The 72,089-nt window shown below is 44.9% G+C and overlaps 1 long non-coding RNA gene across 1 annotated transcript; it reads left to right on the top strand.

Annotated features, from left to right (window-relative positions):
• Positions 1 to 36,291: 36,291 nt before the first annotated feature.
• LOC146008977 (uncharacterized) lies at positions 36,292 to 48,084 on the top strand. Its single transcript, XR_014444599.1, has 3 exons — positions 36,292 to 37,199; positions 44,068 to 44,709; positions 47,178 to 48,084. It is a non-coding gene; the product is annotated as an uncharacterized LOC146008977 (long non-coding RNA).
• Positions 48,085 to 72,089: the final 24,005 nt, after the last annotated feature.

Below are 72,089 nucleotides of genomic sequence, written 5' to 3'. Positions count from 1 at the left end.
GAATGCCGCTATTGGCCGCCTTGCGGCCGAGCGACCAATCAGGAGCTGCTAGGCCGCAAGGCGACCAATAGCGGCATTCGGGAGGCGGACCCGCACGATGTACACAAACACCGTGCGGCTCATCTGTCCGGTCTGGTTTCGCGTGTCGGTTTGTTTTTTTGCAAAGACCCTTACCTGGACTACGTCGCCCTGGGACAGGTGAGTATGGTTTCCTTCCATAGGTTCCCACATGGATTTCGTCGGACTCCGGACGCCGACGCCATCGCTGACATGGACAGCGACATCGACATGGACCAGAAGACGACACAGGACATCAGGACCAGGGCTACCTATGGGAAGAAGATAGGTAAGTATCAGTATGTAAGGGCTTTGTATGTATTAAAGTTTTATTTTAAGTGTGTGTCAGTGTGTTTTATTTTACTATTTTTAATACTGTGGAACTACAAGACCCAGTGGGCCATTTAATGCCCCGCAGGCTGGGACTTGTGGTTCTCCAAGTCCCAGCTTGCGGGGGAGGCTTGCTGGGAATCATAGTGCCCCAGTATTAGACAATAGATTATTCTATTTTTTACACCACTATCAGCTCGATGCCCACCGCCCAGGGGCATCGAGGACAGCACCAGGCTTCAGCCTGGTCAGGTAAGTCCTGGAGGGGGGGGACCCCTTTATTGGGGGGGTCCCCACTCCCCCAGGGCCCCTGGCCAGGCTGACTGGTCGGTAGGGTTAATGTTTTGGCCGCGGGACCTTATATCATAAGTGTCCCCCGGCTGTGACATTACCCTGCTGGCTGGTTTGGCCTGGGGCTGGTTCTTAAAATACGGGGGACCCTTAGTCATTTTGTCCCCCGTATTTTGGGAACCAGCCCCGGACCTGGAGCCTGGGGCTGGTTGTTAAAAATCGGGGGAACCCCTATTTGTCGGGTTCCCTGATTTTTAATTACCAGCCCCGGCTCCGTCAGCCTGGTGCTGGTTACAGCTGTGGGGGGGACCCAACGCTGTTTTTTTTTTTTTATCTATTTTTTTACACTAAAGCCTGCACGGATCTGACTGATCCGTGCAGGCTAAAGGCAAATACGACAGGGAAAGCAAGGTGTATTTTCCTGTCATATTTGCGTGGGTGTTTTACACCACTTACAGCCGTATTATCAGTACGGCTGCTTAGTACATCAGGAACCACCATTCTTTTGAATGGTGATTTCTGTCGTATTATATCGATGGTGTAGACATTCGTATTTTTAAATACAAATACGAATGTCCCATCATTAGGAATACGAATTGTTGTATTTTCGGGATTGTAAATCCCGAAAATACAAATGTGTAAAAAATAGGTGTATTTCTGCCTACGAATACACCTATTTTTTACGAATCCATTTTGGTAAATGTCCCCACTATTACATTTCACTCTTGGAATTGTTTTGCAGTTCTGTGTATTTTGGAGTTTGGAAATTACCTTGTATTCCCCCTAACTTCCCTGTGATGGGAATGTGCTTGGGCCTGTCATGCGGGAAATAAGTAAATCCTACACCCCTGAGTGTTTAGCATTAGGGTAATGTACTGTATATTACCTGAAGAACTGAAAGTAAGAGGATATTTCTCAGATTCATTAGAAAAAACTGCTGCCCCTAGTGTCCACCCTGGAACATCATATAATTCCTGTACAGCGTATCTACCTATTTGAATCACAGTGAGATACAGCATTACCAGCATAGAGAGCACAAGTATATTCTCCATCATCCTCAGGCTGCACACTGCTAATGGACAGGATGGCCGATCCCCCAGATATGGATCCTGTGAATCTTTCTGATGTTGTTGAGGGTTTATAATTTTGGTTGCTGGTACCATAACTTCCAACTATAAGTTTGGGAGCACTCCCGGGGGTCTGGTAGTACCAGGCTGGGTAATTATCCCCGGTTACTGAGCCACCGCTCCGAGTACATGGCAGACGGATGTTTGTACCAGGAGACACTGACATTTTGCCATCCTGAATCACAGTAAACTGAGCCACAGTACCTGAAACAAGAAGATGAGAACGTTACAGATACAGAAGCACAGAGTCTCCGGGGGTTATCTGGCTGTACAGATATTTATATCTTACAGGAACAATAACACAATATAGCAAGGAAGGTAACCCAGGACATGGTGCAGAAGGAGAGTTATTCTGTGTATGATGACACAATGTTGGCAGGAGTCCTTATATTCTTGTAAGAGTCCAACACAATAAGGGTGTGTTCTTATATGCAAATATTCTGTAATATAAGTGGTTGCTAGTTACAGTTACATGTCTAGGTTAAAGATAAAAAGTAACACAATTCTTGAAGTTGATATCAAACAGAGGCTAGATAACCACAAGTACAGTTAAAGCAGCTGTAAAGTGTGTGTAAAGCTCCCTGTGTTAATTGTGTAGATAAAAAGAAGTACACAGCGCTAGGTTTGACTGAATAAAAAGTTACACCATTTAACCAATAAAATGCATTTATTATACAATTTAAAAAAGACAATTAAACATCTATAGAGAATTTTCCTAGTAGGTCAATGAAAAAAGAAAAAGGGCCGATATATTACAAACAGTGTGGATGGGTATTTGCTCCAGTGAAGGGGATTAAAGCAACAGTTCAATGCACCAATGAGGTTGAATTGTTACCAGATATAGGGTTGAATAATCTGTCTCCTGTATTTGCAAGGAGAATTTAGAAAGGTCCCGGAGAATTGTCCAGCATTATGGATCCGGATTAACTCAGTAGAAATGCAGGATGTTAGGGGTGGGATGGTATCAATACACCCAGGTAGGCCTTTGTATCAAGAACTGAGACTGTGGAATCCTTTGGGTTTTTCAAGCTGGTCCGGGTGGTCTGGTAGCAGGTGCAATTGGCAACTGGAACAGATGGTGGCTCAACACGTTTCGACGTGTTAACACGTCTTCTTCAGGAGCTGAAGTTGCCAGGTTTTCATTTATTCATAATGCATACTGGTGAAATACAGGTTGAGTATCCCTTATCCAAAATGCTCGGGACCAGGAGAATTTTGGATAATGGATTATTCCGTATTTCGGAATATTTTAATATTTCAATTATGTATTTTGAAGTACTGTATCTTGCATTTATGCTGTATAAACTCATCAACCACATGAAATACACACAAACATATTTTATTTGTTCAAAAAACAAAGTTTCAAAACATGAAACAAAGTTTGTGTATTTACTCAGACACTGAATGTGAATGGCAAGCAATCATTGTCTTGCACACATATAGTGCCAGTTACATATCATGTCCCCAGTAGTGCTGTTACAGATGTCCCCAGTAAGTTTTTAGAAAAAAAATTATGTTTTTTTCACTTTCAGGAATGTATTGGTTTTCGGAATAATTTGGATAAGAGATACTCAACCTGTATTTCCATTATAGCATATCACTCAATCAATCAATCAATCAATCATTTGCTTTCATTGTCCATTTGCAATAGATCAATAAACGTTAACTGCTAATTAATCTGGGGGCAAAATAAATAGCACAATACACAATGGTATGGTGATATAGCACATAAGCAGGTAAATGATTGGCAAATTATAGGTTAATTTTATTTTTAAGATGGGAGTTCTGTTTCAGATGGGATGTTGCTATGGGCAACCAATCAGCATCTACTTCTGATTTATTTAGTACCTTCTAGAAGATAATAGATAGCAGCTGATTGGTTGACCATGGCAACATCCCATTTGAAATATAACTCCCATCTCAGTAAATTTACCTCATGGAGAGAACTGTTCCATGGTTACCCACCTGGATGTTGTGGTTACAGACACACGTTGTGTTATAGCTATGCCATGGCACAAATACCTGTACCACCTTGGTACTGTAGAATGGCTTACTGTATTTCCATCCTATGCACCCCTGGTTATAGATTAGCCCAGTGAATGCAAAACTTTTTTGAATCACGGCGCCCCCGAGTATCAGAATTTTTTTCATGGCACCCCCTAGGCAAAAAGTTTCTCATTGATAATATCAGGGGAAAAAAATTAAATGAAGTAAATTGTGTTTAAATTTAATCCTTAGGGTCAGCTATCTAGTAATGTGGAGGATTCACTTCGGGTTGTCCACAATTTGCATATTACATAGCCATAAATTATTTTAATTGGTCATATACTACCAAGCCAGGCCCCCTGCCAATCCTCCAGGGTTCCACGGCACACAGTTTGTAAACCACTGGACTGGGGTCTATTTTGGAACATTTTGATGATCTCTCTAATTAATGATCTTTCAAATGCAACGGTACTTATGTACTAACTGGGCTGCCGATTTTGAAATCGGGTCCATCGCACGACCATATCGCATGCGATGCGATGCGATGTGATGGACCCGATTTTTCCATAGGATTCAATGTTAAAATGGACTGAGTCCATTTTAACATGGAATTCAATGGGAAAAGGGGTCCTTTTCATACCCCTACTATCCAAGTGGGCATGGAGTTGGATATAAACCTGTGGCGAGCGTGGCGAGCGTAGCGAGCCCCGCGAGGGGACACAGAATACCGTCTGTTGTTACCCAGTTTGTTTTATCACTGTCTACAATTGTAAAATGCAACGGAATCTGCTGCGCTATATAAGAAACTGAAAATAAATAAATAAAAATACAGCTCACCAGCCAGTGTGTTTGCTGTGTGTAGGCAGTGCAGAATGCTGGGACACTTTCATCTAGATCAGGCATGTCCAACTTTGGCCCTCCGGATGTTGTGAAACTACACATCCCAGCATGCTTTGCAATAGTTTTAGCATTCTCTAATAGCAAAACTGTGGCAAAGCATGCTGGGATGTGTAGTTTCACAACATCTGGAGGGCCAACGTTGGACATGCCTGATCTAGATAATCCCTGGAGCTAAGTGAGAGACTTGTGTCTCCATAATGCCTATTCTCCTGCAGTACCACAGTAGAAATGGGGGGAAATTGACACTGGCCTCTGTTTCTACAACTGGAGGCACAGGGCTGGTGGTTGCAAATATCACTCCCAGACAGGGGCGGGCTGGGCCGGGGGGCAGGGTGCCATGTGCCCCCCGGGCCGCTTACCCAGCCACTTGCTGCGGGCCGCGCACCTCCTCCAGCTGTCCTGCGCTGGCCGCGGCTTCCAGAACACGGCCGCGGCCACAGGAAAATGGCCGCCGGACCCCTGCACTGAGGACATGTCCTCAGTGCAGGAGGCCGGCGGCCATTTTCCTGTAGCCGCGTCCGTGTTCTAGAAGCCGCGGCCAGCGCAGGAGAGCTGGAGGAGGTGCGCGGCCTGCACTGGACTGGGGCTGCAGGGTGCACCGGACTGTGGTGTGGGCAGGAGGGGCATGTACTGCTCTCTCCCCCGCCCCCCCCTCCCCCAGCAGCAGCAGATAGAAATGAGACAGCAACAATGGTGAGTAAGTTGCTGCTGGCAAATTCTGGCACTGGGGCATATGTGTTTCTGGCACTGTGGGGGTATGTGTGTATTTGGCACTGTGGGGGGAATATCTGGCATTGTGGGGGCATATGTGTATCTGGCACTGTGGGGGCATATGTGTCTCTGGCACTGTGGGGGCATATCTGGCACTGTAGGGGCATGTGTGTATTTGGCACAGTGGGGGAATATCTGGCAATGTGGGGGCATATGTGTATTTGGCACAGTGGGGGAATATCTGGCACTGTGGGGGAATATGTGTTTCTGGCACTGTGGGGGCATATCTGGCACTGTGGGGGCATATGTGTCTCTGGCACTGTGGGGGCATGTGTGTATTTGGCACAGTGGGGGAATATCTGGCACTGTGGGGGCATATGTGTCTCTGGCACTGTGGGGGCATATCTGGCACTGTGGGGGCATGTGTGTATTTGGCACAATGGGGGAATATCTGGCACTGTGGGGGCATATGTGTCTCTGGCACTGTGGGGGCATATCTGGCACTGTGGGGGCATGTGTGTATTTGGCACAGTGGGGGAATATCTGGCACTGTGGGGGCATATCTGTCACTGTGGGGGCATATGTGTCTCTGGCACTGTGGGGGCATTTCTGGCACTGTGGGGGCATATGTGTATCTGGCACTGTGGGGGCATATGTGTCTCTGGCACTGTGGGGGAATATCTGGCACTGTGGGGGCATATGTGTCTCTGGCACTGTGGGGGAATATCTGGCACTGTGGGGGCATATGTGTCTCTGGCACTGTGGGGGCATATCTGGCACTGTGGAGGCATATGTGTCTCTGGCACTGTGGGGGAATATCTGGCACTGTGGGGGCATATGTGTCTCTGGCACTCTGGGGGCATATGTGTATTTGGCACTGTGGCGGAATATCTGGCACTGTGGGGGCAAATCTGGCACTGTGGACATCACATTGTGCGGTGCAATGGGCATCATGGTATGGGGCGTAATGGGCATTATGGTGTGGGGATCATTGGGTAACTGATATATATATAGTATAGAGTGTAATAGGCATCAAGGTGTGCGGCATAATGTGTAATTAACATCACATTGTGCAATCTGCAGGTACACAATACAATCATGGAATAGGCCACGCCCCCTTATGATAGGCCACACGCCTAATTTTTGTGCGCGCCTCCGGCGCGCACAAGCGTTCCGTCTTCCAGAAAGTTGGGGGGGGGTATGGGCCAGTGCTCTGGACTTGCCCCCTAGGCTAAAAGTTGCCAGCCAGCCCCTGCTCCCAGATTACCTCCCAACTTTCATGCAGCAGGAGGAGAGATGGTCACATGCGTGCTGAAGGCGCGCCAGACATTTTGCTGCATGACTTAGTCAAAGGGGCATGGCCTATACTCGCAGCTCCCCCGGAAGGCCACGCCCCATTTTCACCATTGTATGGCATGATTAGATGCTGTGCTCATGCGCACAGCATCTATTCACTGGCGACAGTGGGGACTCCACTCTATTGATATCGATCCTTTGTAAGGATATCAATATGCCTATCCCAAGCCTGTTAAATTGTTCTACTGTATTTGCTTCTGCCACCTCTGATGGGAGACTATTCCACTTATCTACTACCCTTTCTGTGAAGTAATTTTTCCTTTAAATTTTCCCTTAATCTTCCTCCCTAGTTTCAGTGCATGTCCTCGTGTTCTGTTGCTCCTCTTCCTGTGAATGTGTGGTACCCCCACACAGTTATTCAGAGATTGAAGGGGTTAATGTTCACATCAGGGGTTAACTCTCTGGCAGCCTCTTACAGGTGGACAGCACAATATTGCAATGTGCTGTGAAGGAGGGCTTTAGGACCCAACATTGCCTACAGGGGAAAGGGCACTGGAAAGAGAGTGTGCTGGGACAGGAAGTCTGTGTGAGGAGGAAGTAGGGATGGCCATCAACGCATCTTCCATCGATGGCAGTATATGCAGGAACCATCGATGGCTATAAACCATTCTATAGGCAGCAATCGATGGTTCCCACCAACATGTACTTGCGCATGCGCAGAGGAAGAACGGGGCGGCCGCCAACGCCGGGAGGTGCGCGCAAGCGTGATAGAACTATACCTGACGTGCTGGATAATAATGTTTCTTCTGCGCATGCGCGTGGCACGCATGCACAAAATAAACCTTATTATCCAGCGCATTAGGTTAGCTAGTTCTATCGCGCATGCGCGCACCTCCCGGTGGCGGTGGCCGACGCCCGGCCCGGGCCCGTTCTTTCTCTGTGCATGCGCAAGTAGTAGACGATGGACATCCATCGAGACCGGCCGGCTCCTCCTGGCTCTGTCCTGCTCCGGAGTCTGTCCAGAGCACGGAGCAGCTGCCTTCAGCAGTGAGTGAGACGGAACTACAAGTCTACTTGTCTTGTTTCCGGGGGAGTGGTGCAACTCACTTCCCCGGGCTGCACTGAGAGACCAGAGGCAGGCTACAACTTCAAGAGACAGTCCCGACTCGCAGTGCCGCTGCAGCTGCGCCGCATGACAATTCATCAATTCAGAAAGTGAGTCACAGTCTAGGACTCGGAGTAGCCGGGCAGCTGGCCATCAACCAGCAGGGTAAAAAAAATAAAAATCGACATCGGATGCCATCCATCGATGGCATCAAACTATTCAACCCTTGCCTATCGATGCCCAAAACATCGAGCACTAGGTCCCGACCATCGATGTTTTGGGAACATCGATAGTCGATGGCCATCCCTAGGAGGAAGCATGCTGCTGCTCTGAGGAGCTGGGAAGAGAGAGTACCAGGCAGTGCTGAGAGCTGTATTTGGAGAAAGTCTTGGACCCTGAGCTGTGGAAAGTTGCAACAGAGGATGCAAGAGGTGTGAGATAAGTCCCAGAGACTGAAGTGCAGCATCAGGTACAGAAACTGGGAGCAGCAGAAGCAGAGGCTTGTGTGGGGCACCAAAGGGGACCAATGAGACTTCTCTTACAACTGCAGCCCTGTATAAGACAGTCTATAGCTTCAGCAGAGAGAGTGTCTATCCAGGCAAGCACATACCCATCTTTATCTACAGCAGCTGCATACAGAACCCCACCAGTGAGAGGTCACCCTGCTACCACAGCTTCTAACACAGACTACAGCAGGGCCGTTTCTAGAGGCGGACAAGCCGTGCAGCAGCCTGGGGCGCCGCACGGCTTGTCCGCCTCTAATAAACAGCCGGGGCGCCCGGCAGCAGCTCCCCCCAGCGCTGCCTCCCTTCCTCCCCCTCTCCGGCTCGCCTCTCAGCTCTCACCGTCCACCGCCGGCGCCGCTGATTGATTTCCCAGGGGAGGGGAGGGAGCGCATCGTGAGTCTCTCCTTCCCCTCTCTCACTGTGTCACTGGGCTGTCAGCCAATCAGGAGACAGCCCGCGATGTATGAATGGCTGACAGCTCAGTGAAGGGGAAGGAGAGACATGCGATGCGCTCCCCTCCCCTCCCCAAGGAAGATGAAGAAGAGGCAGCAGCAGAGGCGATGGCAACAGGGGGAGGCACAGTGAGTTACTGTATGCTGCTTCCGGCACTGTGGGGCACATTGGCACTGTGGGGCATATTTGGCACTGTGGGGGAATATATCTGTGGCACTGTGGGGGCATATATCTGTGGCACTGTGGGGGACATATTTGGCACTGTGGGGGCATATATCTGTGGCACTGTGGGGGCATATTTGGCCCTGTGGGGGCATATATCTGTGGCAAAGTGGGGGCATATATCTGTGGCACTGTGGGTGCATATTTGGCACTGTGGGGGCATAAATCTGTGGCACTGTGGGGCATATTTGGCACTGTTGGGGCATAACTGTCACTGGGGGCATATATGTGTGGCGCTGTGGGGGCATATGTGTGGCACTGTGTGGGAATAGCTGTCACTGTGGGGGCATATATCTGTGGCACTGTGGGGGCATATATCTGTGGCACTGTGGGGCATATTTGGCACTGTTGGGGCATATATGTCTCTGTGGGGGCATATATGTGTGGCGCTGTGGGGGCATATGTGTGGCCTTTGAGGGAATAGCTGTCACTGTGGGGGCATATATGTGTGGCGCTGTGGGGGGCATATCCAGCACTGTGGGGGCATATGTGTGGCACTGTGGGGGCATATCTGTGGGGACATATCTGTGGGGGCATATTTGGCACTGTGGGGGCATATGTGTGTCACTGTGGGGGCATATATGTGTGGCACTGTGGGGGCATATCTGGCACTGTGGGGGCATATTAGTAAATGGCATCAGTTGTGTGGCAGCAGCTCGTGGGGCATAATGTGTAATAGGTGTGGGGAGTATTGCGTAATTGCCATCCCAGTGTGGGGTGTAATGGGCATCACGGTGTGCAACAAAAATGTGTCATTTTTATCACGGTGTGCGGCATAATATGTAATTGGCATCACAGTGTGCGGCATAATGTGTAATTGTCATCACAGTGTGCGACGTAATGTGTAATTGTCATCACGGTGTGCGGCGTCATGTGTAATTGGCATCATGGATAAATAGTGTATAATGATTTAAGTAGCCTGTCATTGTTTGGCCTTGATCTGTGAGGCGTACTAGGTCACTGTGTGGGCCTTTATGTTTTTTATGTCACTGTGTGGCCTTCAGTCCGCCAACTTAAGTGCAGGAGGACAATGACAACTCCTGCGGTAACCAATGTCTGGTCATGCAGGTCGCAAAAGTGTGATGTAAGGTAATTGTTTTCCGGCTAGGCCACGCCCTTATATTAAGCCACACCCCTTTAAATTAAGCCACACCCCTATTTTGCCGCACGCCTCTGGCGCGCTCAATTTCTTCTATGCCATGTTATGTATTTGGGGGGGGGGGGGGGGGCGCATTTTTTTTTTTCACCCTGGGAGCTAAATTGTCTAGAAACGGCCCTGGACTACAGTATTACTTGGTAAAAAGAGGTTTGATATCCAAGAGAGGATATCGAAAAAAGACTCCCGGGTGGGGCACAGCCTTCTAGTGAAAATAGATTACTGTTAATACAAACTTTATTAGTTAAAACATGGCCCTAATAATGGGTCAAGAAAAAACAAAAGGTTCCTTCCTCCTTTGAATCCCCAGACAGATATATTTTGAAATTATATTTCACTATTTTCTCTCGTACATTGTCCATTAGTGTTATCTGTTTGTCTTTTGTCTTTTGTTTTTTCTTGACCCATTATTAGGGCCATGTTTTAACTAATAAAGTTTGTATTAACAGTAATCTATTTTCACTAGAAGGCTGTGCCCCACCCGGGAGTCTTTTTTCGATATCCTCTCTTGGATATCAAACCTCTTTTTACCACGATTACCCTACTCCCTGGGAGCACCTCCACAACTCTATTACATACAATTATACTTTATTACATTGATTGGAGTACGCCTTCTTACCCTCTGTCATTATAGCCCAGTGCCCTCGGCCTCTCCCCTCTTCCCTTCCCTCTTTTTTGCAACTACAGTATTACTTAACAGAAGCCAGCAGGCCTCAGAGTGGTGAGTCATGGACTGTATGACATTGCGCTATACTATACATCTTAAATAGACACTTTTTTGCCACATGACTTTGGCTTCATCTATTTGCTGGAACCCATGACTGTCCTGTCCAGTTTATCAGCACCTGAAAGAAACTATAATACTGTCCCTGTTACACCCCTGTGGCTGGATCCCGTGTTGCAGGAGCCATTTATTGTTATAGACAGCAGTTCTCCAAGCCGTTTGCAAAGGATTCTTTTATGTTTAAAATGCACCTACGTAATCAATTGGGCCCCAACGTAATCGTACGATGAAGATTTAGGGACTTTGTTCCTGGATGCAGGAATACGGGGGTTAATGCCAATTCATACTATGCACAGTTAACTGTTATTCTACATTGGATCATACTGTATATTGTGTTGTAGAGTATTGATCATATGATAATAGTTTTCACTTAAAATGCAAAGTAATTTTTTAATATTTACCGTATTGCCAAAGAATTGAATTGGTTCCTATTTTAGTGAACAGCTTGCTTGTAGCATCCAACAATCGGTTTTCACCCGATTGCAATTGTCTATAATAAATCTGTTGTCTGCGGAGGAAACTATTTAACATACCCCTTGTCTCAACTGATCTTCCTTACCTCTCTGAAGAGTGGAGATAATCTGAACCAGGCCCGGAAACCCAGGTAATGAGGTAAAGCCACACAGTTGCCATTTCATACTACTTGTGGGTGTCACAAATGTCTACCACCTGTACCTTGTTAAAACAGTTGATATATTTGAAAGTTTCTATCATGTTCCCCCTTTGCCTTCTCTGCTCTAAACTATACATATTAAGATCTTTTAGTCTTTCCTGGTAAGTTTTGTGATGTAGACTATGCACTATTTTAGTTGCCCTTCTTTGTACAGTCTCTATCCTTCTGGAGATAGGGCCTCCAGAACTGAACACAGTACTCTACATGAGGTCCAGTGGGGTAACTATAAATTTTGCTCCCCCCTGACGAAATTGTTTCTGGCAGTTTCTTACAGTGCCTACATGCCTTTAAGTCCCCCGAAATAGTGACACCTAGATCCCTCTCTAGCTCAGTAGTTCCCATTATAGTGCCATTTATACTACTGTATATTTAGTATTTGGATTTTTAAGACCCAAGTGCATGATTTAGCATTTTCTGGCATTTAACTGTAGTTGCCATGCTCTTGACCATTCCTCTAATCTACCTAGATCATCAATCATTTGTTTTACCCCTCCTGATGTGTCTACCCTGTTGCATACCTTTGTGTCATCTGCAAAAAGGCACATTTTACCCTCAATTACATTTGCAATATCACCAATAAAGATATTAAAAAGCACTGGTCCAAGTACAGATCCCTGGGGTACTCCACTTGTAACCTTTCCCTCCTGTGACTGCACTCCATTTACTACAATTCTGTTTTCTGTCCTGCAATCAAGATCTTATCCATTCATCTATCTTAGAGTCCAATCTTTCAAGTTTATTTAACAGTGTGCAATGTGGGACAGTGTCAAAAGCTTTACCAAAGTCTAGAAAAGCTGCATCTACAGCCCCACCTTAATCTATTACTTTAGTCACCCTGTCAAAACAGTCAATAAGATTTGTTTGACATGATCTTCCCCCAGTAAACCCATGCTGTTTAGGATCCTGTAAGTTGCTGGTTTTGAGATATTCTACAACTCTTTGTTTTAAAAGTTTTTCCATCAATTTCCCTACTAGTGATGTAAGGCTCACTGATCGCTAGTTGCTTACCTCTTCCTTGCTTCCACTTTTGTGCAGTGGGACTACATTTGCTATTTTCCTGTCCTCAATGGCCAGGGGCTTGCGAGTACCCTGTGTGATGGAACAGATTGTCTGTGCCTAGAAATGGCCCTGCAGAGGCATGTCCACACTGTTTAGTGAGAGGAAAGTGTTAAGTGTTCTGTTTGGTTACACAGAGATTTACTGGCCTCTGAAATGGGCAGTTTGAATGTCCCCATGTGTGCCCGATGGTAAGTAAGTGATCTGATGCCTGCGGGCTAGGATGAAACTTGGATGACCACTGCAGCAGGAGGTGTTCACTTGTAAAAGATGCAGGTGCTGACATTGACAACAAATAACCATGAAAAACCCATGTCGATTTTTTTATGTATCAACCTTTTTCATGTTGACTTTTTGCTTGTGTCTACCTTTTGACAATGTCAACCCTGTGCATGTTGACCTATTGACTGTCTATTTAGACACTGTAGGCCCATAAATGCAGAACCCAAATCATGGTGGTTCTGTCTAATTGCTTTGCTCAGACCTAGTTTATTCCCTAAAATGCCCAATTTCATAGAAAGACAGATGCGGCCACGTTCCATCCAACTCAGACCAGTACGGGCACATCTAAAGATGCATACGTCGCATCTGCGTATAAGCTGTATGTGGAAAGTCACTGTTTACATCCATGAAGACAGTCCAATGCAACTCAGAGTCAGCCCAAAATATTTTGTTTACTCAGAGGCGAAAATGTCAAAATCAATAACTTCATGTGATGAAATGTAATATGTACTGTAATTGCCATTCTGTAGGCTTTATAGCTACTATCAGTGGTGGATTCAGGGGTGGTACCCGGGCACGTGCCCCCTGTCATTTTGTAGCTGAGGACCAGGGCTTTCCAACGAGCCCAGCCCCGTGTCTCTAGCCCCCCCGGAACCGGAGATATCGCCTGGCAAAGCTGTAACATTTTTTCCCCATAAGATAATATGGGACCCGTCAATTCCGACCCCCACCCGGTTCCGACGGCTGCCAGTTCCCCCCTGGCATCACAGAAGCTTGGGGTTGATCTCATTCAATTCCAAATCGCTGGGCCTTCAATATGATACCAGGCTGGTCCATATCGGTCAATCGGTTCCAGAGATATTACGTGTAAACCAATTTTTTTATTTTTGAAATTTTATTTCATGCCTGTTTATGTTTTTGAGGGCAGATTACTCTGGAACCAAACGTTCCAGTTTCACTGGACCAAAATCATTCAAAGCCCACTCAAAAGTTCTTCAATATGATACTTGTCTCATGTAAATGGGTCAGTTGGTTCCAAAGATATAGCCGGTTAAATGAGATAACTGGTTAAAGGGGGGGGAGGGGTGGTTTTCTCTCCCCCTCACACCAGAAAATGCAGGGACTAGGCTGGTGTAAAAGGGGCCAACCTGGGAATGCATTTTCTGGTGTGAAAGGGGTATTATTTCAAATAGCCGGGACCTGCAGTGCTCTGAATACAGCCAGGCTCTGCCACTCTCAGTGGCTATCACTTCTGCCTGGCGGCGGCTGTCCCCCATTTACCGCGATTGTATTCCCCCTTGGCAATGAGCATGTAATCCCACATGGAAACGAGCATGGAACCTCTGGCAATGAGCATGTAGATAAGCAGCACTTATGTAGCATCATTTTTAATAGGCATTATGGTGTTTGGCATAATACACAATGGACATAATGGTGTGTAACTTAACGTGTAATGGACATTATGGTGCAAATGTTTAATGCGCGCCTTTGGTGGACAATGTCCCTGTTTATGAAGCATATTGTGAATTTTGACTTAATCTGTGTGGCATTATGTGAATTCCGGCTCAATCCGTGTGGCATTATGTGAATTTTGGCTCAATCCATGTGGCATTATGTGAATTTTGGCTCAATCCATTTGGCATTATGTGAATTTTGGCTCAATCCGTGTGGCATTATGTGAATTTTGACACAATCCATGTGGCATTATTTGAATTTTGGCTCAATCCATTTGGCATTATGTGAATTTTGGCTCATTCTATTTGGAATCATGTGTGAGGGGCAAGTATAATGGGGTCTAGTATTTTGTTGCATATTGTGTAGAAGTTGTATATGGTGTTGTACACTACACTCCAGGACATGCCCCCTGTTGAGTGGCCACACGCCTTTTTCCGGAGCGCGTCTTAGGTGCGCGCACAACTGCATCCTTCACTTTTGTCGCCATGGTGGGCCTGCGTACTTTAAATGCCAGGGCCTATTTTTAATCCCATTCCCACCCTCTCTCTGCTGCTCTCTTAGCATGTACACTGGCACCACTAACACCACCCCTCCCCCACCTAAACCCTCTTTTATCATGGTGCCCCCCCTGTCATTTTATCCTGGATCCGCCCCTGGCTACTATCTAAGGTAAGTAATGTTAATAGTTAAATGATAGTATTTTATTATTGGCACTTGTGTCTTTTGTAAATTATTTCTATGCAGCATCAGTAAAATGTAGCTGGTAGAAGGCAAACACAGTTTGTTTTGCAGTTCTGTATATTTTGGAGTTTGGAAATTACCTTGTTTCCCGCCGAACCTCCCTGTGATGGGAATGTGCTTGTGCTTGTCATGCTGGAAATAAGTAAATCCTACACCCCCTGAGTGTTTAGCATTAGGGCAATGTATTGTATATTACCTGATGAACGGAAAGTAAGCGGATATTTCTGAGAGCTGGTGGGGACCAGTGTGATTGTTTTTTATATGGGGGCCAATAGGTTTGGTTTTTTTCCCGTGTGGGCAAATGTGTTTTACCCAGTGAGGATCTCATGGTGTGCCTTGGCAATTTTAAAATCTTATTTAGAGTGCTGCAAGGTAAAAAGGTTGAAAATCACCAGCTTTTTCATTAGAAAGAAACTGCTGCCCCTAGTGTCCACCCTGAAACACACACATCATATAATTCCTGAACAACGTATCTACCTATATGAATCACAGTGAGATATACCATTTCCAGCATAGAGAGCACAAGTATATTCTCCGTCATCCTCAGGCTGCACACTGCTAATGGACAGGATGGCCGATCCCCCTGATATGGATCCTGTGAATCTTTCTGATGTTGTTATTGTAGAAGGTTTATAGTTTTGGTTGCTGGTACCAGAACTTCCAACTATAAGTTTGGGAACACTCCCGGGGGTCTGGTAGTACCAGGATGGGTAATTATCCCCGGTTACTGAGCCACCGCTCCGAGTACACGGCAGACGGATGTTTGTACCAGGAGACACTGACATTTTGCCATCCTGAATCACAGTAAACTGAGCCACAGTACCTGAAACAAGAAGATGAGAACGTTACAGATACAGAAGCACAGAATCTCCGGGGGTTATCTGGCTGTACAGATATTTATATCTTACAGGAACAATAACACAATATAGCAAGGAAGGTAACCCAGGACATGGTGCAGAAGGAGAGTTATTCTGTGTATGATGACACAATGTTGGCAGGAGTCCTTATATTCTTGTAAGAGTCCAACACAAAAAGGGTGTGTTCTTATATGCAAATATTCTGTAATATAAGTGGTTGCTAGTTACAGTTGCATGTCTAGGTTAAAGATAAGATATAACACAATTGTTGGCGTTGTCAGGTTTTCATTTATTCATAATGCATACTGGTGAAATATTTCCATTATAACATATCAATCACTCACTCAAGCAATCAATCACTCAAACAATCCACCAACCAATCAGTTTGCTTTCATTTTCCATTTTACAATAGACCAATAAATGCTAACGGCTAAATAATCTCTTGAAAAAATAAATAGCACAATACACAATGGTATGGTAATACAGCACATACATAAGCAGGTAACTGATTGTCAACTCATATGTTTTATTTTTAACTAACAGATGGAATGTTGCTATGGACAACCAATCAGAATCTACTTCTAATTTATCTAGCACCTTCTAGAAGATAATAGATAGCAGCCGATTGGTTGACCATGGCAACATCCCATTTGAAATAGAACTCCCATCTTAGTAAATTTACCCCATAGAGACAACTGTTCCATAGGTATCCATCTGAATGTTGTGGTTCGCACCAAAACGCATGTTAAAAAATCGCACAATTTATGAAAAATTAGCAAATGTAATAGAATGCGGCTTAAGGTTAGAAACATAATTTACATGCGATTTGGTGTGATTTTCGGTCATGAAAATGTGTGTACTAGTAGACGTGCTATTTTTTCCCACCATAATGTGCGGTTTTAGGTAAATATAAAAAAATGAAAGTATGGGGTCCCAACAGAAATTTAGGGGACAAAGTTATAGAGGTTCCCCGTAAATTCTAAAACCAGCAACAGGCATCAGGGCTGGTCCTGGTTCCAAAAATACAGGGGACAAAATGAGTAGGGGTATTTTGGCAACCAGCACCGGGCCCAAACAGCCAGCAAGGAAATGCCACAGTTGGGGGAACTATTGATACTAGTTCTCCCAGCCGAAACATTCATCCATGTAGCTGGTAAGCCCAGGCCGGGACCCTGAGGGAGTGGGGATTCCCCCAATAAGGGGGTCCCCCCTCCAGAATTAACTAAAGCACAAGTTGTCCCCTGTGCCCCAGGGCGATGAGCACCAGGCTGATGGTTAAATGGTTAATCATAGTTAAAACTATTGTGGAATGTTGTGGAACTACAAGTCCCAGCAAGCCTGCGTCGTATGCAGGGACTTGGAGAACCACATGTACCAGCATATCGGACATTAAAGGGCCCGCTGATACTTGTAGTTCTACAACATTACAAATAGTTAAAAAATAAACTTTTTTTCATTCTACATTCACTCACCTATGGATTCCACCAAGGGCCAGTCCTCTTGTCCATGTAGAATCCAATTAGGGGTACCTGTTGAAGGAACTTATACTCACCCGTGGCCTCCAGTGTATATCGGTCCCCTTCTTAGGCTGTACATATCACCGGGACAGGAGCCAAGATGTTTGTTGACAGCCGGGGCCAGCTGGGAGCTCAGAGGAGAGGCTGCGGGAGGAGCAGGAGCGCCTGGTCTTCAGGTTAGTGTTTGTGGTTTTCCTAAGCAGCTCCATAGGCTAGCACTATGTTTAGGCATATGTGTGCTGTGCTGTATTTGTGTGTGTGTGTGTGTGTGTGTGTGTGTGAGAGTAGCTTGGCACTGACCCCAATGTGTGGCTATAGATGTAGCAGTACACACCCACGCTTCTAGGTGTAAAATTTTACTACCAACTATAATCTCCCTGAAACTAATTTTCAAAAGTAGGTAAGTATGGCGCGTGTGTGTGTATATATCTATATATAGATATATATAGTAAAATTGCATACAATCAGCGTCACTCAATGGGTTTTCGGGGACTAGCCCCTTTGTCAAGGTGCAGGAAATTTTTTTTTTTCCTGCACCTTGACAAAGGGGCTAGTCCCCAAAATGTTGGATATTGAAATACACCTTTTTTTAAAACCCATTGAGTGCCACTGTTTGTATGCAATTTCACTGTCTATTGGACCCGGAGGGCACCTGAGAATCTGCACATTAGAGCTGGAGTGCCGAACCGCCACAAAAACTTTGTGTGTGTATTGATGACCCCTATTTTTTCGTTAGTGTAAGCTGGCCTCGACTCCTCATCTGCATGCCATGCAAACTCTCACACCATCCGAAAATTAAAACGTGTGGCTGCACTGGGCCATGCCCACTCTCCCAGAGACCACACCCACCTTTGTAGCGCCACCCCCTTCTCGGGTCAGTGCGGCAAGTCCCGATTCTAACCGTGCATAAGTTGGGAGGTATGGAATCTCCTTGAAACCAGTTTCCTAAAGTAGGCAAGTATACCCCCAGGGCATCCCAAAGTGCCACAGCACACAGTTAAGTGCATCTTTATCCTTTGGGGAAAGCTGTGATTGGTTGTTAGGGAAAAGATGCAACCACTAGGCTGTCGATAGTCAGCTGATCTGAGCAGTAATGGCTATGCCCATGTTCCGTTCTTGGTAGGAGCATACCTCACGAGCACCAAAGTAAAAAACCTCAGGAGATCTCTGCCGGCATCCTGCTGCTCGTAAAGGGTCTTTAGAACAGGCAACCGCCAGGTGCGTACATGCGCCAGCAGACTGCTGTCAGTACCCCCTTCTTTTGGAGTGGACTTTCCAAATTGTTAAGGATTTTCTTGGCTTTTAAAAGTTCTTATTATCAATACTGTGCCTTGACTACACAACATTGGAACCTGGGACCAAATTCCAAACTATCCTGCCATTATTATCCATTACAGCTGCTAGAGAAATGACTTTTGTAAACACAAAACACGCTGTCAGACCCCTTTCATTTAGACTTAGAGATTTGCTCTAGTACACAGGGTTTTCTCCGGTGTGAAAGGGTCAATCTGGATCTTAAACTCATCTTAAAATCCGAATCAACCCTTTCACACAGTAAAAGAACCCATGTTTTTAATGAAATTCCCGGTTGGAACTGCTTCTTTCGGGAATTTAATTTTCTGTGCGAAACGGGCATAACTGTCATATTTCAAACATAGCCTGTAGTATGTCAGTTAGGAGCTAATTGGCTGGTGGTTTATCACTCTGCATTTTATTACTTTTTAAGCTTAGTACATCGGGCTCTATGTCTCTTCCTCCTTTACCACCATCCTGTTGTTTGTCTATTCTCCGCCCAACACATTATTAGTTTAATGGCTATATCTATGGATAAATGTGTAGAGTTTCTCCTATATTGTGTTCTGTATCAAAGGACTTTACCATCTTGGATAGTGTCCTCTGAGACAAACACCGAACTGGTCTCTGCTACAATTGCTTACCTCATTTTCCTGGATGGAAATACCTTCTTTTAGATTACTTATGATTCTGAAAATGGACTCTAGTGGACTAGAAATGCCCAATATTGAAGGCGAATTTTATTCTAAATAGAATGCCATTCTCACTTTATATGTCCTTTGCTGCTATTATATTCCATGTTTGTTGTCATGCATATCTTTTTCTTTTCAAACATGTTATCTGTTAAAAATCCGATGAAGGATAAATTAACAGTTTCATATAACAAAAATCATGAGAAGCAGGAAGATCAGTAACAAAATATATGTAGAAACAAATCCAAAGTCATTGAGGTGTAGACAAAGGTTGGAGTTCGCCTGCTGAGACTTTATGCTGAGAACATTTTGTACAAGAAGCGACAAAATCCTTGATATCAGTTGTTTAAAGATGGCCACCAATAAGTTCATGGTATGAATTCTATTGATTTAAAAAAAAAAAAACAGAATGACCTGAAAAACATAAATCATGTGCCCAATGAAATAATCGAATCAAATATGAGGTGACACAAAAGTCTTTCCTGCTGTAATAGAATAAATATTGGTACTGGCAACACTACTGGTTTAAGCCAAAATGATTATCATCTTCTTGCTCCAGCAAAAGAGAGCTTGAAAGAAACATCAAACCAAGTAAAAAAAACATAGCCCCCTGGATAGCCTTGGATTTAAATATTGAGCATTTTGTGAATATACTGTAGTAAATTATTATGTCTGTGAAAACAGTAATTGGAAATTTAGCTCAGTTTAGAAGATCGCCAAACAGCACCCACTCCGACTCAAGAGGCGTCAACTTTGAAAATAAAAGGATGATTGATATCAGGCTGCTTAAGTACAGGTGTGGAAATAAATACCAGTGGGAGAGCAGAAAGGGCCTCCAATGACCATTTTGAATGGTCTGCACCCTTACGAGTAAGAGATATGATAGGTGCAACAAACGTAGACAACCTCTTGACATATTTCCAGTAATCTTCTAGAAGGTGCTAATTAAATAAGAAGCAGAATCTGATTAGTTGCTATGGGCAACATTCCATTTTCAATAGATCTCCCATCTTGGTAAATTTACCCCAATTTACTTCATAATTTAATCAAGCAGCATTTAGTAATAGATCTCTAATAACATAATTATTGAGTACATATCCATAAGGCCAGAGCCGGCCCTATCCAATTTGATGCCCTAGGCAAGATTTTTGTTGGCGCCCCACGCCGATTTCCCAGCACACATGCGAATGGATGTTTAGCATAAACATCCATTCACAGCCTTGCGTGAGGAGGCAAAATCATCCAATGGTGCCAACCATTTCTAGTGTCTTAGATCTGCGGCTTCCCTAATCGTGAAGCAGGAGGGCAGCTGACATCCGCTGACGTCAGCTGCTGGCCCCCGGCACCCGCATCAGGGGTGAATTTCCATGGGAACGCTCAGCGTTTTCATGGGAATGCCCATCAAATGCTGGGAGTTCCCATGGGCACGACCCCTCGCCGCTGCCCTCGCCCACACTGCTAGGTGCGAACGGGCCAGCGAATAACAGGCCCATTTTTGCCATACCCGCTCCCAACAAGCAGCTGCACATGCACATAAAAGATTATGCACATGCACAGTCGATAAACATTGCTCCCCAGTGCTATACGCCCCTTACCCATTACGCCACATGGAATGAGCCAAACTTCACATTACAGTATGCCACACAGAATGAGGCAAAATTCATATTAAAAAAGGGGAAAAGAGAAAGTACTCTCTTTGTTTGGGGGCAAAGAGAGTACTTTCTCTTTTCCCCTTTTTTGATCTCATTTTTACTCTCAGGGGAGCACCTCCACACAGGAATTTTGTGCCAAGGCACACGAATCATACATTGTGGATACCAAATAAACACTAAAATTTGATTTTCTTAATCATTCTCTTGGTGGGTATTAGTGCATAGGTATACTGTCCCATTCCCCGATACCCTATGTTTACATTACAAAATTCATATTAAGCCACACGGAATGTGCCAAATTCACATTATGCCAAACCGAAATTCACATTATGCCACAAGGAATGAGCTAAAATCCACAGATTTTTTGTGTGCCTCCTCCTCCATGGTGGTTAAACATATAAAAAAAAAAAGCTAGTCCATCTTACTTTTAGTTTCATGCCACTTCCCTGCTTCAGTCTGCCAGCTGCTGCAGCTTAGCCTTCCCACCACCGCAGCCAATCAGCCTTCTTGCCAGACGCCACTCAGTCCTTGCGGTATGCAGGTGTGCGTTGACGTCATACGCACACCCATTCACCCATGTAATGCATCCCTGGGACCACTGAAGCCAGCAGAGGTTTTCCCTTTACAGCCATTAGGGGTAATACAGAGGGCGTTAGCTTGCAACTCAGCACAGGCAGCACCCGGCAGAAGCAGACTCAGAGTAGTAGTGGGCGGGAGTCATGGGAATAAAGAGTAGTGACAGCTAAAGGGGTGATGGTGGGCTTTGTGTGAGCATGCCTGTGGAACAATGCATCCCGCAATTAATACAGCCTCCACTTCAGAGCCCGATTAAGGGGGGAGTCCTGGACCCCGATCTCTTATGGGCCCCTGTCAAGCACCGTAAACAATGTTTTTTAGAGAGGTGTGTGTGTGTGTATGTATGTGTGTGTGTGTGGGGGGGGCACGGCAAGAGCTTAGAGCGCTTGCATCCATACTGACTCTCCTCCTGGTGATTTCAGCCTGCACCCTGTGTCCCAGCTCCTGCCAGCACTGACTGTGTGGTCCAGTCTCCCTCTTCTCCTTAAAGGCGAGGAGCTCGATGCTGCCATCCCCTGGCCCAGTGCCATCACCCCCTGGCCCACAGCAGGGTTCCATGCAAACTCACCAACTGGGCATCTGAGGACACCCAGGCTGCCCAGTCTCCTTATGGCCACATTGTACAATGTTAAGTGTGTGTGTGTATATATATTCTATATGTCTGTGTTTATATGTATACTGTGTGGTTAATGTATGTTTGTATGTATGTATGTATGTATGTATGTATGTATGTATGCTGTTTTTTTATTGTATAAATGTATGTAAGTATGCTGTGTTTATATATGTATGTATGCTTTGTGTTTATTTTATTCTATGTACAATGTGTGTTTATTGTATGTATGTATGTATGTATGTATGTATGCTGTGTGTGTGTGTAATTATATATGCACTGTGTATATGCATATATGTATTATGTATGTATGCTGTGTATGTATGTATTTGTGTATGTATGTAGTGTGTTATGTATGGGTACATGAATATATATGCTGTGTGTATATTGTGTAAGTGTTTTGTGTGTGTGTACAGTATGTATGTATATGTATTTGTACATATGATGTGTATGTATTTATATATGTAGTGTGTTTGTGTGCGTATGTATGCTATGTGTTTATTTTATGTATAATGTGTGTTTATTGTATGTATGCTGTGAGTGTATATATGCTCTGTGAATATACATATATGTATAATGTATGTATATGTATGTATGTATGTATGTATGTATGTATGTATGCTGTGTATGTATGTAGTGTGAGTGTTATGTATGTGTGTGTGTGTATATATATATGATGCTTGAGCTGTGAAGACGCCTATAGATGTCCTGTCTTGAGAAAGGCCACCTTGTGGCAGAAACGTAGACTGACTACATTATGGAATGGTTATGTACCTCAATTAAAATTCTTTCATTATGCAAGTGTGGTGAATGCCCTCATTGGATCCATATCCTAAACTGTTATATATATATATATATATATATATATATATATATATATATATATATATGGCTCTGCACACACTAAATTAACTGATAATAAATAGTGGAGATTAGGTTCATGAATTGATCAATGCATTTAAGCCTGCAGCCCCCTTCAAGGGACCCCACTGTTCTGCAGGTCCTAACACTATCGCTGAAAATGGCTACAATCAGTGGCGCCGGAACGGGGGGGGCGAGGGGGCAGCTTGCCCCCCCCCCCCCCAAATTACTGAGGCGCTATCGGATTCTTGCTCGGCGGGCGTGAGGCGCTATCGGATTCTTGCTCGGCGGGCGGGCGGCTGATTAATCAGTAATATAGGCGGGCGGGCGGTGGGCTGATTAAGCTTGATTCAGCCTCCCACCCGTCCGCCTATATTACTGATTAATCGCAGCCTCCCGCCCGCCGAGCAAGAAGAATGATACCTAATCAGCCGCCCGCCCTCCCGCCCGCCCACATGGATGGCTGCTGCTGCGGGGAGATGTTGACAACACGCGCCCGCCAATCACAGTGGCTGTGGATGTGATGTGTCCACAGTGATTGGCGGGCGGTAGGGAGGGAGACTGGTGGATCAGTGCATGGGCGGGAGCATCCTAAAACAGCCGCAGCAGCAGCCATCACGCTGTGCTGCCACAACTAAAACTGTGTAAAGGTAAATGCTGCTCCTCTCGCCCTCCCTTCCCCAGTGACTGACAGATCCAGGGGTTGTAATTTACCCCTGGATTCACACCCAAACAGGTTTATGTGATTATCTCTGATTATCATAATCAGAGATAATCACATTAACCTGTTTGGGGGTGACAGTGCCACTTTAAGCAATTTAGGGGGCGCCAAAATGAGATTATATCTTGCCCCCCCCAACCTAAAAACGTTCCAGTGCCCCTGGCTACAATACACATAGCTATCACATCAATGTTTGATTCCAGGCATGCTATCTGGTCTGAAGCTCACAACACACTTTGCTTTTATAGGTGCATGAGAGAATGTGACCACAATAAGACTAATCTCCACTATTTATTATTAGTTAATTTAGTGTGTGCAGAGCCCCTAAAATGTCTGTTTAAACAATGTGGTCACAAGCCATAGGGCACCCCAAAACTAGGAAAGGTGAGTGCCGATGTTAAGTGTATATATTGTTTATTAGATTAATTTTTTTAATTAGTCTTATTGTGGTCACATTCTCTCATGCACCCTGTTTTAACCCATAATGCATAGCTTATGTTAACCATTTCCCTAGATGATTAGTGACAGGTGTGGTGGTAGCTGCTCACCTATAAAAGCAAAGTGTGCTGTGAGCTTCAGACCAGAGAGCATGCCTGGAATCAAACATTGATGTGATAGCTATGTGTATTGTAGCCATTTTCAGCGATAGTGTTAGGACCTGCAGAACAGTGGGGTCCCTTGAAGGGGGCTGCAGGCTTAAATGCATTGATCAATTCATGAACCAAATCTCCACTATTTATTATCAGTTAATTTAGTGTGTGCAGAGCCCCTACAATGTATGTTTAAACAATGTGGTCACAAGTCATAGGGCACCCCAAAACTAGGAAAGGTGAGTGCCGATGTTAAGTGTATATATTATATATATATATCAGGGTTGCCGACCCTGATGGAATTTGCGGGAGTCTCCCGAAAATCGGGTCCTTCCTCCCGGCCCCCGGAAGGGTGGGCAACCCTCCCGGAATCAGGGGGACCCCCACTGAGCCCCCCCGATCGCGGCATTTATATGCCGCAATCCGCAGGTCTCGGGGGAGGGGGCGGAGCTAAAAGGCACAATCGTGTCATTTTAGCCCCGCCCCCTCCATGGAGATCAGTTATTTCGGCTATTTGTCATAATGGGTGTGGGGCTTAATGACGTCACTGTTAAGCCCCGCCCCCAAAACTCGTAATGCAAGATTCCTCTCCGGGCTTCTCCCGGAGAGGATTTTTTGAAAGTCGGCAACCCTGAGATATATATATATATATATATATATATATATATATATATATACATATTGGAGTTGTTTAGCAGGATGGCACTCAATAAGGTAGCTCTTCGGTGCCAGGAACTTAATACAATAATAGAGAGCACTTACCCCCTTCCTTTGCAGGCGAGGATGGAACCGGCACACGAGTTTTAGTGAAGAAAAAAAGTGAAGTTTATTGTACAAGCATAATTTTGCACAAACAGTCAGCTGTAACCTAACAGCCGTTTCAACCACTTCCTAGTGGTTTTCGTCAGAGGTGAAGAAGCATTACACTGAGCCGTTTAAATAGCATACAATTGCGCCAAATTCAGCACCAGAAAGAGGCCAGTCAGACCTCCTGTGATGTCAGCAAGCGTCACATACAGTGAGTGACAGCGGGGCTTGGTTGCTGGGGGCGCGGCTCATGGTGAGTCATCAGGGAACTCCCGATGCGTCAGCTAAGTGCTGGCATCGGGGTTATCCTGTGTAATACATGGGACTTCATAGCAGATGACCGCGGGGGTACAGCGCCGACGCTGCTGCAGTCTGGTGGGAGTGAGGACAAAAGTGAAGACAAAAGTGAAAGGGGATGCGGGAACGGAGGTCTGATTGTCAACTCAGACCGTCAATAAGCATACACATGCGGGGGAATATAAGTGAACACATACAGGGAAATACATGTAAATAGCGCTGGAAGCATATGTATCTGTCGCCTGTTACATAAATGGCATGCAATGAACGGAATCTTTACAGTCACAATCACATAGTTGTATAACACGTTAGGTCACCTATATCCTGTGGTTAAGGAATCTGTGCGGAGCCATGGCATATACAAGACATATTCACAAATAGTCGACACCAGCATGTGTCGACCTGGGTAGTGACATGTACTGGATAAAATGCAAAACAGTATGCTGGGTATAGCACTCCTTTACAAACTCAAACCAATACATTATCAGGACACTAATAAGCAACCAGTGCCTGTCCAGTCGACACAGAGCCGTGTCGATCCCGGACCATATATACAAAAAAAATTTAGTATTGGACTGTTCCTACACACGGCGGTGTAGGTCAACAGGTGGCAATAAACTTTAGTGTAACAGGATAACATATGAAGAGAAGATTAACTGAAATAAACAGGAATAAACGCACGGCGGCGTGAATATGAACCCTGGACACACAGCGGTGTTCAGGGGACCAGCAGGAGACTTAAACACCCCAAACACTCGGCGGTGTTTAGGGGACAGGCAGGTTAATGCGATAGCAGTATTTAGAGAAAAACACCCAATTTGAAGTCCTCATTTAAACCCACTGGGGCCAGACTTTTAAGCCTGAAAATCCTAAGACATCGCCTTATACGTCCGCTATATAGACGATCTCTTTCTTATCTGGACAGGAGGGGAGGAGAGACTACTGAAATTCTTCAATGACCTCAATACCTTACCTGGCACCATTAGATTCACGATCAGCTTCAGTGAAAGACTCATCAATTACTTGGATGTTACTGTAATGATCGAAAATGGGCATCTAACAACTAAAATCTTTTCCAAAGAGTCGGATAAAAATACTTTACTTGCAGCCACCAGCTTCCATCCCGAGCCACTTAAACGTGGGCTACCCTACTCCCAATTACTTAGGGTGATCAGGATAACATCAGACCCTGAAGTCACTAAAACAGCTATCTCTACAATGAAGGAGAAATTTCTTGAAAGGGGCTATGATCCACATGAAGTTGAAAAGGCAATCCAGAGAGTGATGGAGCTTAACAGAGAAGATCTCCTCCAAAGTAAAAAGCCAGAGAACACAGTGAGGGAAAACAGACTCAACTTTGTAAGCACATACACAGTGGCCTCTAAGCATATTAGAGACAAAGTGAATGAACACTGGCACCTACTCACGAGCGACCCTGTGCTCCCAAAAGAAATCTCGGCACCCCCAAGATTTGCGTACCGCAGAGGGCCAAACCTGAGGGATCTATTGGTTAAAACCACTCCCAACCCTGCTATTGGATCAAGACAAACATGGCTTACATGCAAAAAAGGTACCTTCAAATGTGGGGGGTGTGTGAACTGCCAGTACCTTCTAACTGGCCCCAGATTTGTCAACCCCCTCAATGGCGAGAGCTTCAATATCAAGTACCACCTCGACTGCAACAGCAGATATATTATATATGCTTTACAATGCCCTTGCCACAAAGTCTACGTGGGCAAGACGACATGCACCTTCAAGGAGAGATTCAACCAGCACAGATCCTCAATCAAAAAGAGCATCAACCCCATGACGACCCAGAGCGACCTTAAGAACCTGCCTGTCGCAAGACATTTTCTGGAACTTAGACACAAGATGATAGATCTAAAATGTACTATTTTAGACCACATTCCACCCCTCAAGTACGGAGGCGACAGGGAAAGACTCCTTTTACAAAGGGAACTTTCTTGGATTTTCAGGCTTAAAAGTCTGGCCCCAGTGGGTTTAAATGAGGACTTCAAATTGGGTGTTTTTCTCTAAATACTGCTATCGCATTAACCTGCCTGTCCCCTAAACACCGCCGAGTGTTTGGGGTGTTTAAGTCTCCTGCTGGTCCCCTGAACACCGCTGTGTGTCCAGGGTTCATATTCACGCCGCCGTGCGTTTATTCCTGTTTATTTCAGTTAATCTTCTCTTCATATGTTATCCTGTTACACTAAAGTTTATTGCCACCTGTTGACCTACACCGCCGTGTGTAGGAACAGTCCAATACTAAATTTTTTTTGTATATATGGTCCGGGATCGGCACGGCTCTGTGTCGACTGGACAGGCACTGGTTGCTTATTAGTGTCCTGATAATGTATTGGTTTGAGTTTGTAAAGGAGTGCTATACCCAGCATACTGTTTTGCATTTTATCCAGTACATGTCACTACCCAGGTCGACACATGCTGGTGTCGACTATTTGTGAATATGTCTTGTATATGCCATGGCTCCGCACAGATTCCTTAACCACAGGATATAGGTGACCTAACGTGTTATACAACTATGTGATTGTGACTGTAAAGATTCCGTTCATTGCATGCCATTTATGTAACAGGCGACAGATACATATGCTTCCAGCGCTATTTACATGTATTTCCCTGTATGTGTTCACTTATATTCCCCCGCATGTGTATGCTTATTGACGGTCTGAGTTGACAATCAGACCTCCGTTCCCGCATCCCCTTTCACTTTTGTCTTCACTTTTGTCCTCACTCCCACCAGACTGCAGCAGCGTCGGCGCTGTACCCCCGCGGTCATCTGCTATGAAGTCCCATGTATTACACAGGATAACCCCGATGCCAGCACTTAGCTGACGCATCGGGAGTTCCCTGATGACTCACCATGAGCCGCGCCCCCAGCAACCAAGCCCCGCTGTCACTCACTGTATGTGACGCTTGCTGACATCACAGGAGGTCTGACTGGCCTCTTTCTGGTGCTGAATTTGGCGCAATTGTATGCTATTTAAACGGCTCAGTGTAATGCTTCTTCACCTCTGACGAAAACCACTAGGAAGTGGTTGAAACGGCTGTTAGGTTACAGCTGACTGTTTGTGCAAAATTATGCTTGTACAATAAACTTCACTTTTTTTCTTCACTAAAACTCGTGTGCCGGTTCCATCCTCGCCTGCAAAGGAAGGGGGTAAGTGCTCTCTATTATTGTATTAAGTTCCTGGCACCGAAGAGCTACCTTATTGAGTGCCATCCTGCTAAACAACTCCAATATTTTCCCTCTATACCGGGATTGAGCACCATGAACTATAATTTTATGTAACAAATCTACCTTCTATTTTTGACTACTCATTTTTCCACTATTATTGCACATTTGGTACAGTGACCTTGCGTATACTGCTACTAGTTAGGTTGCTTTGGATACAAATGTCGCTTGCTGCTGGAAATGAAACGTCATCTGCGCTCCAGTTTAGCGCCACAGATGCGGCAAGAATATTATTTGCAGATACTGAGGATCTAGCATTCAATAAAGATACCCCTGAAGAGCTATATAATGATCTACTGAAGCTGAGGAAGCGTGAGATCGAATTGACCCTACATGGACAGACATTGTCACAGTATTATAAAGAGGCGCTTATCCCCCGAGGATTCAGGCTATATAACCAGCCTACATTAGGAAGGCACAATAACGAGTTTTGTAGCAGATGGTGTAACATACTGAACAAGTGCTCGCAAGATCTGATGTTATTGGTGATCGAACAGACTGGAGCAGATCTGGAGACAATTAAAACGGAGATTACTGAACTTCAAAGCTCGACCCCTTACAAGGAACTTGAAACACCTGAGTGTAATCTGTTGAATAAATTGGACAAGGAAATAGAGTCATTTAAAACCGGCCTCCTTAAGTTCAAAAAACAGAAATATAAGCAAGTGAAACAAGATTACAAAGAAAGCCGTGTATATCCTTGGTTCTCCAGGATAGAGCCTAGAAGATTCAGACAACAGCAAAGGAGGGGGGGTGGCCGTAGACCCCCAGCCCAATATACAGATATTGAGACCCAGTCGCAGACATCGGCGAGCGACTCAGAAAACGCCACGTCTGACAACCAACAAACTAACTATCTTGCACGGGGAGACAGGAATCGACGCCCGCCAAAAAACCTCTACTACCCACCCGGGAGAAAGAGGAAGAAGAAAACCACAGAAATAAGAAATGGGACTGTTGTGTTCAATCTCTCAAAGCATACTCTTACTGCTGCCGAATCCACACTATTGAATCGTGGATTATCCTTTGTGCCTACCCTATCTCAAAATCTTTTCAACTGGCAAATTGACATGTTTCGCCTGGGGAGGCAACTCCGCCTGCGTGATCACTTTATTAGACATCCTGCCACCGAAAGAGTTGACACTAAAATACCCTACACACCTGCACTGAGGAACAAAAGTACCTTTGATCCACCCTCGATTAATCCATCCATCAGCACCTTCAACAGGGTCCTGAAGAGGGATACCAACCCTTTCATTGAGAAGCAGAAAATTTCCTACTTCAACATCACGAGAGAGGAGAAGCTAGCCATTGACACCCTCTCCAAAGATGTTGACTTGATTATCAGACCCGCAGACAAGGGTGGCGGTATAGTCCTGCTGGACAGGTCTTACTATATTGCTGAAGCAATGGCACAACTATCCGACAAAACATGCTATGAGCAGTTGGATTCAGACCCCACTTGGAGATTTAAACAAGCTATCGATCAAACCATCCAACTAGGCAAAACTAACAACTTCATCAGTGAAGAAACGGCCAGATTTCTCACACAACCTCACCCGAAGACACCATGCCTATATACGCTCCCTAAAGTACACAAGTCATTGGTGACCCCACCTGGAAGGCCAATAATTTCGGCCCGTGGTTCCCTCTGCCAGCCACTATCGCAACTAGTGGACTTTTACCTCCAGCCTGTGGTCAAAAAAACCAGAAGCTTTATAGCGGATACTAGCGACTTCTTAAGGAAGATACAAGCCTACCAACACGACCTGAGTGGAGCGCTGCTTGTGACACTTGATGTTACAAGCCTCTACACTAACATCCCACACTCAGTTGGGCTAGCAGCATGCCGTGAAGCCCTACTTACCAGTGAGGCCTATGAAGGACCACCGGTTGAATTTGTATTGTCCCTTATGGAGACTATTCTCAAAAAGAATTACTTTCTCTTCGAAGGCAGGTTTTTTCTGCAACGCCAGGGGACTGCCATGGGTTCTAACATGGCACCGGCGTATGCCAACCTGACTATGGCATCATTTGAAGAGACCAACATCTACGGGAACAGTGTATACAGCGCAGACATCGCCTTATACGTCCGCTATATAGACGATCTCTTTCTTATCTGGACAGGAGGGGAGGAGAGACTACTGAAATTCTTCAATGACCTCAATACCTTACCTGGCACCATTAGATTCACGATCAGCTTCAGTGAAAGACTCATCAATTACTTGGATGTTACTGTAATGATCGAAAATGGGCATCTAACAACTAAAATCTTTTCCAAAGAGTCGGATAAAAATACTTTACTTGCAGCCACCAGCTTCCATCCCGAGCCACTTAAACGTGGGCTACCCTACTCCCAATTACTTAGGGTGATCAGGATAACATCAGACCCTGAAGTCACTAAAACAGCTATCTCTACAATGAAGGAGAAATTTCTTGAAAGGGGCTATGATCCACATGAAGTTGAAAAGGCAATCCAGAGAGTGATGGAGCTTAACAGAGAAGATCTCCTCCAAAGTAAAAAGCCAGAGAACACAGTGAGGGAAAACAGACTCAACTTTGTAAGCACATACACAGTGGCCTCTAAGCATATTAGAGACAAAGTGAATGAACACTGGCACCTACTCACGAGCGACCCTGTGCTCTCAAAAGAAATCTCGGCACCCCCAAGATTTGCGTACCGCAGAGGGCCAAACCTGAGGGATCTATTGGTTAAAACCACTCCCAACCCTGCTATTGGATCAAGACAAACATGGCTTACATGCAAAAAAGGTACCTTCAAATGTGGGGGGTGTGTGAACTGCCAGTACCTTCTAACTGGCCCCAGATTTGTCAACCCCCTCAATGGCGAGAGCTTCAATATCAAGTACCACCTCGACTGCAACAGCAGATATATTATATATGCTTTACAATGCCCTTGCCACAAAGTCTACGTGGGCAAGACGACATGCACCTTCAAGGAGAGATTCAACCAGCACAGATCCTCAATCAAAAAGAGCATCAACCCCATGACGACCCAGAGCGACCTTAAGAACCTGCCTGTCGCAAGACATTTTCTGGAACTTAGACACAAGATGATAGATCTAAAATGTACTATTTTAGACCACATTCCACCCCTCAAGTACGGAGGCGACAGGGAAAGACTCCTTTTACAAAGGGAACTTTCTTGGATTTTCAGGCTTAAAAGTCTGGCCCCAGTGGGTTTAAATGAGGACTTCAAATTGGGTGTTTTTCTCTAAATACTGCTATCGCATTAACCTGCCTGTCCCCTAAACACCGCCGAGTGTTTGGGGTGTTTAAGTCTCCTGCTGGTCCCCTGAACACCGCTGTGTGTCCAGGGTTCATATTCACGCCGCCGTGCGTTTATTCCTGTTTATTTCAGTTAATCTTCTCTTCATATGTTATCCTGTTACACTAAAGTTTATTGCCACCTGTTGACCTACACCGCCGTGTGTAGGAACAGTCCAATACTAAATTTTTTTTGTATATATGGTCCGGGATCGACACGGCTCTGTGTCGACTGGACAGGCACTGGTTGCTTATTAGTGTCCTGATAATGTATTGGTTTGAGTTTGTAAAGGAGTGCTATACCCAGCATACTGTTTTGCATTTTATCCAGTACATGTCACTACCCAGGTCGACACATGCTGGTGTCGACTATTTGTGAATATGTCTTGTATATGCCATGGCTCCGCACAGATTCCTTAACCACAGGATATAGGTGACCTAACGTGTTATACAACTATGTGATTGTGACTGTAAAGATTCCGTTCATTGCATGCCATTTATGTAACAGGCGACAGATACATATGCTTCCAGCGCTATTTACATGTATTTCCCTGTATGTGTTCACTTATATTCCCCCGCATGTGTATGCTTATTGACGGTCTGAGTTGACAATCAGACCTCCGTTCCCGCATCCCCTTTCACTTTTGTCTTCACTTTTGTCCTCACTCCCACCAGACTGCAGCAGCGTCGGCGCTGTACCCCCGCGGTCATCTGCTATGAAGTCCCATGTATTACACAGGATAACCCCGATGCCAGCACTTAGCTGACGCATCGGGAGTTCCCTGATGACTCACCATGAGCCGCGCCCCCAGCAACCAAGCCCCGCTGTCACTCACTGTATGTGACGCTTGCTGACATCACAGGAGGTCTGACTGGCCTCTTTCTGGTGCTGAATTTGGCGCAATTGTATGCTATTTAAACGGCTCAGTGTAATGCTTCTTCACCTCTGACGAAAACCACTAGGAAGTGGTTGAAACGGCTGTTAGGTTACAGCTGACTGTTTGTGCAAAATTATGCTTGTACAATAAACTTCACTTTTTTTCTTCACTAAAACTCGTGTGCCGGTTCCATCCTCGCCTGCAAAGGAAGGGGGTAAGTGCTCTATATATATACATATATACATATGCTGTGTCTGTATATTGTGGGAGTGTGTGTGTGTATATATTGTGGGAGGATCTGCTCCAATTAGCAGGACTGTTCCACTGTAATCAGGACAAAAGGAATATATGTAGAAATACTGGATCTGCAGTGTCCTTAAACATTATTTTAAATGGCTGCCACCGATCCAAAACATGTGCAAGGCATAAAGCATGCTCTCAGTCATCACAGCAACATTACATGTAAGAACAGACCGTGCAATAAAACAGGAAGCTGAAATAAATGTCTCAGTCCTCCAGAAGCTTATAACACTGTGGTATGCGATGCCTGACCACATGGTACAGTAATAGACTCCTTCATCCCCAGGTTGCACATTTGTTATGGACAGGACAGCTGACCCTTCTGATATGGACCCGGTAAATCGATCTGATGTCCATGACGGTCTGTAGTTTTGATTACTAGTGCTGCTGCTAGAAACTACAAGTTTAGGGACACTCCCTGGTGTTTGATATATCCAGGCTGGCCAGTTATCCCCAGTTACTGAGCCACTGCTCCATCTGCAGGTCAGACGGATGTCTGCACCAGGAGACACCGACATTGCAGCTTCCTGGGTCAACTGAGCCACAGTATCTGAAATAAGAAGATCAAACTTTTAGGTTAGAATAAAACAAAAACGGATAAGGGATGGTTGTACAAGGATAATCACTTACATGGGCAGAGAGTTGTGAGAGTGAGGAGAAGGAGACACCAACGCATGATAAAGCCAGGGAGGAGGCTGCTGAGGAGAAACAAAATATCTGGATAATCTAATGTGAAGTTACATTAATATAGTCTAGAAATCTGTCTCTATGCAAATCACAAGTGACTATTCCCCACCTACAGACCATGGGTGTTTATTTTACTGTGCATGAAAAGTTAGTGATTCACATTATCAGCAAACCACATCCTATAGATTGGAAGCTTGCAGCAGGGCCCTCCTACCTCCAAGTCTGTCTGTTGTTACCCAGTTTGTCTTATCACTGTCTACTATTGTAAAGCGCAACGGAATCTGCTGCGCTATATAAGAAACTGTAAATAAATAAATAATAAATAATACTAACTTATCTGAAGGATCCTAGGATTGGGATCGGCAGGATCCCGGAATTTAAGGTGCCCATACATGGTGTGATGATTGCGTGCATTTTCAACTTTGGTTAAAAACGACTCATATGTAGCACAGTGTTCACAGTGCAGCTGTGCAATGTGATGTTAGTGTTTGTAATGCTGCAGAGCTAAGGACATGACCGTACACTCCAAAGGCCTCCAGTGACTGCAATGAAGTGCCAGCTGTGATATCCTTCAATGACTTGGAGATAATGAAGTTTTGAAACACATCAATGTGTTTAATATCCATCTCTTTCACTATTAGTAAAAGGGAAATGTAATTTTTTGACTTACTCATTTTTATTAAGAATGGTCAGATATGTACCAAAACATGCAAAAACAAGTTATAGGATATGACCCTTCCTTGGCGCAATGCTGCCTCTAGTTCGTACTTATCCCTAGTTATCACCAAATAACCAAAACAATAACACAGAAAATACAAGAGTGGACTTTCCAAACTTCCTGAGGCGCAAACCGTCCAGATGTTTTCTCTGGCCGTCAATACTTCGTACAGTCTCTCTGATAATTTTTCCGATGGTTCTCAGGGAATAAATCAAAAGAGAAGCCATCAGTTAGATATAGACTAAGCAAAATGATTCTGTTACTGGAGCGAAGTAGGAGAGCATAGACGGGCGTACCCAACTCACAGTGTGAATGGCACTGTATGTGCACGTAGCGGGTACTTGTTCCGGTGATTGTTTCTCTATGGCCTCCCTCTTGGCTCCCAATGATGTGTATACATAGGCGTGCGCAAGGGGGGTGCCGGGGGTGCACAGGCACCTCCTAATGGCAGGCACCCCCGCACGATCGCAGCCAGGTCCGACATCACAGAATAGCTTCTTTTTTTTTTTTTTTTTCGGGAGCCGGCTGCAGTGACAGACGTGTGAGGACCCTGGCTGCCTGTAGGGGGAGCTGATGTGCACAGACAGCTCCTCCCAAGCATTACTAAACAGTGCTGACCGAGTGAGGACTTCCTTGTTCCTTGTGTTTGAAATGTGCTGCAGGTGAGCTGGAACAGGGGGGTGTGTATGTTATGAGGCTATGACTTTGTTTTAGAGGGGTAAGGTATATTGGTCTTTAATAATGCTGGCTACTTTTTTATGTTATGTCATAAAGGTGTGTGTTTATCAGCATGTTGTAAGTATACTATGTGTGCATAGGGGGGCTGTGTATATGTATACTATGTGTGTGGAAGGGGGCTCTGTGTATACTACAGGACATTGTGTGTGTGTGCATGCTGTGCCTGTATGTATACTATGTGTGTGTGTATATATGTGTGGGCTGTGTATATCTGTGTATATGTATACTCTGTGTGTGTGTGTATATATATATTAGTGCATACTGTAGGGGGGCTATATATATGTATACTATGTGTGGGGGGGCTCTTTATGTATATACTACATCTGTATGTGTGTATGTGGGTGAGCAAAGGGGGGCAGTGCATATGTATACTATGTGTGGGGGGCTCTGTATGTTTGTATGTGTGTATACTATGTGTACGGGCGGGCATTTGCCCCTGGGTACTTTTGAGCGGCTGACCAGATGCTGCCTGCCGCTGACAGGTAAAGTAGCTTCAGTGTGCGGCGTGTAGCATCCGGCCAGCGGCTCAAAAGGGAAGGAGGCTGCGGCTCCGGTGGGCATCTTATAAGAAGAGTGTCCAGCGCTACCCGGAAGTGTGGATTCACGGGAGCACTGGTGTGCAATGCGCACCCCCAGCAATGAGCATGAAACTCCCCTTGTCAACGAGCATTTAACCACCCCCTTCCCAGGGAGCATGTGACTCCTGGCAAAGAACATTTCACATCCCCCCCCCCCCCCATGGCATAATCTGTAATGGCCATCACAGTCTGAGGCGTAACGTGTAATGGGCATCATGGTGTGAGGCGTAACGTGTAATGGGAATTACACGTACAACATGTAATGGGCATTATGGAATGTGGTATACTATGTAATAGCTGTGTGATGTGTAATATGCATGTAAGTATGTGTTCATTTTTGGCGCGCGCCTTCGACGTGCACAGTCCCTATTGTCCCTGTTTTACTAATATTTTTTTAAGCCCTAACATAATGTGTGATGGGCATTATTGTGCGTGACATTATGTCTAGTGTGTTTCATTATGTGTAATAATAGGAGATGATGAACACGCCCAGTAGATAGTGATGGACACGCCCCTCCAATGGTGCACCCCCTAATAAAACGGGCTGCGCACGCCTATGTGTGTATACCATACAAAATAAAAATTAAACAACAATGTGTGATTCTGTTGACTTATGCTGTGAATTCTTTATGATGCGAAAAGAATCTCATAGGCGCACTTCACTCACTTATGACAAGGGGGAGGCACACACATAGAGGTTTCTTTTCCTATTTTGTGCATCAAATATATATACGAGTGTTGTGAAAATAGTAGGTGTACCCCATTCACGGTAAGTATGGAACAGTATAAGCCCGTAGCAGGTTCTTTGTCTTTCCTTTCAAGTGTTCACAGTGATCAAGATTCTCTCCATTCAACGTGTATATGGATTAAACAAAAAAAATAGACAGTGTGGAGAGTGAGCAGCCATCACATCTATTCTACCCAACATTGGATGTATGTATATTTTTAAAGAATCTTTTTTTTTTTTTTTGGTTTTATTTTTTCTTGTGTATGACCATTGCCATTGCTCTCCTACTTCGCTCCAGTAACAGAATCATTTTGCTTAGTCTATATCTAACTGATGGCTTCTCTTTTGATTTATTCCCTGAGAACCATCGGAAAAATTATCAGAGAGACTGTACGAAGTATTGACGGCCAGAAAAAACAGAAAAAACATCTGGACGGTTTGCGCCTCAGGAAGTTTGGAAAGTCAACTCTTGTATGTACCAAAACATGGTAAAAACTGACAGATTACTACTCATACAGGGCGGGATGTACTAACGGGAAAATGCATTTTCCTATGTATCAATACCCGTCCGCCCCGTTTTCGCTAGGCAGGGTATCGCCACCCTCCAGGTGTCACAGCCGGGAGGACATCCGGCTTCAGGGGGGAGGAGGAGACGCAGGGGGACGCCGGCAGCCGCCGGGAGGTGACGGAGACCCCCGCAGACCACATCACAGGTATCGCGGGGGTCTCCGTCACCGCAACACGATGCTGCCGCATATGTTAGTACATATGCGGCAGCATCGCGGCGGCTGTTAGGCGAAGGGCGGCGATGTATATTAATACATCCCGCCCACAAGGTCTAAACTCCAACTTTGAATTGAAATAAAAACCTCAAATTTGTTTTATATCAAATGACTGCGTTTGTTGATTTTGATGCTCAGGCCCCACCCCTTGTCACTTTACAGCATTGGTGGCTTCTGTGATTTATCGCTTCACTGTGATATTGTTTGGGTAGGGTATTGACCTTCAGTACTGCTGTTCAGTTTATAATTTGTAGTTTTGGTAGTAGGTATGCCAATTTTGGGCGTGGTATACGGGGGAGGGGGGGAGAGATATATATTGTTTTAAGGATGTTGCAGTTTTTTGTTTATTTTTGAAGAGAGGTGTATTTGAGGGGACTTTAATCCAGCATGCACACAGCATCTATTCCCCACTCTGCAGTGCCGGATAGGTTGGCCTCCCAACTGCCTCCAACTGCTGGACAATGCCAGCCCCGGGAGGGACTGTCCCAAGAAAATAGGATGTTCCCACGAAAAGCAGGACAGTTGGGAGTTACAGTATGTAATATTTTGTGTTGAATTAAGAATTTACTTTATTTCAATATTTGTTTAGTGTATGTGAAAATGTATGCAAACTAATATTGTTTGTACATTTAACACAGAGAAATGAGCAGGTGTGTGAGACAGCATGAACCACAAGCAGAGGCGTAGCGAGGGCGGTGCCGGTGGAGCACCAGCTCCAGGCGCCGGAAGTTATCATGGCGCCGCAGCCATGCCGGCACCGCCATCTAGCCCGCTCAAGTGCCCAACTTAGTGTGGCTCCCCCGCCGACTCCCCGCTCCCCGCTGCGTCCAGGAGACGTGGTATATTTAAAAGTCACATCTCCCGCTGGACCGCGCTAGCCAATAGACACTCGCGGTCCAGCAGCCCCCAGTTGATTGGCTGCTGGACCACGAGCGCCTATTGGCTAGCGCGGTCCAGGGGGAGATGTGACTTAAATAGCAGCACTGTGCACAGCGGGGAGCCGGGAGCGGGCAGGCCCAGCGACAGGGGGTGCGTGGAATGCACCGCTGCTGCTGCTAATCTCTGCACTAGTGTGTACCACCCACCCACCCTGCTGTGCACTAGTGTGTCCCACCCACCCTGCTGTGCACTAGTGTGTTCCACCCACCCACCCTGCTGTGCACTAGTGTGTCCCACCCACCCACCCTGCTGTGCACTAATGTGTCCCACCCAATCACCCTGCTGTGCACTAGTGTGTCCCACCCACCCTGCTGTTTACTAGTGTGTCCCACCCACCCTGCTGTGCTCTAGTGTTCCATCCACCCACCCTGCTGTGCTCTAGTGTTCCATCCACCCACCCTGCTGTGCACTAGTGTGTCCCATCCACTCACCCACCCTGCTGTGCACGGGTCTGTCCCATCCCACCCACCCTGCTGTGCACGGGTCTGCCCCACCCACCCTGCTGTGCACGGGTCTGAACCCTGTTGTGCACGGGTCTGTCCCACCCACACTGCTGTGCACGGGTCTGTCCCACCCAGCCACCCTGCTGTGCACTGGTCTGTCCCACCCACCCACCCTGCTGTGCACTGGTCTGTACCACCCACCCACCCTGCTGTGCACTGGTCTGTACCACCCACCCACCCTGCTGTGCACTGGTCTGTACCACCCACCCACCCTGCTGTGCACTGGTCTGTACCACCCACTCACCCTGCTGTGCACTGGTCTGTCCCACCCACCCACCCTGCTCTGCCCTAGTCTCTCCCACCCACCCACCCTGCTCTGCACTAGTCTCTCCCACCCACCCACCCTGCTCTGCACTAGTCTCTCCCACCCACCCACCCTGCTCTGCACTATCTCACCCACCCTGTTCTGCACTATCACTCCCACCCTCCCTGCTCTGCACTATCAATTACTCACACCTTCCCTCCCTGCGAGCATATTTCAGTCCCCCTTAGCAACGATCAATTTCAGTCCCCCTTGGCATTAAGCATGAAGCCCCTGGCATCGAGCATCGAGCATGAAGCCCCTGGCATCAAGCATGTAGGTAAGTGGCACTTATGTGTTAAATGTGTAATGGGCATAACGGTTTGTTAAATAGTGTGCAATGGGCATTGCGGTGTGTTAGTATGCGACGGGCATTACGGTGTGTTCTATAGTATGCAATTGGCATCATGTGTGGCCTTATGTGTAATTGGCATTATGGCTGTGGCTTTATCTGTAATTGGTATTACAAAGTTTGCTAAAATGTGCAATGGGCATTACTGTGTGGTATAATGTTGGGCCGTGCCCACTTTTCACGGAGCAGGAGCCTCACCTACTACAAATTGGGGGGGGGGCGCGAAACATGCCCTTGCTCCGGGCGCCGTGGCACCTAGCTACACCACTGACCACAAGCTATAGAAAGTGGAGGCATTAGGATGAGTCACTATTATATATGTAAAAAATGTATAGTTTAGCGCAATGTTTTAGGAACGATGTTTAATGAAATATGAATCATAATTATGGTTAAAAAATTAAGAATTTATTTTTATATATACAATACATATACAACACAGGACCACAGCATTCTCCCCAGTCTATACCCAACAGTATATAGATAAAATATCTCACACTCAAAAGGAGCTGGGGTCGGCTATACTTATATATAAGTCTGCGGCACCAGATGGCTTAATGGTTAACGTCCTGAGTTAAAGTGCTAGTGCGTCCCAGGAGGTTTCAAAGTACATCAGGGGTGACATTTAATGGAGTGTGATTTTTAGTAAGGTTTCAAAATCGCACCTTATCGCATTTTCTAAAATCGCCAATTTAAAAAAAAAATCAACTTTTTAATGGAATGCGATTTCCTGGCTGGAAAATGCAATATGGTGCGATGTGGTCCGATATTATGACCTGGTCATGTGTCAATTTCTGACAAACCAGATTGCGATTTCAAACACTACCTTACCAAACCAAACCAAACAACACATACATCTATTTGCCCACCTAATTCCCCTAGAATATACGTCACACACCCTATATAAAGGGGTCTAGTGCCATATTGACCTTTGAAAGGTAGTGAGGAGAACAGCATAGACAGAAGAGGAGGCAAAAGAGAGAGCACCAGTGAGAGAGGCACCATAGTGCCAAGGAGGGCAGTGCCATGGAGGAGGCAGGAGGAGCACCCACAACAGGACCAGCAGGAGTAGGCTGTTGCTGCAACCAGCTACAGCACCACACAAAGGACCTGTTTGCTACACACCATGAGGAGGAGCAGGAGGACACAGACATGTCTGAGGTAGACTGGCAGGGGGAGGAGGGTAATGCTGGCCAGGATGATGATGAGGAGGGCGCAGAGGAGGAGGGTTAGGAGGGCATTGAGGGGGACACAGACTCTACCACAGGGTGCACTCCCAGTGGGCACCATGTGCACTTTTCAGATGAAGAAAATTCTGCCCTTATCTGTGCCAATGAGCCCCTTTTTAACCAATTTCTTGGCAACGATAATGCACACACCAATGATGTGCAGGTAGGGCTGTAAATGTAAGCAACCATAACTAAAAAAGTGCGCAATGTGAAGAAGTGCTTCAATGATGAAAAGTGGTTCCTCAAAATGAAAGTGGTCACCGAAAAAAAGCAGGCAACTCGCACAAGGGCAGAACTAGCATCAAAGTGACCTACACATCCTATGAGGAAAAATTAAAAAGAATCATCCCACCAGAGGTCTTCCAGACCTACATATTGCTGACACCGACAGATGGGCATTACGGTACTTGTTTCCTATCTGGGCGCCCATCGCGGGCATCGCGGGTACATCGCATGTCATTATAATGACATGCGATGCGACCGACGCGATGCCCGCGATTTTCCCATAGAGAACAATGTTAAATGCCTCAATTTACCCGCGATGACCGCGATTTACCATAGGAAACAATGTTAAATGGATCAATTTCCCCAAATTATCATAGGGAACAATGGGAAATGTGGCAAAAACACCCCTGAACATAAAAATGTCCCCCCAAAAGTAGTTGACGCCACCCCGCCATCAACGTGAACCCGAAGCGTGGCGAGCGCAGCGAGCCCGCGAGGGGCGGCGGTACGCGTCCTCCGACCTTTTCATGCCCTACTATCCACTAGGGCGTGGAGTGAGAATAGAATAGTGTGGCGAGCGCAGCGAGCCACCGAGCCCGAAGCGTGGCGAGCGCAGCGAGCCCCGCGAGGGGACGCGGATACCTTCACAGTTATACGCGTCCCCTCGCGGGCTTCCCAGGTGTCAAGCCCGCGAAGGGACGCGTTTACCTGTGAAGGTATCCGCGTCCCCTCGCGGGGCTCGCTGCGCTCGCCACGCTTCGGGCTCGGTGGCTCGCTGCGCTCGCCACACTATTCTATTCTCACTCCACGCCCTAGTGGATAGTAGGGCATGAAAAGGTCGGAGGACGCGTACCGCCGCCCCTCGCGGGCTCGCTGCGCTCGCCACGCTTCGGGTTCACGTTGATGGCGGGGTGGCGTCAACTACTTTTGGGGGGACATTTTTATGTTCAGGGGTGTTTTTGCCACATTTCCCATTGTTCCCTATGATAATTTGGGGAAATTGATCCATTTAACATTGTTTCCTAAGGTAAATCGCGGTCATCGCGGGTAAATTGAGGCATTTAACATTGTTCTCTATGGGAAAATCGCGGGCATCGCGTCTGGCCCATCGCACCCGATTTTTTATCGGCCGCGATGGCCACGATTTTACCCCCGATGCCCGCGATTAAAATCGTGGGCGCCCAGATAGGAAACAAGTACCGGCATTACCACCACAGCCAGGTAAGTGTTGTCATATTTACACAAACAAATAATCATTGTAATGTAAAATACATGTAATGCTGTGTTGGTATGTTTTTTACAATATAGTGCTGCTGCGGCCCTACAGATCCCAGCAAGGTGGCCTTATTAAAGATAATGTACACAATAGAGGTTTTGTGGCAATGCTCAGTCATGTAGTTCTACAACTGCTGTTATTGTAATAAAACATTACATACTATCGTAAATGTAGCAATTACCATTTTTTTTTCAACATATTCATCTAATAACAAACTTAACTAGTGTTTTTTACTATAGTAATATTTTTTACTGACAAACAAATAGAAATGATGGTTTCCCATTATTTTTTGGCTTCCAAAGTTTTGAGGAATAGTCCAAATGCATGTTCGGGCATGTAGTAAATTAGTTCAGATCAATTTACACATGTGTTCATGCATGCTGGTCCCAAATTTATTTCTTCGCCCTGGGAGCTAAATTGTCTAGAAACGGCCCTGGATGTCCATTTAAATGGGTAAAAAAGTAAAGTACATTGACAGTGGTACATTTTTTTACGTCTCTGAAAGCCTCTTTGCCACCTCATCTTGGATGTCCGCTTCAAACTCAATATTCCCAAAATGGAATTACTTATATTTCCACCAGCCAAGAACCAGCCAAGAACAGTTACCATCCTGATATCTCCATAACTATTGACAACTCGACTATCTACCCTACCCCACAAGCTCACACCCTAGGAATGGGTGGTAATATTGAAATATCAAAGACTATGGGGTCATTCTGAATGATTTACTCCTCCGCACAGTCGCACTGGGGAGCGATGTTTTCAGTCTGCATGCGTATGTGCAGGCTCTGTGTGCGAATGGACATGGCAACTTACATAATCGCTAATCTGTGACATTGCGGGTGGGGGGCATGGGGCGGCAGTGAGGGGCTGCACCCATGGGAAGCCCAGTGTTTCATGGCCATTCCCATGAAAACTATGGGCGTTCTCATGGTGATTCGGCAATGATGCAGGTGTGGGGGGTGGGCAGCTGATGCCAGTGGATGTCAGCTGCCGGCCCTCTTCACATACAGGGAGCACGCAGATTTAAGACACATGGGGGGAGATTCTCTAAACAAGAAATGCGGTAAAAACCCCGTTATCGGGTTTTTACCGCATTTTGGGATGCTGTAAGCATCCCCCGCCGGGTTAACGCGGCGGGGGGCATCGCCTGAAAAATCTGGCGATGCCCCATAGAAGCCAATGGGCTTCTACCGCAACCCTCCGCCGCCCCCCATCGCCCCCTCACCTGTGTCCTGGCAGCACAGCGCAGTGCTGCCCAGACCTGTGACCTCCTCCCTGCACTGATCCTCTTCTGGGTGCAGGGAGGAGGAGAGCCCGGTGCAGCAGCAGCAGCGCCGGGTGTTTGAGGGAGGGGGGAGCCGCCGGGACCTGCTAGGACCCAGCGACTCTCACTGCAAAGGACAGCTCTTAACGCAAGAGCTGTCCTTTGCTATAATTATCGCATATGTTACAATATATGCGATAATTATAAATGCGATGGGCGGCGAAGGGGGCGGAGATTCTTAGAGAATCTCCCCCATAGTGCTTTCTGGGTGTTTTTGGTAAAATGCAGGTGTGCTAAGGTGTTTTGGGGGTGGATCTCCAGCATCTGCGCTGACCACTTCCAGTCTGTTACTTTTGCAGATCATTGGAAGCCTAAAATGTACTCAGATTGAAAGTACTCTTTGATATTCCGGATTTGCTAATGAATCTGTGAATGCGTCAATTCTTTCTAGACAGTGACTTTTTGTTTGCTTTTTCTCTAATTAGCTGGATCAGGACCAATGTGAGAAATACATTCATTCTCCTCTTCAATTACAAACAACTTCTGTGAGGTTACAGGATAGAGCTTATTGCCTCAGTTCTGCATTTGTCTATACCACTGTGTATGCACTGCCTGCCCAAAGACTGCAGAAATATGTTCCTTCATCATTTGCTTGTACTCTGCTGATGGACAGAACGGCTGTTCCTCCCGATATGGATCCTGTGAATCTGTCAGATACCGATGAGGGCCTTATGTTGTGATTACTGCTGCCATCACTGCCGACTATAGCGCTAGGAACACTTCCAGGTGATTGGTACACCCAGTTTGGGTAGTTACCCGCAGCTACTGAGCCCCCACTGTGACTGCAGATCAGACGGATGTTTGAATCAGGAGGAGATGACATTGCAGCTTCCTGAATCACAGTAAACTGAGCCACAGTACCTGAAAACAAAATAAGAATGTAAGAGACAGTATATGGGGAGAAGTGGCTATACAGTGTATGATTTAATCTCTTACATGAGCAAGCCGTAAAGGTGAGGAGTAGAGTAACCCAGGACATACTGGAAAGTTGAGAACAGACTTGCTGAGTGAAACACACACATCAAGCTCAATGCATCAAAGGGACTATATAACTATAGAAAACCAAGGTGTGTCCTTCAATGCAAATTATTTAACTGTTAGTGATCTCCTGTATACTTTATAGGATTTTTAGCTTTATGCAATGATGTACAAAAATGCAAGTGTATTTTCCTTTTTTTGGTTCTTTTTTTAACATATAGAAAGTCAGTCATTTTGGGCGGGATGTATTAATACACATCGCCGCCCTTCGCCGCCCGCCGTGATGCCAGCGCATATGTACTAACATTATGTGGCTGGCATCGCAGTGTAGTAATGGAGACCCCCACGATACCTGTACTGTGGTGTGCGTGGGGTCTCCGTCCCCTCCCTGCTGTCTCCTGCTGCCTTCACGCCGGAGACAGCTAAGCATGCTGTTCCCGGCGCCTCTTCATCCCCCTTGCAGCCCGAAGGACTTCCGGCTGCGTTTCTAGGGGGAGGAAGGGCTTACCTTCCGGGGTCCAGGAGGAGGGGGAGAGGGGGGGTCGGCGAGGCAGCAGGGTTGCGGCGGGCAGCGAAAAGAAGCCCAGAGGCTTCTATAGTGTATCGCCACCCAAAGGGTGCAAAATCGGTGCGGCTGGGTAATAGTACATATGAAAATGCAGAAAAACAGGGGTTTTACCGCATTTTCATTTTGATACATCTTGCCCTTTAGGAGTTGTTTCATTAAGAAAACATATAATAAGTAGATGACATCTGTTAGACTCAATGCATACTTCTACTTGAAATGCCTCATTCATTTCTAAAAACCAATTGTTTGACTAATTTTAGTACAGATATAGGGAATACAAGGTCTGTCCTGAAAATAATGAGACTAGGGGGTGATTCTAACTGACTCACTAAGCTGACAAAGTTTGCTGCTTAGCCAGCCTTCTAACACCCAGGCCCGGTGCAAGCCCTGTCAGCGCGCCAGACGACCCCCGTTTGCCGTGATCCATGGGGGGTGGGGGGGCGTCACTGGGCAGCTTCTCCTGACATCCCCCTCCCTCCTCCCCGCAGAGCCCGCTCCCTCCCCCAGCCCCCCCTGCTACAGATGGAGCATACTCATCCCATTCACATGCCGCCATGCTCTGCTGCACTGCCGCCCAATGCTCTCTCCAGCCTGGCCACACAGCCCGATGGCGAGTGTAAGGGAGAGGGGGTGGTTATGGGGTTGTCGCCTCTGACCCGGTCTGGATGGGGGACGGGGGTGCGGGCAATGCTCACCTGGCTCCACGGGGGGGGGGGGGGGGGGGGGTGAAGCAAAGTCTACAAAGTGCAGCTCTCCAGTGGCCGGCGCCCCAGGCAAATGCCTAGAGCTGCCTAGTGGTGGCACCAGCCCATCTAACACCGCCCACCAGGCATGCAAATACCAGCCCCCCACCATGGTCCGCCCGTCCCTGCCACTTTAAGAATGGATGTTTTGTATAAACATCCATTTGCAGGGTAGCGTATGGTGGCGAAATCATTCAATGTTCGCCGACCATCGAATGATTTTTCCCTTGCTTGCAAATCTGTCTGGGCTGACCTAAACTTGCGGCGTCTGGGTCCCAGAACTGGACGGGCAGCAGACGTACGGTATTCTGCCGGCCTCCAACCCCCCCCCCCCCCCTGTGCGTGCACCACAGTGACTTGCATAGTCGAAGGCATTTTCACAGAAGCCCACATGCGATTATGTGCATGCGAAGGGCATAAACATCTGACCATCTTGCGAATTTGCTGGGGACCAAAAGAAAAGCTATTTACTGAACCTTCAGATACATAGGGTTAGTAATCTTCAAAGTATCCTCTATGTCGGTTTGTTTCTACCCACTTTACTCTATGTCGGTTTGTTTCTACCCAGTTCTACCCACTGTTGTTTCCAATTGTAAAGTGCAACGGAATATGCTGCACTATATAAGAAACTGTAAATAAATAAATATAGACATTTGAGCATTGATACACTGTTGCCAGCGTGCCTCCTGGAAGGCATTAAGTGGATGCTTCCACTTTGTGTACGGTCTGATAATGGTGTTCTTTCTGCTTTTGATCCGGGGGAATAAAAAATAAGTCAGCCAGGGCCAGATCCGTACTATAGGGTGGACGAGGCAGCGTTGTCACGTTGTGCTTGGCCAAAAACTCCCTCACTTGCAGCAATGTGTTGCATTGCTCATTTGGCCCTTTTTGGGGCAAGGCGACAATGGTGCGTGCCACTCTGCACTTTTGCCTTTTGGTCTCCGGATCATACTCAAAGAGCCAAGTTTCATCACCTGTTATCACTCTGTCAAAAAAATTAGGCTCACGTGCACATGCTCCAAAAGTTTGTGGGAAATCACCTCACGCTTGTCTTTTTGCTCACTGGTCAAAACCTTGGGAACCATCAGGCACACACCTTTTTGATCGCTACATTTTTTTGTCATGACAATAGTTTTTGGAAGTCCCAACCTTTCTGCTACCATTCTAACACTCAAACGATCATCAGTGTTCAAAAATATCGCACTTTGTCCACATCTCGCACTTTGCTTATTCCGGCTTGTTGTAGGTCATCCAGAGTGTGGTTCTTCCTTCTCTGCCCTCCTCAGAAAATTTAAACCAGTGTTAAACTTTCACCTTGGACAAGGATTACCCCCGAAGGCCTTTTGAAGCATGGCAAGCATCTCGTTACACAATTTCCAAAGTTTAACACAAAACTTGATCGCATATCATTGCTCGATGGTACGCTCCATCTCAAACCTCGACCAAGGTAAACAAGGGCACATTATTTACAGCTGTAAAATATATTATTTTCACCCACTGGCCATGGGAACACGAGGCCTAATCTGAAAGGGATGCGACGCTAAGTACGTAACTGCCGCTGTGAAACTAAACAAGTACCATATATATTTTTTATAACGCTCTTTTTCCAATAGGACTAAAAGGCGCTTAACAGATAGAATGAATGTACAATAGTACAGGTACAAAGAAGTACAGAAAGGCTTATTATATATGATAATTAAGGGAATTATGGAAATGCTTGAGTAAACAGGAAAGTCTTGAGTCTGTTTTTGATGGATTGCAAGTGGGTGCCTCTCGTACTGTGAGTTCCATAGAATCGGAGTCGTATGGATAAAAGCTCAACCCCCAGATGAATTATGGGATATTCTAGGTACTGCTTAAAGTCCTTCATCTACAGAATGCAGTAATCAGGTGGGATAGTATGGAATCGCAAACTTCTTCAGATACCTTGGGCCTTAGTCACGTACATTAGGGCTTTGAAACTTACTAAGTTAATCTTGAATATGATTCACCATTTTATAGGCAGCCAGTGAAGGGAGTAGAGAATGGGAGTTATGTGGCGAGAATGGGACTGGTTGGTTAACAGCCTTGCAGCTGTTTTTTGTACCAGCTGTAATTGGTGCAATTCTTTTCAGTCTTAATTAAGTTAAGAAGAGGTCTAACAATTGCTTCCATTAGGGGTTAAGGAAAATTGCCTGTCTGCAAAGAGATAACAAGAGAGAAAAGTGTGTCCTGGTGTGGTGCACCTAAATAAACTTAACGATTAAAATTTAGCTTTTATTGGTATGTCTTAAAGGCGAAATATAAAAACACACAAACAAAACAAAATGTATGTGGATGTGTTTAAAAAGCGGCGGCTCTTTGACTCCACATCCGTTCTGACTAAAGGTAAGTATCCCCACAGGTATGGTATGCTGACACTTGTATTATTAGTAATACGACAATGCAGTGTGATAGTGTCAATGTAGCTCAAGGCCTTTTTATGCAGATGCGCACTTACTGACACCAGTGCGGTAATCAATATAAATTTGCGCAGTTGGCTGGTGACCACAGCTTGATAGACTATCTTTGTGTCATGTAGGACACCATTGGCTCAAATCTATATTATTTAGGCTAGAATTGCCAATTAAAGGCAATTCTAGCCTAAATAATATAGATTTGAGCCAATGGTGTCCTACATGACACAAAGATAGTCTATCAAGCTGTGGTCACCAGCCAACTGCGCAAATTTATATTGATTACCGCACTGGTGTCAGTAAGTGCGCATCTGCATAAAAAGGCCTTGAGCTACATTGACACTATCACACTGCATTGTCGTATTACTAATAATACAAGTGTCAGCATACCATACCTGTGGGGATACTTACCTTTAGTCAGAACGGATGTGGAGTCAAAGAGCCGCCGCTTTTTAAACACATCCACATACATTTTGTTTTGTTTGTGTGTTTTTATATTTCGCCTTTAAGACATACCAATAAAAGCTAAATTTTAATCGTTAAGTTTATTTAGGTGCACCACACCAGGACACACTTTTCTCTCTTGTTATCTGTTCATATCTATTCGTGTCCAGTGGTAGCACACCCCTTGTGAGAAACACATATTAGTGTATACAAGCACAATAGGGGTTCACCCACTTTCCTCAACAAGTTTGAGGGTCCTGTGCGAGTAGCAAACTCACTCCTGTCCTGTCTGCAAAGAGCATTGGACAATTTTTGCAAAGATAGGGCCAATTATATCCATACACACTATTAGGAGCTTGGTTGGCACAGGGCCTAGATCACAGGTAGTTGGATGCAGAATCCAGGCAATTTCCACAATGTCCTTTACGTCCATTTGGTCAAAAGCTGGTCCATGAGAATATGTGGCTTATATTGTCAGGCTTGGTAGTTTGGCACTCCTCTGATGGTACTGTGGAGATTCCAGCCCTGTTGGCAGATATTTTATCTGAAAAGAAGTTTGCAAACTCGTTACATCTTGCCTGGGAGAGTGTTTCATCAGGATGCAGGTTTTTTACGGGTTATTGTCGAATTATATTGTTCAAAATGCTTCCTCCATTGTCTTTCCATGCTGCGCCCCATTTTTTAGCTCATTAAGACTGCTGACAAATTAGGGAGCTTGACAATGTGGTTTGATATGCCGTATATGCGCAGGAGCAGGAGGAATCTTCATAAGCTCCCAGTATTGCAGACAGATCCGTATTTTCTCCAAGAGCCTGTGGAGTCATACCCCTCCTTGGATGATACCTGGTCAGCTCCTTGGGAACAGATCTATTTTGAGGGGTTGCAATTGTGAACCAAATGGATTGGTGGTGACTTGTTTTTTTAGATCAGTGACTTGTTATCCAATGTGAAAGACAAGAGCTAGTGTGCGACCACTTTTATGGGTGGCAGAAGGAATGATTTGTGTGAAGCCCAGACCATTTATTGTGCACAGAAGGTCTTGGCCATGGCATGAGAGCTCATCATCAACCCATGCATTGAAATCCCCAAGGATGAGCCATCTTTGATGCTCCAGAACTAGACTAGCAACAATGTCTGCAAGTTCTTGTAAAAATAACTTTCCATCTCGAGGAGGGTGATAAATGAGAAGCATCCTGAAACCAAATCATGTTGAACTCCGGGCAGCAAGTAATTTCTAAATGGTGGACCCTAAGTTTGAGTGATTTTTTGAAGCAGATAGCCACCCTGCCTCCCTTGTGTTGCGGTCTTGGGTTGTGGATAGTAGAGATAGACTGCAGAGTGTGATTTGGCTAACTGTCCTTACAATTTTGACTATATAGACAAAAATCGCACTGAAGATAAAATATTACTGTTATTTTTTGATGAAATCAACAATGTTACTTGTAATGTAAAGTAAGGATTTACATTTTTATTTACTTCTACAATAAATTTACAAAAAATGCCCTTATGTTTATGGTTGACAGACTTATCTCTGCACAATGTTGACCTGGATTATTTTTGTAAATAAAAAAAGTAATCATGTTGCCATGCAGAGGGAGCAAATATTGTTTTTTCTGTGCAGGGTAAATACTTGCTGCTTTTACATGTATCCCACAAATGTTAGACAATTTGATTTTTACACTTTACGATTGTTCCTATTCTGGTAGGTCTGAACGACAAAATCGAAATATCATCCAGTGTAGTATATCAATGACAATCCGTGCTCCCATGTGTCCTCAGCGATATACTCCATTGCCTGTAAATGCAGAACCATGTAGGACATGGTTGTCAAGAGCCCGCTTCACCGCGTCAAGGCTGGCTTTGGGTAATGTGCATAAACTTACCAATGGGGTACCCCACAGGGTCCCCATCTCTAACGAGGCCACTGGGTACACACGTCGTTTAGTGTATACCCAGCTTTAGACTTCAATGAAAAAATTGGTGTATAGGAAATATTAATACAAGTATCAGGACATGATAATAATATTTCAATTCTAAAACAGAGTATAATTTTATTATACAAAACAAGCAAGCTGTGCAGAAGTGACTTTAGGAAACATTAGCAGGATATTTTTGGTTGGGTCTCTCATAACTGCTTAACCACAGTGAGGTGTTGTCACACTGTTAAACCACAGCAGACAATAGTAAGTTCCCTCATCCTCAGCCATCGCCTCAGAAATAGTAAGATAGGCATAATTACCAGATTTGGAACCAGAGAATCGATTTGAAATTCCTGTGGGACGTACATTGGTATCATATATCAAAAGGATAGGTGTCTTATTAGGTTTCTGTTGAAACCAGTATGGGTAATTTGAATCTACTATAGTGCCTGTATTTAAATTGCAGGAAAACGTGACTTTTTGATTTAGGGGTGTGCTTAATAGGGTCTGCTGGGTCAGCACATACTGGGCACAGCAACCTAGAGGAGAGAGAGAAACAAATCATTAAGAATTGCTGTAAAAGTGTTATACTTTACTGTGTTTAAAGCCTGGAATAACGATAACTGAATCCCGCTTTCCTATTCAGTATTATTAACAGTAAATCCTTTATTGTCGATTGGATACATAGTTTCGAAATGCTTTCCCCGAACATGTCTTACGTGTGCATAACACCAGAAGAACAAAGTGGAGGATAGTCCAGGACATTGTGCAGCTCTTCTAGTGAAACATACAATGTAGCTTCCTTAAATGTTCTTCACATCAGGGGGACATCCATTGTTATGCAAATCATCTCTCATCTTATTGGTTAATGTGTGGATTGGGGAGTAATGCACATAAATAAATCTAAATTAAAGTTATTTAAGGTGCCTTCTAAATCTAAACACTAAACAATGGTGTTTTACCAAGCTCAGAACGGCAGATGCACAGATTAAATACCATCATGCACTTTTATTTTTCTTCCACAAATGCACATTATGCTGGGGAGTACATGTTATAGAGCAATTGTAAGGTATAAGTATAAAACCTTTATACTAAACACTAGATGAGAGTTTAAAAGATATTACTCAAAAGCAGCCTTATGAGGCCCCCTGCGATACCTGTACTGTGGTCTCCGTCATCTCCCTACCGCCTGGCTCTCCCCTCATGCCGGGGACAGCTAAGCAGGCTGTCCCCAGCGCCTTCTCCTCCCCCCTGCAGCCGGAAGGATGTCCGGCTGCTTCACTAGGGGGAGGAGGGGTTTACCTTCCGGGGTCCAGCAGGACCTTTCAGGAAGGTAAGCCAGAGGGGGGGTCGGCAAGGTGGCGGATTTGCGTCGGAGGCGGCGAAAAGAAGCCCATAGGCTTCTATAGGGTATTGCCACCCAAAGGTGGCGATACCCTTCAATGTGGTATCGGTGCAGCCGGGTTTTAATACATAGGAAAATGCGGTTAAACCGGGGTTTTACCGCATTTTCAGTTTAATACATCTCACCCCAGAGTGCACTCACCAGGTTCTCTCCAATAAGCTTAAAGCAGTCTTTGATTGAATCATCCTTAAAAAGCAATAATGAAGTCGACGTTTCAGGTCACTAGGGACCCTTTGTCTCTGTTGACTTAACCCATGTCAACCTTCATGCATGTCACCCTTCAGTCATGTCGACCTTCATGCATGTCGAACTTATGCTTATCAACCTAGTGACAGTAACCCATCTATCCCACACTCCAGTAGCCTTAAGTGAACAGTAAATTCCTGAAGATTTGCTGCCCCTGTGTGGCTGTCAACAATTATTACGCCAAATTTCTAATTGCTCTTTCTAATACAAATTTTCTCCTATACCAGGGGTCAGGGAACTTTCTTACCTTTTACCTTAAAATATATTTAGATACGCTGACGTTACCCCTTTGATTTGAAAGGAATTAAATCATATAATTGTAATACACACTGTATCCCCAGAAACTGATGTTATATCTTGCTAGTACAGTACACAGCCTGGCAGCCATTGATTACCATGTATGGCTGTGTGTGGTAAAAAATGTGTACCACACAATGGCTGCCAGGCTGTGTGTGGTATAGCCATTGATAATGTGACGTCCAGGCAACTATTAGTGTCAGTATTTCAAGATGATATTGTGACAGTCTGTGCAATGTTTTCCCTAGACTAGAGATGGGTATACCTTGACAGGAGCCTATAACCAGGCAAAGAAACACAGCAGCGCAGCAGCAGTACAGACTGAGCTCTGCCGTGGAGGCGGGGCCCGGGGCATCACTTACGGTAGCATGTTTTACACAAGGGCCTGACGCACTGCACTGCTTCAGGTCCTTGTACACTACAGTACTGTAACACACACAGCCGGGCATGCATACAGAATATATATATATATACACAAATAACCCCAACTGCGTTCAATGGAACAGTAGCAGCAACTCTGAGAGATCCCCTGTTAGCTGAGATCCGAAGGGTTTAGAGATTAGGGAAAGACAATTTCAGAGTGTGCTGACAACAAATACACAAAATAGATAAATTGATGAACTTTAATAAAATTTTTATATATTTGATCAACAATTTGCATTAGTTCTTCCAGAGAATGTAGCAAGGTCTGCTTCTATGGACCATTAATATATGATTGCAGCGCAAATTACAGTATGCCTGTTTCTTTTTGATGATCTACGCACAATTGTACTCTGTTACAAATTGCTTCTTTCACCCCTGATGAAGTCATTTCGTTGACGAAACCGGTTGGGCTTGCTACATTCTCTGGAAGAACTAATGCAAATTGTTCATCAAATATATAACATTTTTATAAAATTTCAGCAATTTATCTATTTTGTGTATTTGTTATCAGCGCACTCTGAAATTGTCTGTCCCTAAAATATAAATACTAGCGGGGTAGCTGACACTCAGCTCAAACAGTCCATGTGCCCCGTGCAAGGGCGTAACTACTATAGGTGCAAGGGGTGCAACTGCTATGGGGCCCATAGCTGAAGGGGGCCTTTCTTTACTGTTTAAGCAATATGTTTTACATATATTTATAACCATCAGTTGCTAAATAGGGGGCCCTTACAAACTTTTGCTATGGGGCCTACGAATATCTAGTTACGCCCCTGGCCCCGTGCCTTCGGTAGGGACCTAGCACAGCCAGGGCCAATAAACAAACAGTGGATAGTCCGCAGCACTGGGGTCTTGAAAGACATAGACTGACGCTTGCCTCAGGGGTTAACGTGTCAGCCTTTATTCAGGCTTTTATCAAAACAGCATACATGTATAAATGAGCTAAACACTCATCTTTTAAAGCGTGCAGATTCACAACCAGGTGCACGAGCAGTAGGGCACTTCTGGGCGTTCAAACGAGACGCCTGTAGGTGTCGTGTCTATTTCTAGGACGGTTGCCATGGCAACACAATGCTAAGTGCTCTGTGTACAGAATAATAAAGTTACATAAAAGAGCAAAAGCAGGGAAAAAACAAAAAAGGGAAGGAAGAGCCATTATATATATATTTATATATATATATATATATATATTTATATATATATTCTATATGCAATGAAATTAAATTACTGGGGGTAGTAGACATATATAGTAATATATAGATTCATATGCATGCCCGGCTGTGTCTCAGCAGCGGGACCGTCCATTACCCAAAGGAATTTCATTTTTACTCCATTTGTTCCCTGACCACTGCCCTATACACTCTGTTACTGTTTCTTGACCTTTACCAGGGAAATCTCTAATGCTGTGTACACACCATTACACTTGTGGATACTTACTCCACTAACTCAGGAAGATAGCCTGACAGTATGGAAAATATAGAACGTCATGTTCATCCCTTTCCTTCCTTCCTTCCCCAATCTAGGTTTAAAAGATCTGTTTATTGTACTACATTATGTTATACTGTTTTGAAGTTTTCAATAAAATGTTATTTAAAAAAAAAAAAAAAAAAGAACTGTTTATCATGTTGTAGAAATCCAAAAACCTTTCTCAATGTACCTCTTCTTACTGCTTGGGAAATAAATCCCTTCTCAATGTACATCTTCTTACTGCTTGGGAAATAAATGCGTGGCTAAGGGAATGGTGCAGGCAAGAAGGGTTTGGGATCCTAGAGCACTGGTCAGACTTCTCAGTCAGGGGCCATCTTTGCGGCAGAGACGGATTGCCCATGAATGAGTAGGGGGCAGGCATGCTGTGGGGCAGGATGGTTAGAAGGTTGCAGGTGTCTTAATTTCAGGAAAGCTAACATTGAATTATTTAGGGTACAGGTTCTCGAAGTCGGCCCTTGGGACCCCACACAGTGCATGTTTTGAAGGCCTCCTCACAGAATCAAGTGAAATAATTAGCTCCACCTGTGGATCTTTTAAAACGTGTCAGTCAGTAATGAGTGCACCTGTTGAGTGACCTGGAAAACGTGAACCGTGTGGGTTCCTGAGGACCGAGTTTGAGAACTACTGGTTTAGGGAATCTATAAAAGAAACATAGTGGATGCTTTTTTTTGAGGGGAACAACGTAGAAGAAATGTGGGAAACCTTCAAAAAGTTGGGAATACATTAACAAATACATTTATCCCAAAAGGAAACTAAGGGTAATATGAGCGGGACAAACCCGTCATGGTTGAACTAAAAAGTAAGGGAAGCAAGAAACAATAAAAAGAGAAAATTTAAACTATACAAGGATAATGGGGACAAGGAGGTGTTCACTAAGTGCAAAGACGTAAATAAGGTTTGTAAAAGGGAGATCAATTGATCTCTGAGGAAATCACTCGAATAAGGCAGAGAAACAGGACAGCTCTTCTTTATTGACCACCAATAAGTTGGCGACACCAATTTATGGATTTCACCTTTCAGGACAGATTTATGATAAGGTGGAGTGGAGTGCTAACCAGCCAGAAGACGTACCCTAGATATCAGACAGATTACATGTGGACCTGCTCCAAGTGAATCATCTTTGTCATATGCATATGGAGTGGTAACTATACATTATCCCTCTAATATCTGGATCTATCCAATGCATGAGTACTAATACCACAGGACAATCTAAAGGGGCATACACACGTAGAGATCTGGGCTAAGCAATTTTGCTGGTGTCAAGATCTCCCATGAAGAGCACATACACACACAGAGATTTTTGCTAAGCAATTTTACTGAAGCAAAAGAAGGCTGGGTAGTGGTTCAGAATGAGAGATTGCAATCAGTATCTCTCATTCTGTACACACAGAGAGATTTGCAGTCATTTGCTAAGCAATCTAACTAGATTGTGACTGCATGCACTGACTTAGGGCCTTATTCTGGTTGGAGCGTCCGGGCCGTACGCCTACGTCCCGGGGTTTTTTACGATCTGCGCATGTGCAGATACGCTAATGCGCCGGCGCGAACACTCCACAACGCTTACGGCCGGTGTCTCAACGTGCGAAAAAACCTGTACGCGAGCGTACGGGTAATGGGGCGGCATAGGGGCGTGTTGATGGGAGCGGCCGAAATAATGAGGGAAAATGGGCGTAAATATGGGCGTACACGGGGGTGTGCACCAAAAATGAGCGGTGCTACTACCGCACGATCGACTAAGGCACCGTTCGTTTCGGACACCAAACAGGCGGCCGCCAACCGCCAGCTAAAACCACCCCTACAGATACCGCATGCCAGCGTGCGCCTGAGTTGGCTAATTAACGCTGATTACTACTCAAACACATACACCTGAATGTAATAAGCAATGCTGCAGTCTATTAACTACAAACCATGATTTCACTGCCTGCAAGCCACACATGCAGCACGCAAACACATTGGAAGCTTATGTTTCTATACTTCTCCACATTTAAAGGTTTGTTTAATTTAAGGTAAGAATCTTTTTATACGCTAAGGTAGGTATTTGCTAAACAGACACATTCACTACCTGCTTTCATAGACTTTACGCAGTAGCACACTCAATCTACACAAGTCGACATGTGTCAACGTGTTCACTCTAATACTAACATAGGTTTTGTATTTAGGATACAATAACATAAACCACATCTAACACCTACAAAGGATGTTTCAGCAATGTTTGAAGCCCATGACCACTATTTTCCACACAATCTTTGTATAGTACCCAAAATTATGACCTGTACCACTATCTCATCTGCTATGATTTGGATTTCACTACACTCTGGATGTAAGATGCCACCAATCACATTATTGCACTCTCATCTCTCTAACAAAGTATTCCTACATATGCTTATGACACTGTCAAATCATATATATTTAAAAAGTTAGGCATGTTTGTTCACAAGCTAATTTATCATGTTTGGCCCATTCACACATCTTTTTTTAGGGAGGACACATATGCATTCCTACAGAAATTTACCTTTTCACCCTTGTTTGTCTGCCTCACCCACTCCATGAGGAAAGCATTGTTCTGGACCTGCTTTTACCTACTACTGTAGGAGCTACCTCACCTGCACACAAACTGCTTTCTCACCTATTAAGTTGCTCTGCACATGTGCTGACACAAACTAATTAGCAGGGAAAAGTTGGATAGGAACATGGGAATGGCCATGTAGAGGGTTACACATGGGAAACTTCCACCACACTTCAACAAATGTTCAAAAATACCCTGGTCAGTAAGTACACATAAATCTAGTATTTGTTTCACACAAGAAATTACACATACCACAATTTTGTTTTAATTTGTAAAATAAATTTATTTGCTGTTCAGCATCACAGCTTGACACTTTAATGTGAGAAATCAAATAAACAAATAAAATAGACACACAAATAATAAAACAGCCAGAACAAGAGGTTGCATATCTCCAAACATGTGTTACCCTGCAAATGCAATGGTGAAAGAAATGGGGACACCAGAATACGTACTGCAACAACCAGGGTGAATAGTAAGCAAGATACACACCACCAAAAAAAAATATCCTGCATTTGTAGAGGTCAAAATACGAACTTTCATGCCCATGGCACGCAAATGGATCGATGGGCAACTCAGGAAGCGGATGTCCAGTGCAATTTAAACCTTTGGCCTCCAACCACAGAGGAAGTGAACCAGGTCTCATTTGGGCCCTTTTTTGCCCCTTTTAGATGGGGCCTTGGGGACAGGGGCCTTTGGCTCAGCTGGCTTTCGGCGTCTTCCCCTAGTCGACACAGGAGGGTCAGCCGAGGTGGAAGGTTGGGGAGCAGCTTGGGGTGGGGCAGCAGATGGGGGATTGTCCCTTAGGGACCTGGCGGTGGACAGCTGCTCCGCAATAAGTTCATTCTGGCGGCTGAGGTGTTGGCCAATGCTTAGCATGCCAGCCGCCAGAGTTTCATTAATGCGGTTCAACGCCTCAACCTGCAGCTGGTTTGTGGCCTTCCACTCCGCCAGAAAATCCGCCACCTGCTGCTGACGGATCGCAGCATCCACCCCTTGCTGCTCGATCCTGTCCAGCGTCACCAACAGGCTCTCACTCAATGTCTCCTGTGGCTGGGGCTGGGGGCGACGTCTTGGTGGAGGCTGGACCACCTGCTCCACCTGTGGCTCTGCAGAGGAAGATGCTGCCGGTACATCCTGACTTTCTGCTTCTGCTAGGATAAGAATTGAAAACAATGTCACCATCACATACGCAATAAAAAATATCTTTCTAAATACAATGCATTACTGTGACTTACCATCAAAAGCAGCAGCAAAGACCTCCGCCGGGAGCTCACTGTCCATATTGGAGATCCCCCTGATCTCCCCCACATCGATGACGTCACAGGAGTCCAGCTCCAGGGGGGTATACTCCAAATGGTCAGGCATAGGACCGCTCCCGGTGGACATGCTGTGATTGTACCGGTCAGTCATCTTCCTCTTCAGGGCACTTTTGAAGTCAGTCCACCTACAAGTTTAAAAATACAAATATCACCATGAGATATGTGCACCACTGTGCTACGTGTAGGGTTACCACCTAGTCCCTTTAATTCCGGACACATGTTTGTTTTTAAAATTAGGTGAAGTGGAGTCTTGAAGTCAGCCAGCCACAGAACCTGTGTAATTAATATGTGTCCGGAATTAAAGGGACTAGGTGGTACCCCTAGCTACGTGACATTTCCTAGTGTGGGTGATCCTATGTTTTTTTGCCATGTGTGGCCAAATATTTCTTTGATGGACAAAACCATGTGCACTGCAGGTGAGGCAGGTGTAAAACCCCACCCAAATCTGATTATCTCTGCACAAGTAACACCTGCCTCACCTGCAGTGCACATGGTTTTGTCCATCTAAGAAATATTTGGGCAGAAAGAGTGAACTAGAATAAGGGCCTCAGTTCCTGCTGGAGACTGCTGAAAAATTGACCTGACAAACACACTAACCTTTTCTTCACCGCGTCCCAAGTTCTGACCACTGGTGACACCTGGTTCACTTCCTCTGTGATCTTGTCCCAAAGGTTTCTCCTTGCACTGGCACCCGGCTTCCTGGTTGCCAATTCAATCCATTCGCGTGCCCTGGGCACTAGAATTCGCATTTCGGCCTCTACAAATGCAGGGTTTCTCCTTCTGGTGGTGGTATCCTGCTCAGTCATCACCCTAGATGTTGCAGCACGTTTTCTGGTGGCCCCAGTTCTCTCACCATGCACCTGCTGGGTCACACCTGTTTGGAGAGATGCAACCTCTTGTTCTGGCTGGTTGCTTGGCCCTTGTGGAGCTGGTGGAGGTTCACCAGGGCCTGTTACTGAGGGGCCCGCTTGATCTTGCAGGCTACTCCTCTCTTGGGCCCTCCTTCTCCGCTCCTGTTCCCTCTTCTGTAATGCTTCAAGCAGGGATTCTGCTTGTGCTCTCTGCAGAGCGTCCTCTGCTGCTGAATCGTCAGAGTCAGACATGTTTGCAGCAATTGTGGGCTGCATCTGACTGAATATTTATATGTTAATCTCCCGCCACGAACAAGGGGGCGTATATTTTTCCCCGCAAGGTAGATGCAAATTTACGCCGATATTTCCCGCCGATAATTGCCGCTTAAATTACGCAGGTCTCAATGCACCTGATCAATCACCCGTATATGTATATACACAGGTTGTGGAGCATTGTGGGCTACATCGTGAAATGTGTGCACCTGTCATTCCAATGATGAGTGTTGTCAGCTGGTATCTGTTGGAGTTCGTGTATGCTTTGTGAGTCACATTTCAAAACATCACGTTATAATGCTTGCCTTGCATATGTAATGTCTATGCAATTGTCATACAGCAACATGTTGCATTGTGGCCCTTTAAGCAGCGTAGTTCTAAGTAGACGGTTGCGTGTATTAATTTCCGCATACTATATATACAGTACTTTTCTCTTCATGGCAATCGGTGTATTGAGCCCCCTTTAAGCAGCGTAGTTATGAGTAGACGGGGTGCGTGTATTATTTTTCGCACACTGTATATATACAGTTCCTCTCTATACATTGAATGCATGCTGTTGGTTGTGGTGTGTATATCGGAACGGTCCGCGTAAGTTTCTATTCGCATCCAGTTTGTTAATGTAAGAGGGATTAATAAAGTTAATACCAAACAAACAATTTTTTCAACCAATCAGCAAGCACCAAAAGTGATATATGTACCTGCAATTAATAACTGCGCCATTGCCACCATGACAGCAAACAGAGCTAGGCCATTCTCGAACTCTGAGCTGTTGGCCCTGGTCCACGTCATGGACCGTCACCTGGGGCCCAGGGGCCCATATGTTTCTAATGCGGACAAGCGGCGGGCGTATAATGCTGCCCGCCGCCTGATATTTTCCACGACCAGCGTCCGCAGAAGCCTGGGGCAGGTTGAGCGGCGCTGGTCAGACCTGCGCCGGCGGCAGCCCGTTCTACTGTGCAGCCTTCGCCGCCATATTGCCCGATGTAAGTTTTGATTACTAGTATGTCTGCATTTTTTAGCAATGTTGTGTGTACTTTTTAAAAATAGGTTGCTGAGTATGGGGGAGTATATGGGGGGTATAGGGGGGTGTATATGGGTGTATATGGGGTGTATATGGGGGGTATAGGGGGTGTATATGGGGGGTATAGGGGGGTGTATATGGGTGTATATGGGGTGTTTATGGGGGGTATAGGGGGGTGTATATGGGTGTATATGGGGTGTATATGGGGGGTATAGGGGGGTATAGGGGGGTGTATATGGGGTGTATAGGGGGGTGTATATGGGTGTATATGGGGTGTATATGGGGGGTATAGGGGGGGGTTTAAGTAGTTGCTCAGTTTTTTGGTGTAGGATATCAAATAGTTAGCATGATAAATGTCTGAAATATCACAGCAATGATCATTTGGAAGGTTATGAGCATGACTAATGTGAATTTTTCTTTCCCCCTTTTTTATGAATCCCAATCTTCGATTTCTATGCCATCAACATGAACATTGCAGCACGGGCAAGAGCCGCCAGAGAAGCCCGGGAGCAGGCACGCCGGGACCAGGCAGCCCCAGAGCAGCCAGAGGAAGAGGAAGAGAAAGAGGAGGAGGAGGAAGAGGAGGAGGAGGAGGAAGAGGAGGAGGAGGAGGAAGAGGAAGAGGAGGAGAAGAAAGAGGAGGAAGAGGAGGAGGAGGAAGAGGAAGAGGAGGAGAAGAAAGAGGAGGAGGAGGAATAGGAGGAGGAGGAAGAGGAAGAGACACAGGGTGCTGTTTGGACCCACACAATTTCCCCATCCCCTTCCCCCTCCACAACCCCCACCCCCACCACCTCCCCATCCCCCACCCCCCCCCTCCCCACCCCATTTCCAACCCCCCTATACCTCTCCACCACCCACCCCCAAACCTCTCCACTCCCCAGTAACACCCACTACCGTGGTCCAGACTCCGGGACCATCATTGTGGTTGCTCCAGACCCCCCCAACCACCGCACAGCCAACCAGCGGTGACGAGGATGGCTCAAGTAGCCGTAAGTAAATAATTTGTCTAATGTTTACCTACACATTTCTACACATCAACAATCACAACAACCACATATGTGTATCCAACATCAACATTAGTTGCAACATATCACTGCAGGGCGACCATGAGGTGTGTCCTGTCCTTCTCCAGGAACAAGGGTCCCCTTGGTGGTTTTTTTGAGTGTGGCCATGCCTCACCCCTTGAATAATTGACATAACAGTACATCCAATGAGATATCCAACATTAGTGGTGTGGTAGTTATGTGGCTCCAGGTGTTGGGTAACTCCAGTTCCCAGCATGATGTGCAACACAGGGCCGGATTATAATGGAGGCACAAGGGGTCAGTGCCCCTGGGCCCCCCTCTAGCTAGGGGCCCCCTGTGGTTGTCATGTATTTTTGACCAAAAAAATGTGTAAGTTGTTTTTTTTCTTTTTTAGCTACATGTTTTGTGCATGGGTGGGGTAGTGCTGCAGCTTCACCTATCTGCCAATGTGACAATGATTTATGGTGCTGAGCATCGGGAGCCAAGGCACACTGATTGCACAAGTGTGCAGTGCATTTCTGGGAGTTGACTAAGTCCCATGACACTTTGCACCAGAGGACAGAGGCTGAGAAGTTTGTGCTGAGCTCTGATTGGTGGAGCTCATTACATGCTTCTCAGGTCCATGGAGAACAGCAGCAGCAGCTTAGTCATGGGAGGGATTTTAATCAGAGGCAGCACTAGGACTGTGAGGTCTCCACCAGAGTAAGGGGCAGAGGGACAAACACAGGCTTTTCATGTGGTGTGTGTGTGTGTGTGTGTGTGTGTGTGTGTATATATATATATATATATATATATATATATATATATATATATCTATATATCTATATATATATATATATATATATATATCCCCTGCAGTTAATTAAGTATATTATTTTGTAGTACTGTGTTTACAGCAGACCCATCTTCAATGTAGTTTAAAAATGTATGTGGCCTTCACACATAACTCTCAACTTATTTTTAGGTACAAATACAACAAACATTTGTGTATGTTATATATTAATTTTTTATTTTTATCCCTTCCCTACAGACACTGGACAGCAGCAGGAGGAGGTGGCAGCCCTAATGCGGGAGATTGTCCTCACCCTCCTGTACCTCCAGATCCTGTTTGGCCTTCTGGAGGCCCGAATTTAATTTTTTTTTATCCCCCCCCCCTTATTATTTTTGTGCCAAATAAACGTTTATGTACAGTTCGAAATTGCCTTTGTTTTTAATCAGAAATATGTTAGAGGGCTTGTAAGGGTAGGTACATACAGATGTGTACTGTAAGTTATACTTGTAATTTGAGGTGAGGGGTAATGATTGATGTGTGAATGTGTGTGTTTTTGAATAAAATAACACATAGTAAAAATGCATGAATTTTTAATGTTGTTCGATTACAACATCACACATAACATCAGGGTAGGTATACATGTTACACATTGTGGACAAAGTAATTATGGACATAATTTAGTACATATACAGAAACACCAACATTACTTGATGTAAAAATAACAGCAATATGGGGACACATAGATAGTGATTAAAATGCCACATTAGAACATCACAAATATACATGTAATGTGGGTTAAAATGTAGTTTTATTAGGTCTTTATTAAGGTAGACAATTGAGTTAATAGAAAACAATAATTGAATAACAAATAGATTAATTAATCAATTGTCAGATTAGTAGTTGAGAGGCAAGATTTGCAGGTCCATATATGTGAAGGGTATGCCAGCGTGCACGGACGTACGCGCACTCTCACGAGCGGTGACATAAGCTGAGTTTTCCATTGAAAACAATAGGGACCCGTCCGTGCAAACTGGCGTACGCTCAGATCTCCGCAAGAAGTCGGTGGGGAGACGGAGGAAAGACGGCCGTAGACGGCGCCGTACGCTCAGTTGTACGCCAGTTGTCGGAGTGTAAGGGCTGGGCCGGCCGCGTACGTTGCCGTACGCTCATTTGTACGCCACTCCCCTTCTACGTTATTTCTGCCCGTACGTAAGCGGCTGATTTGTGGGTGGACTTAACCCTAACGGCCGCGTACGGCTAGCGTGCGGTAATGGCGTACGTACGCACGTTTGGCCGCTCCGAGCAGAATAATGCCCTTAGTTAGCAAGAGACATTTAATCTCTCGGAGCATACACACGGAGAGATCTGTGCTTACTTCCTAAGCAATCTAGTCAAATTGCTTAGAAAATAGCAAAAATTTGCTCCATGTGTATGCCCCTTAAGTCTAACAGACATTCACTAACTACGACTGATGACTGAATTTGCTAACCATGCTTGCATATATTAAATCACAACCACAGTTACGGCTACATATTCTTGTGATTTTAGTAGTGGCTATGATATTATTGTGTATTTTATTATCTTATTGTAATTGATACCTGCTGGTTATAATGAAGTATTTTTACCCCCCAAAATTTTTTGTATAAAATATAGAAAATAAGTTTATTTTTTCAAGCGCAATCTACATTGTTTTTTTTTTGTTTTTTTTTTTGTTTTTTTACAGTCAAGGCAGGAAAAGTATGGAACTCTCTGCCAGAAGATGTGATGTTGGCAGACAAAATGAATACATTTAAAATAAGGTTGGACAAGCATTTATTGGAGAAAAAAAAAACATTCAGGGGTACAACCAATATCATTATTTCAAAGTGAATCAATGTAAATAATGAAATAATTGACATGGGGATATCACATCTAGAACATACCCTCTAACGGGTCCTGTAAAAAGGTTGAACTTGATGGACGTACTTTTTTTTTCCAACCTCAACTACTATGTTACTATGGTGCTAATTGAGACCTGCTCGCAGTGGGCCAAATATGACCCCTTTCCCCGATGTTTGGGGTTTGTGCATTCCCATTTATGCACATGTGAAAACTTCGGGAGCAATGATCGGCAACCATCGAATGTTTTCTCTCCCCTTCAACCGCATGTGAGGGGATGTGTTCTCATACATCCCCTCACATGCTAGCAAGGGGATGCAGGCGACACAGGCGGCATGGGCAGCAGGCATTCGATAGGCTGTGAATATATGCAGCCCAGCAAACAGGTCTGAATCAGGCCCTGTGTCAGCCTTGAAAAAGTCAAGTCAAAGTAGGGCTTTAGAATGTCCGACTTTTCCCCAGAACTTGAGGGATGTAGTGGTGTGCGGATTTTATGCTACGCATGCAAATTGGATGCAACTTCTTGCAGTATTTACACCAGGAAGCGACCGTCCTGTTCGGACCAACCGGAATGCAATGTACAGTATAACGGTCGCAGGCCAGGAAGCAATCGGGCCCAGTTAGACAGTCTCACACAAAACAGCTCTATAAAGCCGTACATAATTACAGCTGGTTTGTTTGTGTGAGTTAAAATCGGCAATGTTTAAATCAACTTACAAGTACAAATTTGGAGCACATTGGTAACAAATAAACACTTTAAAATGTATTTCTAACCTTAAAAAAACTGCAAAAAATACTCATTTTAAATATTGTCCTCGTTAAATGCATCATATGCACATTGAGATGCTAATCAGATGCACACTCAGCTTTTGCTGATAAAATGCACCAGCTCTCCCCAAAACACAGAGGTTCAGTGATACCTTCATGTTTTCGACCGCTGCAACCCAGTTTTTCCTAGAAAAACAGGGCTGCTTTTGGGGATTTTGCTTTGCATGCCTGAGGCAGGCAAAACAGTATCCCCAATAAGCAACGACACGGACGGATTTAGGGGCTTACCCACGATCACTAGGATATTTTATTATTATTATTATTATTATTATTATTATTATTATTATTATTTATTGTTAGATTTTTAAAGCAAGACAACTATCCTAAAAGCTGTGATTGCAGCTGTCTCATCTGTACCAACCACCTCCATTTTACAATATGTTTTTCTAGTGACCTATGAACTTGGCACTTTTTTTTTTTTTTTTTTTAACATTAGTTTTTATTAGTTTTTTTTTACATTACAGGATAAATAATAGGGTACATAAAGGAAAAGAAAATAGGGGGGGGGACAAATAACGGGAGATCACACATTGATACAGTCACGTACATGTATATATAAATTTGCATTTATAGTTCAACATTACTAAAGAGGCCAATCAGGAGGCGCTCAGAAAGCTCTCAGTAGCAAAGGGAGACTAGGCTTTGAACTTAAACAGAGACCATTATCGTAATATTAAAGTATGGATTATGTTCTAGTGGTCCAGTACTCTGACCAGCCAAGCCACTTGATTAGTGGATTGGAGGTCGAGGAAGAGTAGCGCACTTCAGCGGTTTCATATTCACAGTGGCTTTGGACAGCTTGTTCGATTTGGGGGATGGTTGGGATTCGGGTGGAACGCCAATACTGTGCAATCAGGGTTTTAGTGGTGATCAAAATATGGCCTACAATATATCTTTCATTACTAGACAGACTGTTTGATAGGTGAAAAATGGCCAATTTTGGAGTCGGGGAAATAGGGATTTTTAAAACTGTTGATATTAGTACAAATACCGCAGACCAGAAATTGGAGACATATGGGCATTCCCAGAATATATGGAATAGGGAGCCTACATATCCGCAACCTCGCCAACAAAGATTAGAGTTAGCTGGGCTGAATTTATGTAACAACACTGGAGTTATATATAGACGGTGGAGTAATTTATAATATTGTTCGGTATGGGAAATACATTTAGATACCTTGAAGCAAACTTGAAATATTTGATGCCATTCTTCTTCACTGATTGTTTCGGCCAGGTCTTGTTCCCACTTCAATAAAGAGGGAAATTTTACAAAGCCCGCTGGTTCTAGCAGTAGATTGTACCACCAGGTGATACCCCCTCTACTATTTGCACATGCCAATTTATTCTGGATATATAGGGGGAGAGTGGAGACATTATGAGGGGTTGGGATTTTATCAAATAGCCAGTGCCTAAGTTGGAGGAACTTAAAAAGGTCCCTATGGGAGAGGGAGAATTGAGCTTGTAGTTGAGAGTAAGGTAATAAAGTTCCCGAGGATGTAGCTTCTGCGAGAGATGAAACCCCCTGGGAAACCCATGAAGTGAAGGAGAGATTTGGTATCTGGGAGGCAATGGCCGGGAGTGACAGCTGAGTGCAGGGTAATGAGATTCCTGGGGATGACTTTACCACCTCCAGCCATGCTCTACGGGTATGTGAAACAGAGGAGGCCCGTACCAGTGGGCGAATATCAACTGCTGCAGGGAGCCACAAACAATCAGTTAATGGAAAAGGGGATATTAGATTACGTTCCAGGATTACCCATATTTTAGGATCATCTGTCACAAACCACGCTCCAATTTGAAAGAGAATACTCGCAACTTGGTAATAGTGTAGGTCTGGGAATGCCACTCCCCCCTCCCGTTTTGATAGTGATAAGATCTTCCGGGCCAATCTGGGTTTAGCCCCTTTCCATACATATTTACTAAACGCTGAGTGGAATTTATTTAACCCCTTCCTGACAGAGCCAGTTTTTGGGTTCCTGACAGAGCCCTTTTTTTCAAATCTGACATGTATCACTTAAGTGGGGATAACTTTTTTTTGCTTTTACTTATCCCAGTGATTTTGAGATTGTTTTTTCGTGACACATTGTACTTCAAATTAGTGGTAAATTTGGGTCGATACAGTCTGTGTTTTTTTGTGAAAAATACCAAAATGTCGTAAAAAAATGGAAAATTTAGCAATTTGCAAAATGTTAAATTTTCTGCTTGTGAGACAAATAATCATACCACTCAAAATAGTTAATAACTAACATAGACCATATGTCTACTTTATGTTTCCATCATTATTTCAACTTCCTTTTAATTTTTTTGGACACTAGGAGGCTTACAATATGAATAGCAAATTCTCAAATTTTCAAGAAAATTTCAAACACTGATTTTTTTAGGGACGAGTTCAGTTCTGATGTGACTTTGAGGGACTTGTATGTGAGACACCCCCATAAATGATACCATTTCAAAAACTGCACCCCTCACAGTATTCAAAACAGCATTTTGGAAGTTTGTTAACCCTTTAGGTGTTTCACAGGAATTAAAACAAAGTGTAGGTGAAATTTCAAAATTTCATTTTTTTTGCAGATTTGCAATTTTAATACATTTTTCTAAGGAACACAGTACATTTTACTAGAGAAATGTGACTAAAAATTGATTCCCCCAATTCTTTTGTTTTCATAAATATCCTATATGTGGCCCTAGTGTGCACGTTGACCAAACCACAGGCTTCATAATAGAAGGAGCACCTACTTGATTTTGGAGCCTCCTTTTTATGAGATTATTTTTTAGGCACCATGTAGGTTTCTAGGCACCATAAGATGCTAAAATGTAGGAACCCCCCCACAAGTGACCCCATTTTGCAAACTACACCCCTCAGGGAATTCATCTAGGGGTATAGTGTACATTTCAAACCCCCAGGGGTTTCACCAATTGTGGTACAACTGGGCAGTGAAAATGAAAAATTAAATTTTTTACACAAAAATGCAGTTCTGGCTCAAAATTTTTCATTTTCAGAAGGTATGAAGGAGAAAAAGCACCCCAAAATCTGTGCCCCAATTTCTCCCGAGTACGGCAATGCCTCACATGTGACCAAAAAATACCATTTGGGTGCATGGCAGGACTCAGAAAGGAAGGAGTGATTTTTGGATTTTGCAGCTCAGATTCTGGTGGAATGTTGGTGGGTGCTATGTTGCATTAGCAAGACCCCCCAAGCACCAATACAGTGGAACCCCCCCACAAGTGACCCCATTTTGCAAACTACACCCCTCAGGGAATTCATCTAGGGGTATAGTGTACATTTCAAACCCCCAGGGGTTTCACCAATTTTGATACAACTGGGCAGTGAAAATGAAAAATTACATTTTTTTACACAAAAATGCAGTTCTGGCTCAAAATTTTTCATTTTCATAAGGTATGAAGGAGAAAAAGCACCCCAAAATCTGTGCCCCAATTTCTCCCGAGTATGGCAATGCCTCATATGTGACCAAAAAATACCAGTTGGGTGCATGGCAGGACTCAGAAGGGAAGGAGTGATTTTTGGTGGTGGAATGTTGGTGGGTGCTATGTCGCATTAGCAAGACCCCCAAAGCACCAATACAGTGAAACCCCCCCACAAGTGACCCCATTTTGCAAACTACACCCCTCAGGGAATTCATCTAGGGGTATAGTGTACATTTCAAACCCCCAGGGGTTTCACCAATTTTGATACAACTGGGCAGTGAAAATGAAAAATTACATTTTTTTACACAAAAATGCAGTTCTGGCTCAAAATTTTTCATTTTCAGAAGGTATGAAGGAGAAAAAGCACCCCAAAATCTGTGCCCCAATTTCTCCCGAGTACGGCAATGCCTCACATGTGACCAAAAAATACCATTTGGGTGCATGGCAGGACTCAGAAGGGAAGGAGTGATTTTTGGATTTTGCAGCTCAGATTCTGGTGGAATTTTGGTGGGTGCTATGTCGCATTAGCAAGACCCCCCAAGCACCAATACAGTGGAACCCCCCCACAAGTGACCCCATTTTGCAAACTACACCCCTCAGGGAATTCATCTAGGGGTATAGTGTACATTTCAAACCCCCAGGGGTTTCACCAATTTTGATACAACTGGGCTGTGCAAATGCAAAATTAAATTTTTTACACAAAAATGCAGTTCTGGCTCAAAATTTTTCATTTTCACAAGGAATGAAGGAGACAAAGCACCCCAAAATCTGTGCCCCAATTTCTCCCGAGTACGGCAATGCCTCACATGTGACCAAAAAAATACCATTTGGGTGCATGGCAGGACTCAGAAAGGAAGGAGTGATTTTTGGATTTTGCAGCTCAGATTCTGGTGGAATGTTGGTGGGTGCTATGTTGCATTAGCAAGACCCCCCAAGCACCAATACAGTGAAACCCCCCCACAAGTGACCCCATTTTGCAAACTACACCCCTCAGGGAATTCATCTAGGGGTATAGTGTACATTTCCAACCCCCAGGGGTTTCACCAATTTTGATACAACTGGGCAGTGAAAATGAAAAATTACATTTTTTTACACAAAAATGCAGTTCTGGCTCAAAATTTTTCATTTTCATAAGGTATGAAGGAGAAAAAGCACCCCAAAATCTGTGCCCCAATTTCTACCGAGTATGGCAATGCCTCATATGTGACCAAAAAATACCAGTTGGGTGCATGGCAGGACTCAGAAGGGAAGGAGTGTTTTTTGGTGGTGGAATGTTGGTGGGTGCTATGTCGCATTAGCAAGACCCCCAAAGCACCAATACAGTGGAACCCCCCCACAAGTGACCCCATTTTGCAAACTACACCCCTCAGGGAATTCATCTAGGGGTATAGTGTACATTTCAAACCCCCAGGGGTTTCACCAATTTTGATACAACTGGGCAGTGAAAATGAAAAATTACATTTTTTTACACAAAAATGCAGTTCTGGCTCAAAATTTTTCATTTTCATAAGGTATGAAGGAGAAAAAGCACCCCAAAATCTGTGCCCCAATTTCTCCCGAGTATGGCAATGCCTCATATGTGACCAAAAAATACCAGTTGGGTGCATGGCAGGACTCAGAAGGGAAGGAGTGATTTTTGGATTTTGCAGCTCAGATTCTGGTGGAATGTTGGTGGGTGCTATGTGGCATTAGCAAGACCCCCGAAGCACGGTGAAATGATGAACCTAATAATCCATAGATGTGTGGTATATTTTAAAACACTCCTTTATACATAGGCCGGGTTTGTCGGGGCAAGTTTCACAGTGGAAAATAGTTTCCTTTCTTATTCCCTTTTTATAGCAAACTTTGCACCTTTTTTGTGTCCTGCCCTTTCTTGCAGTGGAGGGGATTTCGTTCGGAAAATGCTGCCCTGGTACAATACAGGGGCCAGTACTAGAAGTACTGGGGCCCTCTGCCTGCTGGTTCCCAAATACTAGGCCCTTTATGACTTCCTCTTGAAAGTGCATAAATGTCCCCCTCTGGCCGGTAGAACGGAATAGCACGTAAGCGTTATACAGTGCCATCTGGATGATATACACGGCCAGCTTCTTGTACCAGATTTTTGTTTTCCGCAGGGCACTGTACGGCTTCAGTACCTGATCTGAAAGATCCACTCCGCCCATGTACCTATTGTAATCCAGGATACAATTAGGTTTTGAGGTGTGGGTACTGGTACCTCGTACAGGGACGGAGGTGGTACTGTCTCCGTGAATTGTTGTCAGTATAAGGACATCCCTCTTGTCCTTATATTTGACCAACAACATATTTTCGGTGCATATTCCCCTGCTTTCACCCCTTCTCATTACTTGGGCAATGTGCGTTTTTGGGAGGCCTCTTTGGTTCTTGCGCACAGTACCGCAAGCTGCTGTACCTCTTGAACCAAGGGCCTTAAACAGGGGGATGCTAGTGTAAAAGTTATCCACATAGAGGTGATAACCTTTATCCAGGAAGGGGTGCACTAAATCCCAGACAATTTTTCCACTAACACCTACGAGGGAGGGGGGGCATTCTGGCGGTTCAATTCTTGAATCCTTCCCTTCATATACCCTAAACCTGTGAGTGTACCCTGAGGTGCTTTCACACAGCTTATACATTTTTATGCCATACCTTGCCCTCTTACTGGGAAGGTACTGGCGGAATTTAACCCTTCCTTTAAAATGTATAAGGGACTCGTCTATGCAAATGAATTTATCTGGGATGTACATCTCTTAAAATTTGGCACTGAAATGATCAATGACCGGCCTGACTTTGAATAGCCGGTCAAAGGTGGGATCATCTCTGGGTGGGCACTGTGCATTATCGTTGTAATGCAAAAATTTAAGGATCGTCTCAAATCGAGCCCGGGGCATGGCCATACGGTAAAATGGGGTGCTGTACAGAACATCTGTACTCCAATATTGCCTAATTTCTGGCTTTTTTACTATGCCCATATGAAACACCAGACCCCAAAACGTCATCATCTCTACTGCATCTACAGGGGTCCACCTAGCAAATGATGATGTGGGGTTTTGAGCAATAAACTGCTGGGCATATAAATTAGTTTGGTCCACCATTAAATTTATAAAATCATCAGAGAAAAATAATTTGAAAAAGTCAATTTCTCTGAGACCTGTGGAATCAAATTGGATTCCTGGCATGGCCAAAAACTCAGGAACCTGGGGCTCAAAATTGTCTGGTGGTGGGGTCCATACGAGATTAATTATTGGGGGGTGGGTCTCAGCTGCTCTACGGGGGCGTCTTTGAGGGGGTCCCTCATCACCAGAGGAGGAAGAGGAGCTTAAGACGAATCCTTCAAATTCCCCGCTTGCATCACTGGCTGTGTCAGAGTCAGAGGCAAGCATGGCATATGCCTCCTCCGCTGAATACATTCTTCTGGATGACTGGGATGACATTTTGGATGACATTTGGGATGACATTTGGAATGCCATTTTTATTTTTGTGTTACTGGTAGTGAAATGTTTCAACACGTGTATAGTGTAGGGGGGGGGTACAAACTTTATTTCAAC

The sequence above is a fragment of the Crinia signifera genome, chromosome 1 (assembly GCF_055691185.1).
Source record: "Crinia signifera chromosome 1, ASM5569118v1, whole genome shotgun sequence".
Classification (NCBI taxonomy): domain Eukaryota; kingdom Metazoa; phylum Chordata; class Amphibia; order Anura; family Myobatrachidae; genus Crinia; species Crinia signifera.
This window is presented reverse-complemented; position numbering and strand designations above follow the sequence as displayed.